The sequence below is a fragment of the Notamacropus eugenii genome, chromosome 1 (assembly GCF_028372415.1).
Source record: "Notamacropus eugenii isolate mMacEug1 chromosome 1, mMacEug1.pri_v2, whole genome shotgun sequence".
Lineage (NCBI taxonomy): Eukaryota > Metazoa > Chordata > Mammalia > Diprotodontia > Macropodidae > Notamacropus > Notamacropus eugenii.
The window spans coordinates 640,889,669-640,961,757 of record NC_092872.1 but is presented as its reverse complement, the minus strand read 5'-3'; the positions used below and the strand labels follow the sequence as shown (position 1 = coordinate 640,961,757).

General features: G+C 39.6%; 1 long non-coding RNA gene and 1 pseudogene across 1 annotated transcript; one reads left to right on the top strand and one right to left on the bottom strand.

Moving 5' to 3' along the window:
• Positions 1-6,128: 6,128 nt before the first annotated feature.
• LOC140519377 (SCY1-like protein 2) lies at positions 6,129-10,995 on the top strand (annotated as a pseudogene).
• Positions 10,996-16,771: 5,776 nt separating this feature from the next.
• Positions 16,772-69,451, bottom strand: LOC140520947 (uncharacterized). Its single transcript, XR_011972727.1, has 4 exons — positions 69,363-69,451; positions 66,552-66,605; positions 65,648-65,767; positions 16,772-17,256 (listed from the first exon to the last, which is right to left on the bottom strand). It is a non-coding gene; the product is annotated as an uncharacterized lncRNA (long non-coding RNA).
• Between the last annotated feature and the right edge of the window lie 2,638 nt (positions 69,452-72,089).

Here is a 72,089-nt window from a genome sequence, read left to right as displayed (position 1 = left end):
CCTGGTTCTGCTGACTTCACTCAACATCAGTTCATATAAATCTTTCCATGTCTTTCTGAAGTCTTCCTGTTTATCATTTCTTCTAGCACAATAGTATTCTGTTACATTCATATACCACAACTTGTTCAGCCATTCCTCAGTTGATGGGCATCCCCTTGATTTCTACCTTTTGGCCACCACAAAGAATGATCTCTTTGGGATATAGCCCTAGAAGCAATATTGCTGGGTCAAAGGGTATGCACATTTTTATAGCCCTTTGGGCATAGTTCCCAATTGCTCTCCAGAATTGTTGGATCAGCTCATAGCTCCACCAACAATGAATTAGTGTTGCAACTCTCCCACATCTTCTCCAACATTTGTCATTATCCTGTTCTGTCATGTTAGCCAATCTGATAGGTGTGATGTGGTACCTCAGAGTTGTTTTGATTTACATCTCTCTAATCAAGTGCTTTAGAGCATTTTTTTCATATGGCTATAGGTAGCTTTAATTTCTTCCTCTAAAAACTGGCTGCTCATATCCTTTGACCATTTATCAATTGTGGAATGGTTTATATTCTTGTAAATTTGACTCAGTTCTCTATATATTTTAGAAATGAGGTCTTTATCACAGATACTAGTTGTAGAAATTCTTTCCCAGTTTTCTGCTTCCCTCCTAATCTTGGTTGCATTGGCTTTGTTTGCGCAAAAACTTTTCAATTTAATGTAATCAAAAGTGTCCATTTTGCATTTCATTATGCTCTCTATCTCTTGTTTGGTTATAAATTCCTTCATTCTCCATAAATCTGACAAATAAACTATTCTTTGCTCCACTAATTTGTTTATAGTATCAGCCTTTACACCTAGATTGTATGCCCATTTGGACTTTATTTTGGTACACGGTGTCAGGCATTAATCTATGCCCAGTTTCCTCCACACTATTTTCCAGTTTTCCCAGCAGTTTTTGTCAAATAGTGAGTTCTTATCCCAGAAGCTAGGGTCCTTGGGTTTGTCAGACAGTAGACTGCTATAATCACTGACTACTGTGTCTTATGTATCTAACCTGTTCCACTGATCTACTCTTCAATTTCTTAGCCAATACCAAGTGGTTTTGATGATTGCTGCTTTATAATACAATTTAAGATCTGGTATGACTAGACCACCTTACTTAGCATTTCTTTTGGTTAGTTCCCTTGATATTCTGGACCTTTTGTTCTTCCAGATGAATTCTGATATTATTTTTTCTAGCTCTATAAAATATTAATTCCACTTCTTCAACACAGCTCATCAATGGAACCAAGCTATAGACTACTTAGGTCCACCATGTGTTTCTCTATCATTCTTATATTCATCTATAACAGGGGTTTTTGACCTTATGGATTTGTTTTATGTATATACTTATAACTATATATATAATACAATCAATTATTCAATAAACATTTATTAAGCACCTACAATAAGCTAGGCACTTTGTTAAAGACTGGAGATACAAAAAGAGACAAAGACAGACCCTATCTTTGAGAAGTTTACTTTCACAGCATTTGAGTTCTAAGAAACATCATTTGGGAAATGCTAGTTCAATGAAAGATCATGTCTGTACAACATTTTTGGGCAAGAAGGGAATAAGCATTTACACAGAGCCTATTTTATGCCAGGCATTGTGCTGAAAGCTTTACAAATATCATCTCACTTGATATTCATAACTACTATTCCAGATAGATGCTCTTATTATCCCTATTTTACATTTGAGGAGGCTAAGTGAAACACATTCAGTGACTTCCCCAGGGCCATACAGCTAGTAAGTGTCTGAGGTGGGATTTGAACCCAGGTTTTCCTGACTCTAGGCCCAGTGCTCTGTCCATTGTACCACCTAGCTGCCTAGGTCACATTTTAGGAAGGACACTGATAAACTTGAAAATATTCAAAGAAAGGCAATCTTTCCTGTTTTGGATGTGCTGAGTTGGAAATATTTATGGGATATCCAATTCAAAATTTTGAAAAGGCAGTTGGCTGCATGAGCTTGGAACTCAGCAGAGAGATTTGATCAGGATGTATAGCTCTGGGAATCATTTTAATTTTTCAAAATGATTGTTCCTCCATGCCTCACTCATGGAAGAGACTTGCTATGGACTGCGATGCTTTTTATGATGAGAGCCTCATGTTTGTCCTATAGATCTAGAAATCAGTTACTGTAGAGTCAGCCAAGGGACCAAGAGCAGGGAGAGGTCCCTGATCAGAAGCAACAGGTCAGCACCGAGGCCAACAAAGTTCAAGGGTCAAGCAAAGATTTAAGGTCTAGGTTGTGGGGCAGACAGAAAATTCTCATGTTGGGAGAACAGGGAGTATTTGAGTTCGACACAGAGTGCAAACCAATTGGCAGTATTCAGTTTCTTCTGGATGCTGTTGTATCTTTATGCCCAGGTAAGGGCAGCTAGATGGCACAGTGGATACAGCATCAGGCCTGGAGTTAGGACAACTCATCTTCCTGAGTTCAAATTTAGCCTCAGACACTTCCTAGCTGTGTGACCCTGTGTAAATCACTTAACCCTGTTTGGCACACTTTCCTCATCTGAACTGAAGAAGGAAATGACAAAGTACTCCAGTATCATCACCAAGAAAACCCAAATGGGGTCACAAAGAGTTGGACATGACTGAAAAACTACAGCAACAGAAGGGAAGTAAGCTCTACCTTCCAGCTCCTCTTGAATCAGCTGGAGCGGGACAGGTTCCTGCTTTTGCTGGGAAAGTCTTCTCAAGGTGGCAGCAAATCCTTTTTATCCGTTATCTCTAGATCCTTATAATAACTGTTATATAAGTAGGGTATGTATTTTTATCCCCATCTGACAGATAAAAGAAAAAAAACTGAAATAAGAGTTAGTTGGTAACATAGCAAAACCAACAAACTTTTATTCTTAGAGTCTCAAGCTTTTTCTACTAGGCCATACAGCCTTTGCAATTATTAGTCCAGTGGCCTATATGGGTACCCTACCCAATCCCACATAGGATGTGGCCTAATCTCCCCACCCCACCCATTCCACCCCCAAAAAATCCCTAATAAAAGCCATCTTAGGGTAATGATGTTTATATGAAAGTTATTCATTCTGGGGTGTAGGGGTTGACTCTGTCTTCTTAGGTTTCCCATTCTTAATATAATGACCCTAATAGCCTATAAGTTAAGTACAATGGATTCAACAAATGATTACTAAATGCCTACCTTATGTAAGGAACTGGGATACAAAGACAGGCATGAAAAAAAGCCCCTACCCTCAAGGAACTTATGTTGTTCTGTGCATAACCAACTATTTTTAGGGGCCTTAAAAAAATAGGACCTTGGTCCTATTCTTTATACCCATAGTTCTCCTCAATGCTACATCTCCTTTTCACTGTTCTACCAGACTGACTCTCTGACCTCCATTCCCCCCCATAAAAACAAACAAACAAATTCCATTCCTTTTAGAGACAAGTCTACAGTTGTAACTGATCAGTAAAGCTCTCCTGGAAATGCTGGTCACATGAAGAGCAGCTGTATCTATCCTGAGAAAGCTTTGGAGTGGGCCTCCCTTGGAATGTTGCCCGGTGTTAGCCCAAGACTTTCCTGGGGAGCTATCTCCTTCTCAGACCATGCCAGAAATTCTGCCTCAGAGAAAGGAAAACTGAAGCTCGTTAGGAGGAAAAAGTTGAATGCTCTGAAGGAAGTTCTGCAGCACACCAAATAGAAGAGTTTCGAGCTGATTCAGAGAACATTTCAGCTGGAAGGGGCCCTGGAAACTGTGCCCCAGAGAAGTGAAGGGAAGAAGGTAGTTTCCTTAATCAGGCCATTAGTCCTGGTTAGATCAATGTCTTGCATTTATCCTGGACAGTGGAACTGAGGCCCAAATAAACATTTCTTCCGTAATTTTCAACTTAGAGAATTTTATACCAATTGTGAGCAAGAACTTTGGACAGATTTTTATTGTTGTGAAGGCACATGGGTTTATGGGGAGCAAACATTGCAAAGAATGTTGCTGAACCAATTTACTCACACAGCTTGAGATATTACAGAAATAACTAGGGTGGAAAAAAAATCTCCAGTAGACTGTGAGGTGAATGTAGAAGGCATCTTAAAAGAACAAAACAAGTTCAAAATCAAAGGAGGAAGAAAAGTTAAACAGAAATGGAAAATTATTTCCATTAGAACCAATGGTTCTAATTCTTGAGAAATCAAAAGTATCAACATATTTCATCTCAGTAGAAATGTCAGAGTTTATTTGCTCATTCATTCATTCAATACATGTTGGGTCTTACATTGCATCCTGGGCCATCTCCAGCCTTCCAGACCACTGGACCCAGATGGCTCAGGAGAAGAAAGTGAGGTTGGTGACCTTGCACAGCCCTCCCTCGTTCAAATCAAACTCAACTGCAAGTCATGTCATCATCTTGATGTCCTGGTCCTCTTCGAGAACAAAGGACCGACACAACAACATGTTTGGATGCATGTGATTTTGAGGTTTTAAAGATAATAATACAATTATTATTAACAAAAATAATTGATATCTATGTAGCACTTTTAAGGTCTGTCTGAAAAGTGATTTACATTTCATTTATCCTATGAGGTATTAATTATTTTTAATTGCATTTTATAAATGAGGAAACGGGGATTCACAGTAGTTAAATTTCTTGCATAGCAGAATAAGGCCAAGTCCACATTGACAGAATCACAAGTTGTAAATGTTGGAAAGGACTTCAATGGTCATCTAGTTAACACAACCTTTATAACAAAGGAAAACCCACTGCAACATATAATACCACTGTAACATGCTTGATAAATGATTGTATTGCTTCTGCTTAAAGATCTCCAAAGAGGAAGAACCCAAGGAAATTACAGTGTTTTTAAAAGTAGATGATGCATGAGCACAAATAACTATGTATAATCAGAGATGGTATGTGATGAATGATATTAAGTGTAGATATAAAGATTGTATAATGTAATAAGATTACAATAGAGAGAAATTGTTTCAGTTTGAAATGCTCAGGGAGATTCATGGAGGTAGTCATGACAAGATCATGACAGTAATCAGAAGTGGCAGTCAGAGAGCTGGACAGAGACATCTCTAGAGGAAAGACCAACAAAGACAAAGACTTAAGGATGTACTAGAAGAAACAAAGAAACAAATAGTATGCTTTGATCCTGAGCAGCCTATTTTAAGAACTGCACTGTTCATCTCCTAGCATGAGGAAGGGGCTAGAAAAGGTACCCTTAAAATTATCTGCTTTACCCAACCCTGGCCAATTTACTGTATCAGGTGGGGATCCCACCCTATGGTCAAAACACACACAAAGAAAAAGTGCAAAAACTTTTGCGAAGGTGATTCCATCCACCACTGGTATATGGAATGTGCTCACACTTATAGACAACACAAAAATCCAGTAGACCTGAAGATGAACAGCTCTTGTTGTGAGAGAACTTAGTAGATATCACATCCAAATAGCATCCCTGAGTAAAACAAGTTTGGCAAATGAAGACCAGCATAGCAAAGTGAAAGGTGGATAAGCACCTTTTCTGGAATGGCTGCAGTGAAGGGGAGCTCCATGAAGCTGGTGTAGATTTTGCAATCCAAACTAATCTAGTCAGCAAGCTTGTATGCCTCCCCAAAGGAGTGAAGGACAGGCTCATGACAATGAGATTGCTACTTGCAGGAAAACATCATGCTACTGTCATTAATGTCTATGCACCCACCATGACAAACCCTGATAGGTCAAAGAAAAATTTCATGAAGACTAGGGACTCTCATCATCAGTGTTCCAAAAGGGGACAAGCTTATAATTCTGGGTGAATTTAACACCAAAGTAGGAACTGACTACTAGACATGGCAGGGAGTTCTTGGGGGGAATGGAGTTGGAAACAGGGATTGCTACCATCACTTACTACCGAAGACTTGTGTGTCTCATGACATTCCCGGCATTGACATTGTCTTCCATTTGCCTAAACACAATAAAACTTCGTGGATACACCCTTGAACTAAACATTGGCATTTTAATAGACTATGTCAGGATAAGTAGGAAATAATTAATAGAGAGAAGGCACTAGAATTAAGAAGGTTTCCTGTAGACGGTGGGACTTAAAGGAAGCCAGGGAAGATGGAAGAGGAGATGAGGAGGAAAGCATTCCAGGTATGGAAGACAACTTGGAGCTGAAAGATGACATATCTTGTCTGTGGAAAAGCAAGGAACAATGCCATCGGATTGAAGAGAAGGTGGTGGAGAATAAAGTGTGAAAAGCCTGAAAAAGTAGGAAGGGGTTTATGAAGGATTTTGAACACCAACCAGAAGATTTTATATTTGATCCTGGAGGTGATAGGATGACCTCTGGCGTTTCTTGAATGTGGGAGTAAATGATCACTGAGTTGTAAAATGTAAAATGAAAAAGTTAAACCCAACTACAAATTCTTTAAATTACAAGTTTGAACATTAGGCGGTAGACTTATAGAATTTGACTCCCTAAAAGGTAATGTGGGTTGAAAGAACAATTGACTTTTGAGAGGTTAGATAACAACAGGCATTACAGATCCAGAGTATTGTTGAGGGGAGCTGATTTTTCCAGGTTTATCACTGCCTGACCTTTTGAGACTGACATCAGAGAGAGCAGTCACATGCTTTTACCACATGTCCTTTGGTGCCATGACTGGAGTCAGGTGTTGGCTTGGATGGATTCAGGGCACATGCCTGACTGTCCTTGCAATTCCTATGTTTTTACGTTCTGTGTCTTTAACCTGAAGATGCTGGACGTCAGCTTCTCTGTTTGTCTGCCACCGTAATAAGCTCAACCTCTTGAAGGTTTAAAAAAAGTTGACATGATGCACTCATTTCTATTTTGGTAGAAGGGACTCAGGATCTCATAACTGGCTAAATGCACTCTCAATAGACATTCGAGCTGTGTGACTTTCCCGAGAACCTGCACTTCAAGTTGGCTGCAAGGAAGAACTTTGTGTGCCAGCTAAAAGGATTTCTCCTTACAACCTTTAATATGGTATTGGAGCCAGGGCCTAAGCCCAGATTATAGAGGCAAGGTACCCAGGAAGCTCCAGTTACACTCATATTGTCAAGAAATATTTCCATGTATTGTTAACTCAGATCAGATAACTTTCCCAGGATTCCTTGACAGCAAGATCTGGGTTCAAATTTTATCTCTAGAACTCACTAGCTGTGAGACTATACGCAAGTCATCAAATGTTTCTGTGTCTTAGTTTCCTCATTGGTAAATGGGATTATTAATACCTCATAATGTTGTTGTTGGGCTCAAGTGATACAAGTGCTCTATAAATGGCAGGTATTATTATTTTAAACCTAACCTTCCTGATAATATCAACTCAGGGAAACGAAGGAAAATAATACCAGCTGTGCCTTACCATTCATTTACTCTAACTATGGCATTTCTAGTGGATAGTTTGAGTCTATCTAAGGGTCCAGCTAACCTGCGATCCTAAACTTATGTCCTGGGAGAAATGCATCATTGTAATAAAAGTTCCATTATGAACTAATGCTTTCTGGAAATGTTTTAAATTAAAAGTCTCAAAATCTTTCCTTCTAATCTGACCATTTACAGCATAAGTAGGATGAAAAGGTTCATTTCAGGGAAATCTTCCCCTATAAGCCAAAATGAATCATTATTACCTCATTAGGATTTTCCCAGCATTCATCAAGTAGATCTCTCTCTCTCTCTCTCTCTCTCTCTCTCTCTCTCTCTCTCTCTCTCTCTCTCTCTCTCTCTCTCTCTCTCTCTCTCTCTCTGTGTGTGTGTGTGTGTGTGTGTGTGTGTGTGTGTGTGTGTGTGTGTGTGTATCTGTCTGTCGGTCTGTGTCTCTCTTATTCACCAAAAAGAGAGTGAGAATACCAGAGACTCCTTCCTGGGTTGCTTTTACAACCATTTGGACTTAGCCTACGGATACATATTCTTTAGATTTTTTTGTGTGTTTGTCTTCCCAGAGCCTAATACGTGTCTTACACATAGTAGATGCTTAATAAACTGAATTGGAAGGAATCGAGTCCCCAGGTGCCCCGTGCCTCCGACCTTCTTTACCCTCTCTGTTCAGATTTGCTGCATCATTACTGACAACAGATGACTTGGGCGGCAAAACACCAGGGATCATGGAAGAACTAGAATAGCTTGTAGTGAATTGGTTGCCAAGCAATGACTCCTTATACGTCATCTGTATGCTGCGCAAAGTGTTCCCTACTCTTGGGACTTTGTTACTGAAATCTAAACCACTCTGATGATAGTATTTCTGTTAGCCTGCATCAATTTAGACAAATTTCCTTGGAGAAACTAAGGGCTATAACTGCCCTGGAGATAAAAATGAATGAGGCATTTTTATCCGAGATCCTTTCACAGTTTGGCTCAGGTGCCATCTCCACTGCTAGGACCTTCCCCACCCCTCAGATGGGAGTCATTGGGACTCTCACTTGCTCTCCTGGGATATTTTGTATTTACCTTGTGTAAGGGGCTTGCCATAGACACGCCCAGATCACCGAATATGAGAGGCACCTGCCATATTGGTGAGAGTAGTCTCCTTTGGTGGACTGTTTAGCTGGCAGCAACATCTTTAAAACTGTCCAGACTGAAGTGGTCTTTCCTGTGCCTTCCAGTGATTACTGTTCGCCCTCCATGAGGATGCCATGAACAGAAATCAGCCTTAGCTTAAGTAAGCCTTAGCCTTAGTTTATTATGTCTCTGTTCTGTGTTATTTATTTTCAGTTTCAGGTGCCAGATCCTGCATGAACCCAGAAGTTGAAGCCAGGGTTAGAGACAGGATGATTCAGCTAGCCAGCCCAACCCAACAGAGAAGCTTAGAGAAGCCAGGGTACCTGGGATTCAAGTCCTGGGGGGACTTTGGACTTGGAAATAGGACTGTGTGTTCTATAACTGAGCTCTCCAGGGACTGAGGGGCAAAGGGGGAGGAGGATTAAGCCCCATATGTTGGGAGTAAGTTTGCATATTTGTGGTTACGGCTTTTGAAGTATATATTCCTTTGTAAAAGCAAATCTAACTATTAAGTGGTTAAATGGAACTGGGATGCTGGGGACTCACCCCTACATTTACTGGAAGACCATCAGTGGGGGATGGAGCCATGGGCAGATAGCCTAAACACCCCAAGGCCCCTTTAAGGGCACCAGAGAACCCTGGGCGAAGGGTGAAATGTAACCTACCTGGCCTTCAGGCAGTGAGGACCAGGGCAGTCAGTGTTATGAGAATATCTTGTATTTCCTTCTCTATGTACTTGTTACCAGAAATCACTCCTGGAGGGCAAGAGCTATTTGTTATGGTCTTTGTATTCACAGTGCCTGGCATATAGTGGGCATTTAATAAATGCTTGCTTAATTGAATTAATTTATATCTGAAAGACATATAAAATATATGTACGTAGTCACTGTCAAATATATAATTACAGCTCAACTCACATGTGGCAGGGACAGAGAAATGCCCTAGGATTTGATCCAGTCTTTTTTCAAATATACTGCAGAAGAACCATAGTTAGGCATGTGATCCTTCTTCATTTATCTCCAAGGAGATTGAGCTAGAATTTGAGGTGAGAGCCTTGGAAGCCCCTTCCATTCAAATCTGGGTATTGCCTGAATATCATTCCAACCTTTGTAAACCTCCTAGAGCAGGGATGAGGAACCTGCAGCCTTGAGGTCATGTGTGGCCCTCTAGGTTCTCAAGTGTGGACCTTTGACTGAACCCAAATTTCACAGAATATCTCCTTAATAAAAAGATTTGTTCTGTAAAACTTGGACTCAGTCAAAAGACTGCACTTGAGGACCTAGAGGGCCACGTGACCTTGAGGCCACAGGTTCTCTACCCCTGTCCTAGACTATCCATTTGTGAACAATTTTTTAATTGCATGTTTACAAATATCTTCCCTTGTTGTTCATGTAAATTCATTAGTAAGCTTAGGAAAGATTTTGGAATGCATAGATAAATGGTTTGTACTTGATGACTTTCTACAACAAATTCCATCCAAGGAACCTGCTGTCCTCATGGGAATCTTGGGTATTTTACAAGTGTACTTTTACTCATGAGAAGTTGGGAATCACCAAGGAGCAGTTTGCTTTGCTTCACCTGATTTTTCTGAGTATTGAAAATAATCTTAATTTCAACCAGCTCAATTCTTTTATTTCAGTCATCAAAAAATTGCTTCATAGATTGGAAGTGGAATATAAAACTAAACTGGAGCGACTGCGCATAGAACAAGAACTGTAGAAATCTTTGGATATCACCAATCAAATGAATGCATTTGAAAAGGCAAAAAAAATCCTCCTGCTGATAGTCAGATTGACAAAGTCTTTAACACTATTGGAGCAGACCTTCTAACTGATGGTGGATCAGACAGTAAAGAGAATGGGGCACAGATTACACAGAAAAGGGCATCACTGACATTTGAAGAGAAGCAGAAGTTAGCAAAAGAAAGGAACAAGCCCAGAAGTTGAGAAGTCAGCAGCTGTTGAAGCCCCAGGCCCACACCCCTGTGGTGCCCATCAAACAGACTAAGGACTTGACAGAAACTTTGATAGATAACATGTCTTCTTTGACCAGCCTTTCTGTTAACACTCCCAAAATTTCAGCTTTCACTAGCTTCTCATCAGTACTATCTATGAGGAAGGGCACAGTATTTTCCACACCAGAAAGTTTGACAAATGGTCTACATGCCAATATGGGTTTTCATATGCCAGCATTCAGTCAGCCAGCCAGTGCAAACCAGCATCTCTTCAGCAGCCCAAGCATACTGGCAGCAGCCCAAATGACTCTAGTTTACTGAACCTGCACACTCAGCTGGAATGTCACAGCAGACCCCACACAGACCCATTGATATGTCTACTCTAGGCAGTCTGTTTGGGCCTCAGAAACCCAAAATTAGCATGAACCAGCTATCTCAACAGAAATCAAACCAGTGGCTTCATCAAATTCTAAGGCTCTGCACTTCAAACATTGTCAGTCTGGTGCTATGTTATTTTGGGGCTCAAGATGAATACCTCTTTCCTTGATCGCTATGAAGAACACAGTAATTCTTAGCTTGCCATTCATTATTCAGCTATGTAGGTCATGTCCGACCCCATTTGGGGTTTTCTTGGTAAAGATACTGGAGTAGTTTGCAAGGGTTAAGTGACTTGTTTGGGGACACACAGCTGGTAAATGTCTGAATGCAAGTTTTACTGACTCAAGGCCCAGCGCTCTGTCCACTGTGTTCTCAGCTACCCTACTTAGCTTACTACCACCAGCCTAGTTCTCTCCCACCAAACACTGATTTCACAAAAGACCACCATGAATAGCTAGTACACACACCTCTTTATCAAGATAACTAGTGTAAAAATCAGTAAACAAAAATTGAGGAAGTTGCACATATTAGGACAGAGCAAAGAATACGCAGGAATGAAGGAGCTCTTCAACTGGAAATGAAATAAAACCTCAGCTCACTGATGACATAATCAAGGAGCGGCCTCTCTCAAGGGAGTTAGAAATGCCAGAAATCAAAAGACATGGTTGGGGGCTGGCTTCCTCTACATGACTATAACTCTGAAGGTTCTAGTAGCCATTCAGTTTAAGTCCCTCTCTGTCTCTCTGTCTGTCTGTCTCTGTCTCTCTCTTCCTCTCTCTCTCTCCCTCTCTCTCTCTCCCTCCTCTCCCTCCCTCCCTCCCTCCCTCCCTCCCTCCCTCCCTCCCTCCCTCCCTCCCTCCCTCCCTCCCTCTCTCTCTCTCTCTCTCTCTCTCTCTCTCTCTCTCTCTCTCTCTCTCTCTCTCTCTCTCTCTCTCTCTCTCTCTCTCTCCCCCTTCCCCCTTGTCTCTTTCCTTCTCTGTGTCTCTATCTGACTCATCTGTCTCTCTCAGTCTGTCTCTCTCTACATGCCTCCGTGTATTTCTCTGTCCCTCTCTGTCTCTATATGTCTTTCTACCCATCTGCTTTTTGACTCCCTCTCAAAGTTCATCAACCATCTGAAGAATTCCCTCTCCATTCAAGCAGATAGGCAGAATCACAGCTCAGTACTCTCTGTCTCTGACAATCAGAATTCATATCCCATATAGCCAAGAAGAACAATCACAGTGAAATCCTTCAGGGCACTGCTCAATCTAAGTGGGTGGAGGTTTTATATAGAAAATAATGATAGTTCACAATTCCATAATTCTTTAAGATTTGCTAATAACATATCCATGATCTCCTTTGATCTTTGCAATAATCCTGTGAAACAGGTGCTATTAATAGCTTCATTTTAGATTAAGAAACCTTCCCAGGATTGTGACCTCAGCTGGTGACCTTCACTTAACCTCCCCAGTGCTCAGCTTCCTCTTCTGTAAAATGAGGAGATTGAATCTCTGAAGTCGCTTCCAACTCTAGACCTATGGTCCCATAAGCATCTGAGGCAAGATTTGACTCCATGCGTTCCTGATTCTTGGCCCAGAACTCTATTTACATGATGATTTTCTATATGCTGGGAACAAGCCCATTATGTATCATTATGAATAGAAAAGAACTGACATACTCCCAAGAATTAAATTTATGGTGGGGGCGAATATAGGGTGGTGTTGGTCAGGGTGTTTGTTCTAGACCTGTGATTTCATTGGTATAGGGTCTTATCAGTCAATGCAGGGATGCAAATAGTTAACTCTTTCCTGTAGGGGGTTGCATAACGCATCTAAGCCAAATCTGAATCCAAGTTTTCTTGACTCCAAGGCTAGCCATCTACTTACTGGGCCTACTGGCTTTTTGCATTCAGCAACAGGCAGAAGCCGTTCGTTATTCTTTTAGTGTGAACCTCAAAAACTTCAGAACCTCACATTTTAATGGCAGATTTGGATGAATGACTCCTGAGTTCAGCACTAATTTAGGGCCTTGATCAATTTTCAATATAAGCAGCAGTTCATCTGGGAACACACAGAAATTTTAATGTAGCTAATTTTTTTTAGAGAAATCAGAACATCAGGCACACCTTCGAAAAAGCTCAATCTTTTGTACAGTAGAAAAATTGGGGAATTCTCAGTAGCAGTTTTGCCTGTGTGGGAGTTATACTTTGTGCAAAACAAACAAATGTTTTCCCAAGTGATAATTAGGTGGTAATTAATTTCCTAAAAATAGTGAAGTCACAGCTTTATTCAGGCTAGAAAAGAATAACATGAGCCTCCCTTCTACTAATTGAAGAATGCTTTTCTGGCTTTCTGTAGAATTAAGCATGACCTCTTTCTTTAAAGCAATACTCTTAATTAAATTTGAGATTAATAATAGTGTGGTGATGAAGCCCTAGGGCTCTAGATATTGAAGCACCTCAAAGAAAGAGCACAGCAAGATCCGGGCCAGTTTCAGTTTCTTCCCATCTATAGAAAGGTCCTTGCCTTATTTTTTCCCCTCTTCTTAGAATTTTTATGGTTCTGTTGGCCTCCATGAAATCTATAGTCATTTCGAAGAGATCACCTTTATCCCTCCCACTACAATAAATAATGTTGACATAAACAATAATAGTAATAATTAAAATCTATGTGGCATTTTAAAAATATTATCTCATTCTATCCTGGTAAGTAGGGTGCTATTATCACCTCATCTTTACATGCGAGTGAACTGAGGTAGACAAAGGCTAAGTGACTTAAGCAGGGTCACAGAGATAACAGTGTCTGAGGAAGGATGAGCAATCTATCCACTATACCACCTAGTTGCCCGCACCCCCAAAAATGATATTATCCAGATTGTGTCATGCAGTTGAAGGGGCAAGTAATCCCTCAGTACATAGGTCATTGACAAGCATTGTGGATGAACAGTGATGTACACTTGGAATAGAACAGAACAGGAGAAGGAGAGCAGGTTGGGTTACATCTAAAGAATCATACGGTGGTTTCGATTTACTCCCAACATAAAAGCCCCTCTTTTAAACAACAATATTCTCCCAGTTAAGCCCTATGGCTGAAAATCATCGAATGCGATGATGCCAGAAGACTTCAAATTACAGGTGAAAGAATTAATGATGGAAAGACACATGGTGGCTGAGCATAGACCATACCTAGCCTGTGACAAAGGATTTGTTGTGGAGAAGTGGCATGAAAGATATCAGAGGCATTCAGTCTATAAGCACTGATTAAGTACCTTTTGTGCCAGGCACCGTGCTAAACCTTGTGGAAGAAAAGAAAGGCAAAACCACAGCCCCTGCTCTCAAGAAGCTCACATCCTAATGGAGGTGACGACGTATGAATAACTGTGTAACGTACAAAATAGATGTAACATAAATGGAGGGATAATCTTGGAGGAGAGGGACAAGCATCTGTCAGGACTGTAAAACTCCTGCTGTGGAAGTAAGTTTGGAGCTGAGTCTTACAGGGAATCTGGGATGTCTAAGGAGAACCTTCCAGGCATGGGAGGATGGCCAGTACAAGTGTGCACAGTTGGGAGAGGGAATGCCATGTGTGAGAAACAGCAGGGAAGCCTGTGGAACTGGATGGCACAATTCATGGAAGGGAATAAAGTGTAAGGATACTAGAAATGGAGGAAGGACTGAACAAGTGTGAAAGGACATAAGAGTATGTATTTTTTGTTTATATTTTTTTCTGTTCCAGACTTTTGATTTCTTCAGTAGAAGGAATCCCCTAGTCAGGAAACTCTTAACTAATGGGCTGCTTAGCATCTTAGAGATTTGTCTAAGCTCCTGAGAGGTTACCCAGAGTCACTACGTGTCAAAGGTAGTTACATTGAACCAGGTCCTTCTGCCTCCAAGGTTAGCTCTTTATCTGTTATGTTTCTTATATTAAAAGCAAGGGTGAGACCCAAAAAAGGCACTGACAAAAAGGAAGCTTCCAAATTATAGCAGGGTTTTTGTTGTCACAAAGAACAAGGAACAAAGTAGATGTTTAATTGCTCCCCATCAATTGAGGAGTAGTTGTGGTACATGAATACAATGGAGTATTGCTGAGCTGTCAGAATATGATGAGCATGATGAATACACAGGAACATGGGGAAACTGATGACTCAATGCAAAGTGAAGTAAAGAGAATCAGAAAAATACACACAAACATAGATATGCATGGATGTATACATGCATATACACATGTATACAGACACACACACAACGAGTACAACAATAGAAATGAAAAGAAGGATAACAGCTTCAAAACAATCGAAATCGAATGTTGTGAAATTAACGAAAGAACAAGACTGGCCCCAAACATGTTAAGTGAGAAGAAACCTGCCCTTGTTTCTTTGCAGAAATGGGAAATATTTCAGATTTTTTTCAATATCTTTATTGGTTACACTGAGTATTTTTCTTTCCAGAATTTTTTCTCAAAAAAAAAGCTTTGTTTTAAGGATATGCCTTTCTGGGAAGGGGAAATCTAGGTGATACAAAAGTACAAGATTTTTTTTTAGATCTGTATATTAAAAAAAACAAACAAGAGATAGAAAACAGATGGATGGCCCAGTTACTACACTGATTCCCATAAAAGAATAAAAGACACAGAGGAAGGTTTCCAGCATAGTCAGTAAATCTTCTGTGGAAGATGTAAAGATCAAGCAACAAGCATTTATTAATTACCAGCTGTATACCAGGGACCATGCTAGCCAGTAAGGATAAAAAGACAAAAGTGAGACAATTCCTGCCTTCAGGGAGCTTATGCTTTGATGGAAAGGAATGAGTGTGAATTGTATAAGATGTGGTGTGGAAGAATTGCGATCTCTACTGGTGGTAGGACTTACCCACATTTATGAGATCATAAATCCATAGAAGCATTGATATATCCATCAGTGTCTTGGTGGGAGGCGCTCATACAAAACACCATCCCTGCAGGTACTGATGTTTCTCAGGGAACCCACACCACCTGAGAGGTTGAGTTTCTCCATTTCTCCCTGACAATCAGCATGAGGAGCTCTGTGATGGCTACATTTAATCAGTCACGCATTCTCCTTTTAAACGGCAAATATATCAGTTTTCTGTTTCCAGGGCAGCTAAGCTCAGAATGCCCATTCAACTATATCTTCTCCTGCAATCAGTCTCCAAGCTCTAACCTGGAGGAAATACAACTAGCAATTTGCCAGGTATCAGTTTCTGACTGCGAGAGCTACCTCAGCTACCTATAACATGTCCAATGAGTAAAGAAAAGCTTGCCAGTGCACTAAAGAAATAAATGATACACTCTCTCCATATTTGTTGGCAGCTACTTCAGATATGTGAGCCATTCATCTCTCTGACAGTTACAGGCCTCTGGATTAAATTCTTTCATGCTCCACAAAATTATATTTTCAATAGAAAATTGATTTTCCATTTTTTATTAAAAGGAATCTTGCAATTGGTGATCTTTGGGAGAAAAAAATGACCATTCCTTTTTAGAAATTTCATAGCCCCTACATTCTTAGGGTAGAGCTAAAGATGGAATAAGCTTCTTGTCCAGGAGGAAGAGGAACATTTATCACAAAATCACAGAGGCAGCTAAAATGATGAAAGCTTTGGGCAGCTGGCCCAATGAAGAAAGATTCAAGAAACCTAGAAAGGCTATGCTAAAGGAACTCAGCAGCAATTTCCAAGCGCATGTGGAGATATCATATGAACTATGCTTGGCATTTATGATTTTTTCACTATAGAAATGACAAGAGGAAATACGTTTTAAACGACAATAGAGAGATTTGTGTCATGCGTTAAGAAGTTTGTGATTGCAAAGACTGTGGGAAACAGTTAGTTCTTAAGGCATTTGAGATGAGATCAGACAGTGATTGCTCTGAGTAATTTACCTTTGTTCCTGCCTAGTATGTAGGCTAGTTGTACAGGTGAAAGGTAAAGAATACTAGAGTCAGAGTCATTCAATCAATCAAGAATCATTTATTAAACATCTACTATGTGCTAGGCACTGGGCTCAAGCACTGGAGGGTACAAAGAAAGGTAAAAGATGGTCCCTGCTCTCAAGGAGGAACTCACAGGCTAATGGTGGAAACAAAATGAAATAGCTAAGAGCAAATTATATACAGGATAAATTGGAAGTAATCCTCAGAGGGAAGGCACCAGAATTAAGAGGGTTTGGGAAAGGCTTTTTGTAGAAGGGGGAATCTGAGTAGGGACTTGAAAGAAGCCAGGAAGTGGGAAAAGGAAGGAGAGCATTTTAGGCATGAAGGGATGGCCAGTGCAAATGCCTGATGTGGGGAAGTAGAGTGTCTTGGAGAAACAGTCAGCAGGTCTGTGACACTGGATCACAGAGTACATACATGAGGGATATAATAGAACCTGGATTTGAATCCTGGCTGTGTGACTTCAGAAACAGCTTCTTCTCTGGGGTATCACTTTTTTCACCTGTAAAATAAAGAGGTTGGCCCCAGTCAGATCTCAATCTTATGATTTAGATAATTTCTTGTGGTACCTGTAACATAGAATTCCATGAAAATTATGGTAAATTCACATGTTGAGCAACTAGATGGTGCAGTGGATGAAGTGCTGGGGCTAGAGTCAGGAAGATCTGCATTCAAATCCAGCCTCAGATATTTACTAGCCGTGTGATCCTGGGGAAGTCACCTAACTCTGCCTCAGTTTCCCCATCTGTAACATGATCTGGGGGAGAAAATGGCAAACCACTCTAGTATCTTTGCCAAGAAATAACATAATAGGGTCATGAAAAGTCAGACACAACTTAAATGACTGAACAACAGCAATGTGGTTATATCTCTTTGCAATTTACAGATAACTTTTTATTTTATACCCTTATAAGATAATTAATGCAATTATTATCATTCCAGTATTATAGATGAAGTTGTAGAGGCAGCATGGCCAGCCTAGGGGTTCAGATTCAGTTTTTAAGATGTACTGTAAGACTGGGGCAAGTCCATCTCTCAGAAGCCATAGACCATACTCTAAGGTCCTCAATTACAGGACCTTGCTAATTTGCATCAATGGAGAAAATTTTCACCTGTGATGAAATCTTAAGTATGAATACATACACACATATGTATGTGTGCATATATGTATACACATACACACATACACATGCATGTGTGTATAATTAGAGACAGAGAAAGAGACTTAGAGAGACAAAGTGGGGATGGGGTGGGAAGAGAGAAATGGAAGCTTCCATGGGTTAAATGACCTACCCCAGTAACTCAGTTAATAGAAAGAGGAGTCAGGGCTCAAATCCAGATGTTCTGACTATAAGTTTAGTCTTCTTTTCACTATGTCACCCATATTGGAAATAAGAATTTGTCTTTTAAAAATACATCTAAAGAAGGTAACATGAATAATACTTACCACTGGGAAGTTCATGCTTATTTCAAACTTAAATACTTTATGCTTGAGTTTAAAATAACTTTCTCTTATTTGTAACTTCAGTGCAGATAGATTGCAAATAATAATTATCTTCCATATCATAACTCTATGAACAGTTGAAGATGATTGTAATAAGGATCTTCTACCTCTACTTTGGACCCACTTTTCTATGTCTTAGAGTGGAGCTGGAATTCCCTCGCCCCATATTCACTCAGCTGAGTTTTGCCCCAGAAGCTAACCCTGGGCTTTCCTTCCCCCACTTCTGCCTTCTTTCCCCACTCTAACACAGCAGAGGTAATCCAATTAGTCCATTCTCTCACCCACCCCCCAGACCGTTAACCAGTAGGGCTTCTTGTCTGCCATGTCCCCAGGGCATTCTGTCCTCAACAAGCCACCTGGTGTAGGGACTTGCAGTGAACATCCTAGATCAACCCAGGATGAGCAGAGTGGGTCATTGGCAACTTTATCTCGTATTACTTGCCTCTACGCACCAGAAGTTCCAGCCAAACAACTGTTCCTTGAACACTCCGTGTGCTTTTTTGTGGATGTTATTCATGCTCCCTCTCCCTCTTTTCCTATGAAATTCCCATTCCCACTTTAAATGTCACCTCCTTCCTAAAGTCTTTCCCTGATACCCCACCCCTTGGTACATGGAGTAAATGCTTCAGTTCAACTCAATTAGACATTTACTAAGCACTTGTACTTCTTCATGAATTATTTGGGACAGAGAAAAATAATTACACTTCTGTGCTTTTATAATAAACCCTGCAACTTCTATATCTTTAAACAACTTTAACACACAATATGCCCTCCTTTTACTCGAATGATTTGTTTATGTGCCTTGGCACTGAGTTCTCAGAATTTTTGACACATTTTTCATTCTTTAACATGAAACTACACTTTTATCATATTGGATATTAAGGGTATCTTTGAAAAATAGTTCGTCTTCCAAGTTTTGCTTTATTTATAGCCTCCAGGTTTGCAATGGGGTTTAAATCAAGAGTTTCCAGGTCACTTAAGCATAGTTATCTCTAGCTCTTGGATAAGTTTTTCAATCTTGCATAATGTGGGATGTCATGTTGTGGTATTTGAGATTTCTGTAATTTGGGGGCAGTTCTCAGAATATCAATATAGTTATCAGAATCCATCATTTCCTCAGTGAAATCGAGACTTCCAGGACCATTGGAAGTAAAAATCTCCTAAAAGATTTTTGGGAGAGTGGACATTTTATTTTCTGTGGAGATGCTCAGACTTGGACTACACTGACTTGGGGATACCTCTAAGTGAAAAAATGAGTTTCATCAGCAAAAATGACCATTTTCAAATCTTTAATACCCCATTCTTTCCATTGTCTTGCCTATGACAAGCATTTTTTTTTCAGAGAAGTGGTTAGTAGTTTGTTTTTCTAAATCTAGTGTTGCTATTCTAACTTCAAGAAGTATTTCAGCTCTCTAGAAGAATCAGTAACTTCCCTTCCAGTTATTTGGTCTCTCCAAAGGTCTTGGCTTGTTTTCTAGGGATTAATTTTCCATCAATAATTTGTTAATTCTTGGTGGTGATCTTTGTTTTCCACTGTACTTGCATTTGCACTTTGGCATGACTGGTTCTGTTTCTTTGTAGGATTGAACAATCCTTAAAATCTCTAACTTCAACACCACCAAGAGTGATTGCAATATCTCTTACAGTCATTGAATTGTGCTCTGCAAGAGTCACAACTTTTACATGTTTCTTTGAAGTAATATTCATTCTTTAAAATCCTCAAATAAAAAGCACAACAAAAGAGAAAAACAACTGAACTAACAGAGAACTAACCAAAGATATGGAAAAGAGCTCGATTCAATTTCATCTGGTCAGGGTTAGATGTTCTAAATCAGCCTAGTGTCAGGAGAAGTACAGAGGCATGACCAAATGGAACCATATCAAAATGGTGGTACACCACTATACCATGTTTAAGACACTGGGAACAGATATCAAGAAAAAAACCCAAAAATCTTTAATTCTACTGTGAGAATTTAACATGACTCAGAGAAGTAGGGAGTAAAGGGGACAAGAAAAGATCAAAAAGTATTCTGAAATATTTGAGACATTAGAGAGCACTAATTAATTCCTTTATATCAAAGAAGGCTTCAGGAAGGAGGTGATTCCAAATGAGCCTGAATGGAAAGTAAAGATTCTAGCAGCTAGAAGCGAAGAAGGAGTGAATTCCAGGCACAGAGACCTTGAGGAAATAGCAAATAGGTCAATTTGGCTGGAAGGAAAAGTGTTTGAAAGGAAGGAATGTGAAATAAGTTTAGAAGCAGACTCTGGAGGTACTTAAACACCAAGCTAATTAGCTTGCATTTTGTCTTAGAGGCTGTGGGGAGGCACTGAGGGTTACTAAACAAGGTAATGACAGACTTGTGTCTTTAAAATATGATTTTGACAGGTGAGTAGAAAAAAATGCATTAGAAAAAGGAAGAACTTGAAGTAAGGAGACCAGTTAAAAGACTATTTAGTCCAGTGAAAGGTGACGAAAATCTGACATAAGATAGCAGCCGTATGAATGGAGAAAAGAGGAAGAATGTAAGCTATGTTGTGGAGGCAAAATCAATAGAACTGAGCAATAGATTAGACATCTGGGATGAGGTAGGGAGAAGAGTCAAAGATGACTCTAAGATGACAAAAGAAAGTGATTGAGAGGGTGGTGATATCCTCAACAGAAATAAGGAAGCTTGGGGAAGGGATAAATTCAGAGAGAAAGATGAGTTTGGGATATCTTGAGTTTTAGATGCCAGTGGGATGATCTCATGGAGGTGTCTAGCACACAGCCGGCAATGTGATTAGAGTTGAATACATAGATCTGAGAGATGCCTTTCTTCTTCAGATCCCAGAGAGCACTTTCTGGTATTTCTCTAGTGTAATTATCATGTATCGTTATATATATGATAATTATCTCTACTTGAGCTAGGCCCTGAATTGACTGGAAAGAAGAGAATAGGTTGGCTTCCACCTGGGAAATTGCACAGTGCTTTTTTTCTCTCATACAAAAATCTTTTTTTAAGAGTAAAATCACTATTTAATTTAAAAAAATACTGTAAGGAAAGGGATAGCATTACTACCAAAAAAGGCTTAAAACCTACCCCTTAGATAATAAACCACACAAGACTGAAGCCACAAATTTAAGACAATCATTTACAAAAGTGAAAGAAAAATGAATAATACATTTTTTCAATGATAGAGAGGAAAAATATTTGGTCAATATAGAAGATTTTGGCAGCTTTAATTATACAAAGATTAATATTTTTATGTAACAAAAAACAAATTCAGTTTCCCCAAACTGAAAAATAAGAAACAAATTGGAAAACTATTTACAGTAAGTATATCAGATAAAGATCTGATAGGCAAAATCTATATGTAATACCCAATGGAACAGTTGTTAATGATTGGGAAAGTCTTTTAATTACATTGCTAATAGGAGTCTATAGTTGCAAACAATTTTAAAGAGCAACATGTAACAACAGACATAAAACTAATCTTACCTTTCAACCCAAAGATTCTATTATTGTGATTTTATTCTAATATAAAAATATTCATAGTTGATCTATTTATAAAAAGCAGAACAATAAATAAAAATAACAAAATTGAATTTCCTACATGTTTAACATTTGAGAATGACTGAATAAATTGGGCATATCCTGTTATATTAATTTGCCCAACTTTTTCAGTCATTCTCAAATTTTAAAAACCTATCTTTTTAACATTAATTTTCTCTCACTGATGTCATGTTATTTATGAAACTTGGAATACCATTATCTCCAAAGAATCGATGTTGTCTCGGTCACAAAGTACAATGGAAGAATTCATGGCAAATATAACATTTCTCCAACAGTGGCCTACGTTTAAGGAGTGCTGTGGGGAAAATAATAATAGCTAGGTGAGACTACTATATAGGTGCTATATGAATGGACAAAGCACTTTATGCTATCTTATTTGATTCTCTGGGAGGTAGGTGCTATTATTTTCTGCATTTGACAGATGAGGAAACTAAGTCAAATAGAAGTGAGGTGACTCACCCAGAATCACACAGCTAGTAAGAGTCTAAAACCAAATTTGAACTTAGCGCTGGCTCCAGTTCCAGCACTCAATCGACTGAACCACTCAACAATAAGAAAATGTATGATCAGAAAAGAAGGTGAACTGATCATGTGTCAAGTAATGAAGTAACTCATGGACAAGTGAACTGATGTTACATTGGAACATATATGCATATATGTGTATGTGCGTATGTGTACGTATATGTATGTATGCATATATCTAGAGGAAGGATATCAAACAGATTCTTTGTAGAGAACATGAAGAGAACGTGGATAACACCCACACAGGGTAAGAAGACATGGATGATTTGCAGTCTGAAACAACAGAGGAAATGCCTATAATAATGAGATAGGGGATCCATTGAAGTAGGATTATAGAGTCAGAATAAACTTCGTGGACCATCGAGTTCAGTCCATTTTATAGATGAAGCAATTGGAGCCCATGAAGGTTAAGTGACTTGCCCAAAGTCACACATGTAGTAAATGTAAGTGGGTGGATCGGAAGTCAGGTCCTGCAGAGTCAATGCTCTTTTCACTATCCCACAGTTGTACATACATACATACATACATACACATGAGCACACACAAAAAACACATATACACACATATGTGCATATATACAATATATATAAAATCCACATCCACATACCACATTTCACCATATAATCATTGCTACCACCTGATAGTCACACCCTAAGGTTTTTTCGGTCAAAAAATTGGTTTACAACTTTTCATCACAAAATCGTCACATGGTATAATTCTGCTCGTCATGCCACTTAAAAGGTAAACAGAGCAGCAATGTATTTATCAGTGGCATATGGATAAATAATTATCTCTTGCTCAATCCGAACCACAAGCCTAGAATTCTCAGTGCACACACATTGCCATAATTCAATTTTAACATATATTCACAATATGCATCCTAATCTTGCACCAAAGACAATTTAATAATAAATGATTTTTAAGTAATACAAGCACGTTTTTTAAAGTACCACATAATGGTTGCACCCTATTTTTTGCAAAAAAATTGGCATGAAATCTGCGATGATTATGTGATGAAATATTGTTTTTGATGTGCATGTGTGTGTATGTGTGTGTGTGTATATACATATATATATACACACACATACATACACATATAAATCATATTCCTATACTAAACTCCAAGTCTCATGGGTAGAAGTTGTAATTAAATGTAATTATGTTGCAGTTAAATCAGTTGTCTTCTCTAGTACCTAGCATGGTGTTCTATTTGTAGGAATTTAATACAGATTTTTTGGATTGAAACCAGTTGTGTGCTGGTAAATCTTTGACTCTCTAGGGCAAAAAAGTAATGTTCCCATGGTGTACTTTTCACTTCAATCTGCATTACTAGCATTTCCTCCATCACTTTCTTAAGTCTAGCTTTTAAAATAAAAACAATAAATCAAACCTTTGATTTGCAGTGTTTGCTGATTTTTGAGGAGGAAACCATAGTCACACTAAACATTTAACAATCAGCTCTCTCAAGCCAGTCCAAGCTGACTCCAGTACACCCTTGGTCAATATTCTTCAGATCTAAGAGTCACTGTGAACTCAGTGGGTAGAGGAGAAGCAGATAAAAATTGGGCAATCCCTTAAGCTTCTATATCTCTCTCATCTTAGGAAACTAAAAAAAAAATTAGTTCTGAGACCAAGAACCCTTACAACCTGTTATTATAAGCACGAGTCCAACCCTTCCATATGTGCGTGTTCTCTCTGTGTTCCTTGGTCTAAAAGGGTTAATTTTACAAAGCATAGCAATCATGAAAGATGTACCAGTCTTTGAATTCATGAGCCCTTTATAGCCACTCTAGTATTCAATACACTGAATCTTACTGTCTAGCTGTTAAAGCTCAGGTAATACAAAAATAAACGTCTTGTAATGATATTCATGCAAAGGGGCTGAAAAATATAACCTTGTCTCATTTGTGTAGTTATATGAGTTTTCTGATGAGTCTTTTCACATACCTTCTTAGATTATGAGATTTCTTCCTTTTATAAAACAACTATAAAAAAGAAACATTTCTAAATTTAAATCTTTGTATCTAACTTTTCCAAGACTTTTATTTCTTGCCTTTCTCCCTCTTTGAGGTTCAGAAGCAAAGGTAACTGGTAGTTGAGATCCTTGGATGAACCTGTGGAAAGAAGGTCAGTCTGATCATCTGAAATCACATGATGAAGTCAGGCTTTAAGATGCCTCTGTGAGATCAAAGATCAAACTCAGTTTACAGAGCTGGACTTGGTCCCATATTTGTCACTTTTCACCTTGACAGAGTAATGAAGCTGCATCCCACTTCAGAGCTGCTAACAAGTACTCAGCTAGATCTTGTTTTCATGCAGAGAATGGAAACCTCTCAAGTATGGGGTCAAAAAATTCGAGTAAAATATAGATTATAAAAGAAAAAAATGAATCTAAAGTTTGATGGTCACTGACCAAAAGAGGCAAACAGATGGCAGAAAAATCAGTGAGGTAAGCAAGAAAAACAGGTGGAAGAATTTCACAATGAAGGAAATATCATTGGATGATAGATATTCAATTCCCTATAGAGTAACAAGAAGCCCAAACAGTAAACAGAATATAATCTCTTTAAGTGAAAAAGAACTTGAGAATTAGAGGGAGTAAGGCTATCTGTGCAAGCTCTGACAAAGCATACCCTGTAAGTTTTGGCCCAGCCCTAGGTCTCTAGGTGTATACATTTCCATAAAGGCAGGGAACTGATGGGGGGGGCGGGTGTAGTGGAAGGATAACCCCAAATTATCCAAGAGGTCCCAAAAGGAATCCTTATGCTGTCTTACATTTCTTCTCTAATGCTTTAGGTGGCATGGTGGATAGAGTTCAAACCCAGCCTCAAGCACTTAATTAGTTGTGTTTATTTAAGCAAGTCATGTAACTTCTGCCTGCCTCAGTTTCCTCACCTGTAAAATGAGAATAGTAATGGCACCTACCTCCTGAGGTTGTTATGAGGACCAAATGAGATAATATTTGTAAAGGACTTAGCACAGTGCCTGACACATAAGTGTTATTTTAACGTTTGTCCCCTTCCCCTTTCTCTCCTGCCTAGCACGGTGCTGTGAGTAGGCACTCAGTTAACATGTGTGAATGAATGAATGGGGCTGATCTAGGTTGAGGAAGAGGCATAGTAGGGTGGGAGACAAGTGAAAGATACTAGCTTAGTCAGAGATCTTTCTCATTCTATCTTAAAGTGGGTCTAAATAGCATCCTATGAACTGGCTAATTCTATAACTGACCCCTGGGATCATAACGGATTTGAATTAATTCAATTCAATGAGCATTTATTAAGTGACTACTGAGTATATACAACTAGGGATATGAAGGTGAGAAAGTAGCAGCTTCTACCCTCAAAGAACTGAATAATTTATTAAGCAAGTTGGATATCAAAGCACAGGCTCTGGAGATACAATGGCAGGAACCAAACTGTCTTTGCCTTCAATGAGCTTACTCTTCTACTCAGGGGAAAGCGGTGTGCACACAGGAAAATAAAAACAAAGGGTATAAAAAGTAATCTTTTGGGAGGGAAGAACTAACAAATGAGGCATCAGGAAGGTTTTCATGTAAAGAGATGCGAGTGAGCTGAGCTTCTTAGCTGAGAATTTCAAGAGGCCAAGGGAGAGAGAGACAGAGACAGACTGATAGACATAGAGTGAGACAGACAGAGAGAAGGAGGGAGGGAAGGAAGAAGGGAGGGAGGGAGGGAGGGAGGGAGGAAAAGAGAGAGAGAGAGAGAGAGAGAGAGAGAGAGAGAGAGAGAGAGAGAGAGAGAGAGAGAGAGAGAATATTCCAGGTATGGGGGACAACCTGTACAAAGCCCCAAGGAATACCATGTTCAGGAAGTAGCAAACAGGTCAGTTTGACTAGAACAGATTCCATGAAGGGAGTTGATGTAAAATGAGTCTGGAAAGTTAGGTAGGAGTCCTATTGTGAAAGGCTTTAAATGCAGTAAAAAAGAGTATTGTTATTACTGTTATTTTTTAAAATCCTAGGGGTAATGGGGAGCCACTGAAGTTTCATGGATGGAGAAGTGGCATGGTCAGACCTAAGCTTTGAGACTATCAAGCTGGGATAGAAGATGGATTAGACGAAGGAGAAACCAGAAGCAGGGAAAATGTCTCAAACTGAGTATTTCCAGAGATAAATTTATCATCTTCCCACAAATATCTCTCTCCCTCCTATCTCCATCAGTTTCCATATTTCTGTTGACGACACCATCATCTTCCCAGTCACCCAAACTTCTAACCTTGGAGTCATCTTCTGTAAGCTGCAAAAGAGCAGCACATACTTTATACCCCTTGTGTCTGTTTGGCGTGGTCACTAGTGCATGGTAGGCATTTATCATATAACTGTTAAAGTGAATTAAAGTGAGTTTTTAACTTTTTCCTCTATCTGCACTCTCAAGTAACAATATCCAGAGAGTAAGATAAGACCATCCCCACAGCGTGAAATAAGCTCGTGGTGGTCTGTAACATCACTTCAGCCTTGGAATTCCCTTCTGAGAACATCTCCCAGAAGATGCTCCGTTTAAAGGACATACACAGGCCAGCTATCTCTTCATTTCCCACCCTGCTGGACTTCTCTGGACTTTCCTATCATGCCCCAATGCCAGGTACTTTTCCCTCCCTGCCTTTTCTCTAATTCCTTGCTTCCTTTTCTGTGTTGTCTCCTCCCCACCCCACCCCCTTTTTATTGTAAGTTCCTTGGGACTGCTTTTGCCTTTCTTTGTATCCTAGCACAGTGCCTGGCACATAGTAGGTGCTCAATAACTACTGATTAATTGATTGCCTGGCAGTGGAAATAGAACAGGATGGATGGGGCAACTGTTAAAGAGGATGAAGGTAAGAAGCAGGCAATTGATTGGTTGCCACTGGCAAAGGACAAGGAAAGTAAAAAATGGCTCTGGGGTTTTGAGTTAGATGCTGGAAAGAATTATGGGGCTAATTATTAAATAGGAAGTCAGAAGAAAATGCAGGGTGCTAACTTACATTCATATCTAGTCTTTGCAGCTGGTGAGATTTGAGGCAGAAGGAAATCGCAGTTTTCTCTTATATAACATAACAAATTTCCCCTAAGTCTTACCAATCTCTTAAATTTGCTTTTCTTTCCTACATAGTCATATTATTATTACTTTGAGGAAGTGTGACAGTGTTCCCCCTCCCCCGAATTCTCTTGAGAAGTTGACACAGAGGAGTTGTTGATTTTTAGAACAGAAACGACACTGGGAGTTCCCTACCTCTGATAAAACCAGAGATCCAGATTTAAATTTTAAAAATATTTATAATTCCAATGTGACATTTTTCAGAGTTAACCTAAATTATGATGTTTCAGAGGGGGGAGGATAGAGAATGAAAACTCTTCTTTTGAAATATAAAGAGCTCTGATATCTCTGTAGTCCCATGTAATACTGCTCACCAAAGATTCTGGGGACAGTAGGTAATCCTTTGTGGGGAACCTGGAGGGAAAAAATATTAAAAATGAGCTAAAATGATTAGGCTAAGAAATGCACCAAATTGATCTCCATGATAAAATAGAAACTAAATATTAGCACAACCCACAGAAATTCCTTTTGGGCCTGGCACATCTAAATTACTTCATGAATTTTTAAACTAAATCCCCCCTGGTCAGCACCAACTAATGATACTCTACACACAGTGACACCCCTGACAGATATAGCAATTAGCCTGCACCCCAAAATGTAAATAGCAAGGTAATATTTCATCTGATGTTTAAAGTAAGAAGAAGGAGATTGGGGTAGAAAGCCCTAAGGCAAATGCACTGCTTCTTATTATATTTTTCTGTACAAGACAACCAAGGCAGCCTGGTGCAATGGAAAGAACACTGAATAAGGGAGTCGGAGGATCTGTGTTTGAATCTGGGCCCCTGCCCATGTGACCTTGCCCAAATCATTACTATGATGCGTATTCAGATTCCAAAAATGCAACATGAAGAGGTTGGTCTTAAGGTCCCATTCAGTTCTCTGATCTTGTGTCTGGTTCCACGTTTTGTGTCATTCAAGCATTGTGTGTAGTTCCAGCACACAATTTGATTCAATTTAATTGAACAAAAATGCACTCATTCTATTCAAGTCATTAAGTATTTATCAAATGTCCACTATATATATATTTTAGGTTCTAGGTGCTAGAGAAACAAAGATAAAGGTGAAAAATACACCCTGACGAAAAGAAGTTTAGCTTTTATGGACATATAATGTTTGAGGAGGGAAAAAATACTAACAGCTGGGGGAAGGAAGGTAGGATAGAAGGAAGGAGGGAAGGAAGGAAGGAAGGAAAGAAGGAAGGAAGGAAGGAAGGAAGGAAGGAAGGAAGGAAGGAAGGAAGGAAGGAAGGAAGGAAGGAAGGAAGGGGAGAAAAGAAAGGAGGGAAGAAAAACTTACTAAGTGCCTCTTATGTGCCAGACACATAGACAAAGGGAACTTCCCTTGCAAATAGGATAGACAACTTTACTGATCCTTGAAGGTAAGTAAAAGGCAAAGGTGAAGAGGGCATGCATTCCATACTTGAAGAACAGCCAATACAAAGGCTTGGAGGCAGGAAACTGAATGTTGAATTCAGAAAACAAGAGGATGGTGCAGACATGTTGTAAGGCTCAAATTTGATAAGGGATGTAAAATACTTTGTAAACCTTTAAACAACATATAAATGTCAGTTATTATTGTTGTTAGCCTACAGTCAGTCACCAGATGTCCAGTCTAGTAATGACTACATTTCATGGGTTTTCACTGAACTCAAACAACATTCATAAAGTAATATAGGGGTGTGCTGCTAAATATTTTATAAGCTGACTCTCTAGAAAAAAATATATGTATATATACACACTCCTAAAACTAATCTGCATTATTAAAACTTTCTTAAGTCTAGATAGTCAACAAAACAATGTCACTCCCTGCTTTGTAGGTATTGTCAGTTTCTGAGGTGTAAATAAATGCTCACACTAAAAATTTAACAATGGCTCTCTCAAGCCGGTTCAAGCTGGCTCCAGCACACTTCTACTAGTGTGGCTGGAATGGATTGTGCTCAAAGGGAAGAAATGTGAAACAAATCAAAGAAGACATTCTCTGGAGAGATTGGGGAGGATTCCCAGCAATATTGCTTGTAGGACTGTATCCCAAAGAAATCACAAAAAATGGGAAAGGGTCCCACAAAATATTTATAGCAGTTCTCTTTGTGGTGGCCAAGAACTGGAAATCGAGGGGATACCCATCAATTGGGGAATGGCTGAATAAGTTGTGGTATATGAGTGTAATGGAATACTATTGTGCTATAAGAAATAATGAATAGGGAGACTTCAGAGAGGCCTGGAAGGACTTATATAAACTGATGCTGAGTGAAAGAAACAGAACCAGGAGATCATTGTACACAGTAACAACCACAGTGTGCAAGGTATTTTTCTGGTAGAACTAGCCCTTCACAGCAATATAAGAACCTAAAACATTCCCAAAGGACTCGAGGCAAAATGCCATCTACATCCAGAGAAAGAACTATGGAATTGGATCGCAGAATGAAGCAAAATATTTCTCTTGTGTTATGTTTTGTTTTGCTTGGGGTTTTCTCATGGTTTCTTCCATTCATTTTAATTCTTCTATGCCACATGACTAATGTAACTAATGTAAAAATGTGTTTAATAAGAATGTATGTGTAGAACCCATATAAGAGTGCATGTTGTTTTGGGGAGGGAGGGAAGAGGGAGAGGGAGAAAAACCTAAGACTTATGGAAGTGATTGTGGAAAATTGAAAACAACTGATCTGTGTCTGAGACTGCAGAAACCACTTATTGCTAGAAACAAACATTCTACCTCTTGAATTAGGTCCAGTGTTTCCCACCTTTCTCAAGAGAATGAACTCAAATTATTACCATTAGTCAGGTTGGTTTGTAGGAAAGGCACGCAGGGTCTAAGTTGCCAGAGAGATCTTTGAAGCAAGTATGTCCTTGGGGAGAAGGGAATGACCTCAGTGAGAAACTTCTGGAAAGCAGTAAATTCTACTGAATTCAGCATCTATTAAGTACCTATTTCTTACCAGATCTCTTAAATAGGTCAACTCATCATTGACCCTTTTCCGTTGGAGTGTAATTTGCCTGAATCCCCCTGCCACTTGCCTCTGTGTGCCCCCACTATGTGTTCCCCTTTTAACCTCTTGTGACACCTAGGTGACACAATGGATGGGGTGTTGGGCCTGGAGTCAGGAAGACCTGAATTCAAGTCCAGCCCTCACCGATTTACTTGAGCACATTACTTAACCTTTCTCCATTTCCTTAGCCATAAAATGGGTATAATAATAGCACCTACTTCACAGTATTATTATGAGGATCAAATTAGAATATCTGCATTGAGCCTCGCACTCTACTTGGCACAAATAGGTGCTTAATCAATGTCAATTTTTCTCCCTCCTCTCTTGCATAATCTTATAGATCTTTACTTTGTTGCAAAAGGATGTTGTATTGCCTTCAACAATCCCGTGAGGTAGGTGCTGGTGTTCATCCTTTGTTTTTGAAAAAGACCAATAACATCACAAGGTGATGTCTTAACTCATGCAGGAATTAGATTTAAGTGAGTCAAAGTTGTACAAAGTCATCAGCCTCCATTCTCCTATAGATTCATCAAAATCCAGCGGGAAGACACAAATCAGGCTGACAGGGGATGGCCTGGAATGCAGTGGGTGACCTTGATGTCTTCAATATCTGACCTAGCTCTAAGTTCTCCATAGCATCTGCTTCAGTTGCCTTCATGGCCTTTGGAACAAATTGTTCTCATCCACACATTTCACCAGGGAAAGTCTTCACATGCTTGGGGGTAGATACCTCCTTCACTCCCCAACGAGTTCCCATCAGTTAACCTCAATCTGGTTTTGCCAGTCTGCAGAGATGGTTTGCTAGGGTGTGACCACTGCACATGTTATAACTTCTTGGAATCACAGGTGAGAACTGAATGCCAAGTAGACACCAAAGATAGAAACTTGGCAAGCCTTCACACTAAAGTTGATAACCTTCATTGAGCATCCCATAAGCCCCATACGCTAGGTACGATAGGTGTTATTATCCACCCGTCTTGGGTGATAATGAATGTGCTAGGTAAAGGTGGAGGTGGAATTAAACATTATTCTAAGATTTTTAGTCTGCATAACTGGGAGAATGGTGGCACCATTAAAAGAAATACGGAGGTCATGGAGGGGACCTGGATTTAAAGGAAGAGATGACAAGTTCTATTTAAACACAGGGAGTCAGTGGTCTTGGAAGGATGTCAAGGTAAAAGTGATTGATAGGCAGTTGTAAAAAAATGATTGGAGCTCAAGTTAGAGTTGAAGACCATTAGTCACTCAGTTTTGCAAACTTGGAGTCATCTTTAACTCTTTACTCTCCCTCATGCTCCATAAGGAAGGGAAACCAATTAGTAAGCAGTGAGAGCTGAAACTAGGGTGGTGGTTGTGTGAGTGGAGAGGAGGCCACACATGAGAGATGTTGTAAGGATGTTAGCGTGGCAGAATAGAAAGTGTATGGGCTTTGGAGCTGGGTTCAAATCCTGGCTTATCATCAAGGTGACATGGGACAGATCACTTAACCACTCTCACACTTAGTTTCCTCATCTGTACAATGAGGGAGCTATACTTCATAGCCTTTAAGGTCCCTTTCAGCTCTAAATTTATGATCCTATGTGCTAGGTGCAGGCAGTGCACCTATTGGTATACTGGTAAATGTTTAATAACTGACTCTCCAGGAAAAAATGTATGCACAACATATTTTAAAATTTAATTTGCATTAGCACTTTTACATCACTTCCTTGAGTCTAGACAATCAGCAAAGCAATGCTCTTACCGAAAATTTAGCAACCAGCTCTCACTAGCTGTTATGAGTTGGTTCCAGTGTAGCCTTAGGCACAGGACTGGTTCAGTACCCTATTGGTTCAGATACACCACTGGAATAAAATGAAGCTCTCATAGGTCACTCAGCAGTTGACAAAAGGAAGTTTACCTAGCCATCATACAGAAAAGATATTCAACAAGGATGCTCTAGCACTCAGCTTGGATAGATAGGTAGTCCCTTCTCCTCCATAGGGAAATGTGTCTGTAGATAGGGCAGAATGTTGTGGCTGCTTGGATTTGGAGCATCTGCCAGGTCTAGAAGACCCCTATCTGTACACGTGGATGGTCCCTTTTAAATGCCCTTAGGTCACATTAATTTGCCAAAGGCTACCAGGAAGATGTGTTAAGAGGTATCTTAATCCATGAGGTGGAGAAGGGAGGAATTCTAGTAGATAGTAGTCCTGTCACACATAGAAATAGGAAAGATGAATGAATAGAATTTCTATATTTTAGGGAAATTCTTTCCATTTTACCCAGAACCATTCTTTGTGGGTAGGATAACCAAGGCACTGTTCTGTCCTTATAAGGACTCCGCTATTCCTGTGGGTCCAACCCTGAAATTGCTTGATGATTCTTTACATAACAACAACAAGGAAAAACAGAAGGATTTTTAATCAATTTATCCATAATAAACTTGCTATGAGACTTTCACAAAAGCACAGACTCCTGAACAGTGATCAAACGATATTTGGATTTTAATTTTAATTAAGTACTGAGGAATAAAGAATTTTCTGTCATATTGCCTATCTTTAGAGACACTATTTCAGTGCCTGTTTTCCTGCCTTTGTGAGACGTTTTGATATTCCCCAAGAGTTGCCAACTATATTATGTTTTGAAAGACCCTCAATAATTTCTATATTGTTACTGCTGTTGTTTTCAGTTGTGTTTGACTCTGTGACCCCATTTGGATTTTTCTTGGCAGAGATACTGGAATGATTTGCCATTTCCTTCTCCAGCTCATTTTACAGATGAAAAACTGAGACAAGAAAGGTTAAGTGACTTGCCCAGGGTCACACAGTTAGTGTCTTGAGGCCACATTTAAACTCAGGAAGAAGAATCTTCCTGCCTCCAGGCCCTACATTCTACCTGCTATGTACCTAGCTCCCCAATTTCTACATAGAGGGACAAATTTGGATGTGCTGATGCTAGAAGTAGAGGAAGAAAACAAAGTATTTTCTTAAATGTAGCAGCTCATTGCATTGTACCCTACTTGAATATGAATATATTCACCTTTCACAATAAGAGCTAATGTACTAAGAATATCATGTTTTATCAGTTTCAATTTTCCATTAAGGCAATACGTTTTAAAAAAAGAAAAATCCTAGATGCAGAAAAAGACTTTCTTTTCTACTTCTTGGCTGGCAACTAGGAAAGAGTATACTCTTTCAATGAGCCTCATCAATGGATGTATTATGGTAGGATACATTCCTCTTATTTCCTGAAGGGCCTTTCTCTCTGCCAGTGTTCCTGCCTATACTAAATAGTCAATGAGCCCCACTGTGCTTCATGTTGTTTGACCACAACGCCTTCCAAAAATGTTTAGCTTCAAAATACCTTTAGGCAAACTGACAAAGATGCTTCTGAATGCATGGTAGGAAAATACAGCCATTTAGGTCATCAAAACTGGGTGTATCTCACAATTTAGAGAATAAGTTTGAATACTTCTTTATAGGCTAGAATTTAATAGCATGCTTGGAGAAAAAAATAAGGTAAGTTTGAGAAAATCAAAATATACAACAGTGCAAAAAAGCTTCATGTGTGAAAACGAACTCAGGACACTGGGAAGCTTGGACAGCAAACCATTAAGTTATAACTAGGAACATTAGCTTCTTTGTGTTAAAGGGCTCAATGAGAGGCTTGTCACCAGACCACTGCTTCTGTGGGGCTACTGTGAAAGAACACCTCTGGCTCAACATATGGGTATGTGTAACCATCTCTTGAAAATCAATTCAGACAGAGGAGCGATACATTTTCCTTACTACTGGCTGGAAAGCTGAGAAAACTGGAATCCAGGATGAAATTTTTTCATAACATGAAATTCTCTATCTATCCTGTCCCATGTGGTCTGTGTCAGGAGTGGGGCCTGGATCTGATTGGATCCACAAGGAGGGGATCTGGGCATCCTCCTGCTTAGATGGGAATCTTAAGATTTGGGGGTGAAGTACTGTCCAAGATAAACAAGCAGACAAAAACAACCAGAAACTTGTCCATAATGCAAATTAAAATCCTTAAATTTGTATGGCCATAAATCCAGTGGTAACAATGTCCAAAGGGCAGTAGCAGAGCTGGGGTCCGCAAGGGAAGCAGAAAATCAGGAAACTAAGGAGATAAATGAAGAGGAAATCGAATCAGGGATTTAGAGCATAAATTGCCAAGGGATAATTTGCTTCACTTAGCAGTTGGAGTGCACAGTGGCCTTCTAAGCTAGGGAACAAGGGCATGAAAGAACCTCTCCTTCTTTTCTAATGTGAGGCAGCTGTTTTGGAACCCAAGCATCGTTTTGTTCACCAATTAGAAATTTTCACCTTGAAAGCACACAATTTAACCAAACAGATGTTGAAAGAATTTGCTACTTGGGAATGCAGATTTTAGAAAAATTAGTAAGCTGAACACTTAATTTGTTTTTTTAAATCAGCTACACAAGTATATGATGAAGAAGAAATGGTTAGAAATTTTCATATAAAAAAACTAGAGATTTTAATTAACAGCAAGCTCAAGATAGGTTAACAGTATCATATGGTTAAAAAAACCCTAATACCCAATCTTCCTTTTTTCTTTTTCTCCTTTCTTTTCTTCCTTTCTGTTCCTTTCTTTCTCATTTTCTTTCTCTTTTTCTTTCTTTCATTATTCTTTCCATCCTTCTTTCCTTTTTTCTCCTTTTCTCTCTCATCCTCTTTCTTTCCTTTTTCCTTCTCCCTTTTTTCCTTCCTTCCTCCCCTCTCTTCCTCCCTTTCTTTCTTCTTCCATTTTTTCTTTCTTTTTCTTCTTCTTTTCTTTCATTTTTCTTTCCTTCCTTTCTTCCTTCCTTCCTTCCTTCCTTCCTTCCTTCCTTCCTTCCTTCCTTCCTTCCTTCCTTCCTTCCTTCCTTCCTTCCTTTCCTTTTCAGTGTAGAAAGCTCTCAATGCAACTTTCCTCAGTTCTCAAGGATAATCTCAACATCTTTTAAGGAAAATTCACCTAACTTACACGGGGACTAGGGAGACAGGATATGGTTCACACCATATCTGATCCTTCTGATTTGTAAGCTGGCTCCTTATCCACTTTACCATGCTGCGCACAGCCTCTTCTAGATTCTGTTAATATAAGTATTTTTTGCATTTGGTTAAGTCCTACTTTGCTGTCTCATTGTAGCATGGAGACAATCCTGCATTCTCAAAGACTATGCTGGGAATTTTGAGCGTAGGTCTGGTGACTGATTTGCATTTCTGTCTTCTAAGAACCAGAGACACTTATCACTAATTGGTCACAAAGAGATAATTTTTTCAGCCACAACAACTCTTAAAGGTCACACCTAAAAATCAGAGAAAGTTTGCAGTCCACCCTAACAGGAGGAATAACTGAACTGCTGAAGTCACAGATCTTTGTAGTATTGAGCATGTAAGTGGTGAGAACAAAGGCTGTAATGACCAATCACTCGCTACTCTGGCCAAACCAAACCAACCAACCAAGCGACAAGCATGTACTAAGCACCTACGATATTCTAGGCTCTGTACTAAAAATCGGGGATAAAAATCAAAACCAAATCATCTCTGCCCTCAAGGATCTCATATTCTTTTGGGAGAAATGAAATATATGCACAGAGTTATGTAGAAAATATACACAAAATAAATACATAATTATGTAGAAAATATTTACAAAGTAAGTGTGGAGGATCACAGTGGTGGGACAGAACATGCTTACCAACAAGATTTCTGGGGAAAATGTACAGTTTTGAAGTTTAATCTTCATTCTCCATCATGGAAAATTTCATTGGAAGGTGTTTTAGATATAATTTAGTCCCATTTCTTCATTGTTTCTAGTTCTAGTTCTTTGAGGTCAAAGAGAATATGTCTAATCTCTCATAGATATGACAACCTTCAAATACTTGAAGATGGCTGCCATATCCTCCAGAATCTTCTCGTCCCCAGTAGAAACATAACTCATTCTCACCTGGGTAGGGTATGTGAGGGCATGTGTTCATGACATTAGGGAGGGGTGTGTGTGTGTGTATGTATGTGTATGTGTGTATGTGTGTGTGTGTGTGTGGAATAGGGAAAGAAGAGAGCAAGCCATTTCTGTGGAAGTGGGTTAGAATACTCCTGTCATGATTATAACCAGAGAAGAAGAGAATGTGAGGGAGCAAGTCATTTCCTTTTCTCCATCTCCTCAGTTACCAACTCTTCCCACATAGAAACCAAGAAGGGACTGCTCCTCATCTCAAAGAGTACACCTTTCATTGAAGAATTACATATGACCAAAAGCAGGTTCCAAAAGCTTCCAAGTGGCTGCTCAGAACCAGGAAAAGTTGACTCTGAGCATGCTGAATGGAATGGCCTATGCAGTGGTTGCATCGCCACCTCCTCTCAGGTTTGGGGTAGATAACATGCAAAAAACTGTATGTACAAGATATTTATAGAGTAAATAGAAGATAATTTCTGAAGGAAAGAACTTAGAACAGGGCTCAGTATAGAATGGAAGACTGGGGAAAGACCTCGCATAGCAGATAGGATTTGAGCTGAGTCTTGAGGAAAGCCAAAGAAGCCAGGAGTCAGAGTGAGGAGGAGAAGCATTACAGGTACGGGAGACAACTGGTGAAAAGGCTAAAAGTTGGGATGCAGTGCCGTATGTGAGGACAGTGAGTCTGATAAACATTTAAGTGCCTGCTATGTTCCAGGTATTGTACTAAGTGCTGGGTATACAAAAAGAGGCAAAACACAGTTTCTGCCCTCAAAGAGCTCACAATGTAATGGGAGAAACAACAAGCAGGCCAATCTTTACAGGACTAAATAGAAAGTCTTTAAAAGAAGGAAAGAGCTAGAAATAAGAGGAGTTGGGAATGGCTTCCTATAGAAAATGGGATTTTATTTTATTTTATTTATTTTTAAATTTATTTATTTAACTTTTAACATTCATTTTCACAAAATTTTGGGCTCCAAATTTTCTCCCCATTTGTCCCCTCCCCCCACCCCAAAACACCAAGCATTCTAATTGCCCCTATCACCAATCTGCCCTCTCTTCTATCACCCCTCCCTTCCCTTGTCCCCATCTTTCCTTTTGTCCTCTAGGGCCAGATAACTTTCTATACCCCTTTACCTGTATTTCTTATTTCCTAGTAGCAAGAACAGTACTCGACAGTTGTTCCTAAAACTTTGAGTTCCAACTTCTCTTCCTCTCTCCCTCCCCACCCCTTCCCTTTGGAAGGCAAGCAATTCAATATAGGCCATATCTGTGTAGTTTTGCAAATGACTTCCATAATAGTCGTGTTGTATAAGACTAACCATATTTCCCTCCATCCTATCCTGCCCCCCATTGCTTCTATTCTCTCTTTTGATCCTGTCCCTCCCCATGAGTGTTGACCTCAAATTGTTCCCTCCTCCCAATGCCCTCCCTTCCATCATCTCCTCGACCCTGCTTATCCCCTTCTCCCCCACTTTCTTGTATTGTAAGATAGGTTTTCATACCAAAATGAGTGTGCATTTTATTCCTTCCTTTAGTGGAATGTGATGAGAATAAACTTCATGTTTTTCTCTCACCTCCCCTCTTTTTCCCTCCACTGAAAAGTCTTTTGCTTGCCTCTTTTATGAGAGATAATTTACCCCATTCCATTTCTCCCTTTCTCCTCCCAATATATTTCTATCTCACTGCTTTATTTCATTTTTTTAAGATATGATCCCATCCTCTTCAATTCACTCTGTGCATTCTGTCTCTATGTGTGTGTGTGTGTGTGTGTGTGTGTGCATGTGTGTGTGTGTAAACCAACCAAGTACCCAGATATTGAATAGTTTCAAGAGTTACAAATATTGTCTTTCCATGTAGGAATGTAAACAGTTCAACTTTAGTAAGTCCCTTATGACTTCTCTTTGCTGTTTACCTTTTCATACTTCTCTTCATTCTTGTGTTTGAAAGTCGAATTTTCTTTTCAGCTCTGGTCTTTTCATCAAGAATGCTTGACAGTCCTTTATTTCATTGAAAGACCATTTTTTCCCCCTGAAGTATTATACTCAGTTTTGCTGGGTGGGTGATTCTTGGTTTTAGTCCTAGTTCCTTTGATTTCTGGAATATCATATTCCACACCCTTCGATTCCTTAATGTAGAAGCTGCTAGATCTTGTGTTATCCTGATTGTATTTCCACAATACTTGAATTGTTTCTTTCTAGCTGCTTGCAATATTTTTCTCCTTGACCAGGGAACTCTGGAATTTGGCCACAATGTTCCTAGGAGTTTCTCTTTTTGGATCTCTTTCAGGAGGGGATCTGTGGATTCTTTCAGTATTTATTTTGCCCTCTGGTTCTAGAATATCAGGGCAGTTTTCCTTGATAATTTCATGAAAGATGATGTCTAGGCTCTTTTTTTGATCATGGCTTTCAGGTAGACCCATAATTTTTAAATTATCTCACCTGGATCTATTCTCCAGGTCAGTTGTTTTTCCAATGAGATATTTCACATTATCCTCCATTTTCTCATTCTTTTGGTTTTGTTTTGCAATTTCTTGGTTTCTCATAAAGTCATTAGCCTCCATCTGTTCCATTCTAATTTTGAAAGAACTATTTTCTTCAGTGAGCTTTTGAACCTCCTTTTCCATTTGGCTAATTCTGCTTTTGAAAGCATTCTTCTCCTCATTGGCTTTTTGAACCTCTTTTGCCAATTGAGTTAGCCTATTTTTCTTTTTTTTTTTTTTTGTTTTTTATGCTAAAAAAAATTTAAAAAAAAAGAAATTTGTTATGCTGTCAGTAGTTATAGAACTAACTCTGCATTACTCAATTTCTTTTTTTTTTTTTAATGTTTAACAATCACTGCCATACAATTGCGATTTTATCCCTCCCCACCCACCCCCCACTACCTCCCTCCCTCCCCACGACTGCATACAATTCTGTATAGATTCTACATATACTTTCCTATTGAGTATATTTTCACTATAGTCATGCTATGTAGTCAGACTAAGATAAATGAAAGAATCCGTATAACAAATCAGAACATGATACACAAACAGATACACATACACAAACATGATCTGCTACATTATGTGAGTGACTTCCATATTTCTCTCTCTGAGTGTGGAAGGCATTTTGCCTTGAGGTCCACCATTGGGATTTTTTTTTTCAGAAGTTCTTGTGTTATTACAAAAATCTAAGTCTACCAGAAAAAACTCTCACACACTGTGGTTGTTGCTGTGCATAAAGTTCTCCTGGTTCTGCTCCTTTCACTCAGCATCAGGTCATATAAGTCCTTCCAGGCCTCTCTGAAGTCTTCTTGTTCATCATTTCTTATGGCACAATAGTATAGCCTATTTTTCAAGGTGTTATTTTCTTCAGCATATTTTTGGGTCTTCTTTAGTAAGGTGTTGACCTGTTTTTCATACTTTACTTGCATCTCTCTCATTTCTCTTCCCAGTTTTTCCTCCACCTCTCTAACTTGATTTTCAAAATCCTTTCTGAGCTCTTCCATGGCCTGAGCCCATGGTATATTTATTTTGGATGTGTGGGATACAGAAGCCTTGACTTCTGTGTCTTTCCCTGATGGTAAGTATTGTTCTTCCTCATCAGAAAGGAAGGGAGAAAATACCTGTTCACCAAGAAAGTAACCTTCTATAGTCTTATTTTTTTCCCTTTTCTGGGCATTTTCCCAGCCAGTGACTTGCCTTCTGAGTTTTCTTTCCATCCCCACCTGGCCTCCAGATCTGCCCAGCCAGCACTTGGGGTCTGAGATTCAAATGCTGCTTCCCAGCCTCAGGGCTTCTGTGGGGGTGGGGCTGCTATTCAGTGTGAGATTAAGTTCAGGTGCTCAGGTAGGTGCAGGGCCACCTCAGAGGGCTCCCTTCCCTCAGGGAGTTTATGTGGAGACCTTCAACAATGGATCTGGGCTCCTGCCTGCTTGGGGAGCCCCTGTCTGCTACCGCCCCTGCTGCTGCCTCCCGTGGGGGCCTGAGCCATGGGGACACCCCACTCTCCTGTCAGCCACCCAGTCTCACCGACCCTTGTCACCTGTGGGTGGAGGGACCTTCCCGGCCGCTGGAGATTCCATCCCTGAAGCCTGCTCAGATCTACTCCTCTTGGTGCCGCGTGGCCAAGGCAGGGCTAGGCTCAGCTCTGGTTCCGGGGCATGACAGACCTTTTGTCGGTTTTTCAGGGCTCTCTGGAACAGAAATCTCGTCCTCTCTGTTGTTCTCTGGCTTCTGCTGCTCCAGAATTTGTTGGGAGTTCTTTTTTACAGATATTTTATGGGCTGTGGTTTCGGAGCTAACGTATGTGAGTCTTTCTACTCCGCCATCTTGGCTCCTCCCCCAGAAAATGGGATTTTAGCTCAGAGTCAAAGAAAGCCAGGGAAACCCGTAGAAAGAGATGAGAAGGCAGAGTATTCCAGCCTTAGGGGACAGCCAGAGAAAATGTTGTGCACCAGAAAAAAACAGAAAGTAGACAATTTAGCTCCATAGTAGATGATGTGTCTAGAAGTAAAGCATATGAACGCTAGAAAGGTAGGAAAGGCTGAGATTGGAAAGAGCTTTTAAATGCAAAAATTAAATGTAAAGTTTAATCCTGAGAGTTGAAGAAGCCACTAGAATTTACTGAGTTTATTGAGTGGTAAGATGATGTGATCAGACCTGTGCTTTAGAAAAATCATTTTGATAGCTGAGTGGAGGACAGATTAGAGTTGGGAGAGACTCAAGGCAGGGATCACCAGCCAAAACACTATTCAAATTGTTGTTGTTGTTTTGTGTGTGTATGTGTGTGTGTGTGTGTGTGTGTGTGTGTGTGTGTATGGTTTGTCCTTTGTTCTCAAAGATGACCATGATACTAGGGAGATGATGACATGACTTGAAAGTAAATTGGATGTAAGTGAGGAGGGCTGTACAAAGTCACCAGCTTTACTTTCTCTTCTAGAACCGTCTGAGTCCAGTGGCCAGATATAGATCAGGACAGCTGGAGATGGCCCAGGATACACTGGGAGACCTTGGCCTTTTTAAGCTAAGGTCTCTTTGAGTTCTCACTTTGAGTGAAGGAACACCCATTCAGTAAAGAGGCCTCTTTGTTGTGGTTTTTGTCCTTCATTCTGGAAGAGGATCATGACATCGGGGAGATGATGACATGACTTAATCCAAGTTTGACATTACAAGAGACTGCCCCAGAATAATAGTTGTGTGAGTGGAGATAACGGGACATTTAGGGAAAATATTTTGAAAGTAGAAATGGCAAGATTTAGCAACAAATTGGATATGTGGGGTGAGTCCAAGCAATGTGTTAATAGCTAGAACACATAGGGCTTACTCTGTGACAAGCACTGTGCTAATTGCTTTACAATTCCTATTTCAACCTATTTTCCCATTTTATAGACAAGGAAAATGAGGTAAAGAGAGTACCCGGAGTCATCCAGCTAGTAAGTGTCAGAGGCTGGATTTGAACTCAAGTTTTCCTGACAGCAGGCCCAGGGCTCAATCCACTGAGTCACTAGCTGCCCCTAATGATGCTAAGATTGTGAGCCTGAGTGACTGGGAGGATGATGGTGCCATCAATAGTAATAAAGAAGCTGAGAAGAGGGAAGTGTTTAGGGGAAAGATAGTGAATTTCATTATGGAGTTTGATATGTACATGGCTTCTAATTCAAAATGTCCAAGAGGCAGCTGGTAAAGTTTTCTTATCCCAATCACTCAGGTTCACAGTCTCTGCCATTAGCAGCTCAGTGGATTGAAACTGGGGCTTAGAATCAGGAAAATCTGAGTTCAAACCCAGCTTCAAATACTTAACTGGCTATGTGACCCTGGGTAAGTCACTTGACCTCTATTTTCTCATCTGTAACGGGGATAGCACCTACCCCTCGAGGTTATTGTGAAGGTCAAATGAGACAATAATGTCTCATTTGAGACATTTTCTCATTTGAGAAATTTTAGGGAAATGTGTTTGTGTATATACGTATACATGTATATATATATGTACATATATATATGTGTGTGTGTCTGTGTGTCTGTGTGCATATGTATTATATATTATATATATACACATATATGTGTGTATGTATATATATGTATGTATATATGAATCATTTGCATAGAGATGGTAAGGTATGACTAGGGAAATGATCAATTGGCACTACCATTAGTTTTCCCAGGTCTCCAAATCAAAAAAGTAGTTCATTAACGGCTATTGCTGGTGGCATATGCCTGTAATACTGGGAGGCTGAGGCAGGTGGATTCAGTTCAAGAGTTCTGAGCTGTAGTATGGCTAAAGCTGATCAGATATGGCATTGAAATGGGGTGAGTCCCAAAAGGATGACCCAGGTTGAAAAAACAAAGCAAGTCAAAGCTCCCATGCCAATTAGCAGTAGGATTGAGCCCATGAACAGCTACTAAACTTCCAGCCTGGGTGAATGGGGAGCCCTGATCTAACCTGTCTCCTCATTCTCTTTCTAACAAAAAAAATAAAAATCTGAAGAATTAAGAAAAAGCCAGACTCAATCCCTCTTGTGAATCAAATTATTTGGAAAATATTGATTGATTAAGACCAATTTCTGAGATTAATTTCTACAGAATTGAAAACAGGAGCAGTTAGGTGGCACAGTGAGTTGAGTACTGGCCCTGAAGTCAGGAGGACCTGAGTTCAAATCCGACCTCAGATACACACTTAGTAGCTGTGACCCCAACCCCCTCCAAAAGAAAAAGAACTGAAAATAAAGGATACTTGAAATCAGGGTTTTATTATGTCTACAAAAAAAATCTGTATATTCCGTCTGGGCTCACTTTCCCATACACCCCATCCCTTACCCTCCCAGCGATAGGATAGGAGGGAAGATGACTACAGCTATCTCTTCTACATTGTAACTTTCGCCATTGTGGTTTTGATATACCACAAGTTGGCATAAGAAATTAAATGGGAATTTGTGGGGAGTTTTGAGGAAGCTACAGACAACATGCAAAAGTCAGTAGATAACACAAAGCCTATGATCAAACACAACCCAAATTTTACAATTAGGTACTGTAAATATTCCATAAAAGAAAAGGAAAAAATTCAGACTTCTCTGGTATGGAGAGAGGGCCAGAAATTTTTAGGTGGATTTTCCTCAATATGGGGGCCCCATACCACTAACCCTGTGATGTGAAAGGGACAAGTATACTTCTTTCAAAGGGGTTAACAGAGGCCTTTATGAACTCACTGAAATCGCACAAATATTGGAAAAGCACAACCTAAAGTTATGCAACACAAATAAGTGGGGGAAATGAAGAAGACAGGAGATGTACAATCTGTTCTGCTCTGAGAAAGGAAAAACTGGATATAATTTTGGTAAAAGAAACATGGTTAACTTGAAGAGTGAAATGTACTGCTTGCAAAGAGACTGGGTTTGGGACTCTTCACACTATTCAATGGGAGAAGAAAGCCATATGGGGTGGGATTTAAAATACATAATGTAGCTGTCCAAAAGATATATGAGATCTGCCATAGAAGATGTATGATTGTGAATGAGAATTGGGAACAACTAAGTCGCAAGTGTATATGTCACTTAAGAGAAATGTGAAAAGGAAAGGATGGATTTTTTAAAAGGATATGTTATTTTCCTGCATGCAACAAAAAGGTGGCTATTGTGAAAGGATTTCAACTATATCTCAGGACAGGGTGATACTGTAACCAAAATAAAAAACTAAATGAGAGAATATTTTACAAGGATATAGGTTTGAAGAACGAATGAGCGACAACAACGACGAAGATGACGATGACGATAACGATGATGATGATGATGATGATGATGATAGTAGCTAGAATTTATATTTCACTTTAATATTTTCAAAGTGCATATAACTATTATCTTATTTAGAAGGAGCTGAAGGCAAAGTAAATAGAGAGATGACTGTAAATTCAGAAACACCTAAGTTTGAATCCTTCCCCACTTGCTTCCTAGCTGTGTGATACTGAGGAAGTCATTCGGTTTCTCTTGGCCTCATCTGTAAAATGATCCTTGCAACAAACTTGTGAGGCAGGTGTAGCAGCAAGCACCTGACACATCCAGGATGACCTGCTAGCACAGGTTCTTAGATCTGCTTTTCTAAAAGGAAAGCAACTTTTGAGGGGTCAACAATCTTCTTTAATTACATATACCAACAGAGAAAATACATGCAGAGAAATAAAGACCAACAGACAAGGTTTCTATGTGTCTGATCATAAGTAATACATACATCACAGATCAACAGGCAGATCTAACTGTCTGACCATTACACACATACATAGTTACCAGAGAGAGTAGCACCCAACATCTGAGTTTTGAAAGCTGCGGGGAGCTTCTTAATGGCTACTCAGAATCTCATCTGGCATACAAACCTTGTTCCAAAGAGTAAGCCCCTAAGCAAAACCTCACCTCAGGGTATATATACACTTTTCAGACCTGGAGGGCATCACAACTCTCATGACCCAGTGCCTCATTAGAAATTAACAAAAGGTGTGGGCCTACCTACAAAACAAGCCTCCCCTAATCAAACTTCCCTTAATGGACTCCAGTTGAGGTCTATTAATGGACGGGGAAAGATTTTTAACTCTCATTACAGCAGGTACTACAGATATTTTACATGGAGGAAACTGAGACTCAAATAAGTGAAATGGATTGCCTATCCATCACAGAGCTCCTAAATGTCAGACATGGGATTTGGACCTAGGTCTTTCTGGAGTGGAAGGGGCCTCTAATATTTAACCTACTAGACCAGTGAGCCCAGACTACAATTTTCAAGATGAATTGATGGGATGCCTGTAACCTGGTTTACATCTGCAAGAGAGATGAGTGGAAGATGGCTTTTCAGAAACAATAGGGGAAATGTTGCCTGCTTCATTCCATAGATTCATAAATGCCATCTTCCAAAGCAAAATAAATTACTGTGTTGTAGTCTATTTGAACAGCATTCTTGTCTTCTCACATGATTCTGAAAAGCATATCCACTTAGAACAGTTTTAAACCATTTCCAAGGTTATCATCTACATGTAAAACCGGAAATGTGTGAGTTCAGCCAGAATGGGTAAGAGTTTTAGCACTCTGCTACAGGGAGATAGGAAGTTGGGATGGAATACTAGAAAACAGAAGTGGTCTTCACATGGAAATCACCAACTAGCTTCAAAGAGATAAGGTGATTTCAAGGTAATGCTATAGATTTTTCACAGGTTTCTCTTATCTTTCCCCTCCCCAGACTTTTTAATATCCCCCAAATATTTCTGGTGGCTACTCACTTCAGAGGAAAGCTTCCAAGAGCTAAAGAAACCTTTTGCCACCATCCTTTTCATGGCCAACTCATATCCACATTAGTTTTTCATGATAGAGATGTTCCCAGCCTTGCATTAACAATGACATGTAGAAAACAGCACAGTTGAACCACGGGAGCAGGTGTTGCCAATTCACCAGAAAATACACAGGTCTTTCCATCCACACTAAAGCACTTGGAAATTAGCATATTTAAGTGGAAGAAGCAATAGAATTATTACTGATGTATTTGAGACTTGCTTCACAACTTCGGCAAACAAAAGTGACCAAAAAAAGGAATCAGTAATGGTTAGCATTTGTAATTGCTAGTGTGTATAAATATACACATATACATGTATACATGTATTTGTGTGTGCACATAATATACTTCACCACTCCCTCAGCGTTCTCTCCCTTAAGGGAGGTTTGGGGATATTTAGGTTCCTTGCAAATGTCTCCAACCTCCACCACTGGTATTTCCCCAGGATTAAAGTGGTCCCCTGTGTCCCAAGTTCCATGTAATCACTGTCAGACCAACTTTTACAAAGAAATATCTATTTCAAAGGCATAATCACAAAAATATACAAACATACCCCCCTCAATACATAAGGCTTAATCCTCCTTCCTCCTTGCACCAACTACCTCAGTCTCTGGGGAAGGTCATAGCTTAGTTCAGTTTCTATGAAGCCCAATTCCAGTTCTAAGACCAAAACCCAACTTAGGGTTGTGTCCCAGACTCCCTTGCTTTTCTGTGTTTCTCTGATGAGCTGGCTGGCTGCACTGTTCTGCCTGGAATCTTGGTTCCAAGCTCACCATGGCTCTAACTCTTAGTCCAGTGAGTATAGTGGGGATCATCATGAGATACCTGAAGCTAGGAAGGACAAACAGCACAGAACAAACATAAATACCTCAAGGCCCATGTCCCAATGCCAGGCTGAAAAAGAGAGTGGAGGAAAGAAGGCCTTCCCCTCTCACCATTTCTGATAATGGCATCTGAGCTAGGAGTGAACTATGATCTTCACCTTCTGCATACATCTGATAGGTAATCTGGACATGGCCAGGAAAAGCCCATTACCTATGTGATTGCCTAACATGAAGGCACTCTGTATCTCCCCTGTCATGTGGGTAGAGGTAGCCTCTTTTAATTGGTTTCATAGAGGAAAGGCTATGTATATGTGTATATATGTGTATGTATATACACACATGTATATATACATAGATAAATATATGATATATATGTATGTAACATATATGTATATGTATATAGATAGTTATTTACATGATTTCTCTCCATTTGAATACAAATTTTTTGAAGGTAAGGCCCTTGTGTTTTATTTTTATTGCATCCCCAGCACTTAGCACATTTCCTGGCACATAGTAAGCACCTAATAAACGCTCATTGACTGACTCATGGTCTCATGACTAAAGTCTACAGACATCTGAAGGTTGCCTCAGCAAAGCAAATCTTTGGCTGCTGTGTTCTGAGGTATGGGGGTGGGGAGAGGGAAGGTGTAATGGCACATTGAAACAAGGAACATTCACTGTGCTATTTTTAAAGAGGAGGAATTATTGGTAATGGAAGGTCATTAATAATATTAAATGCTGGTTACAGAATTTCTGTAGGAATGTTATTGCAAAGGTGAGCAAGAATAGCCAAGGGAGCAACATACAAGACACAGAAATGTGTTGTAAAGGGGCAGAAAGTAGCTGACTGGTAAATTTAAAAGAAATTATGGGGTGTTCCAAAGGGTCATGGTAGAAAGGATTTTCATTATGTTTGAATCAAGGAAAAGGTTTTAATTAATTAATTTATTTAAATAATACAATAATTATAAACATATTTCTATAATATTTCTATAATATATGTAAAATTATTAAAAATAATTAAAATATTAATTAATATTTTCTAGTGATGACCTAGGAATTATCCAGAGAAAGACAAGCAGGGCCATGCCATTGTGCCATATGACCACCATCAGTTCAAAGTACTGGAAATGTTAAGCCTAGAGAAGAAAATACTTTATGAGGAGGGACATACCTGCCTTAAAGGTCTGAAGGACTGCCCTGTGGCAGAGGGATAAGATTAGTCCTCCTTGGCCCCAGAGGACATAATTAGGCAGCTGATTTCAGTTCAAAGAAGAAAAAACTTTCTAACAATTAGAGCTCTCCAAAGATGGAATAAGAAGTCTTGAGAGGTAGTAACTTCCCCTTTCTTTGAGGTCTTCAAAGTCTGGATGATTGCTTTGGGAGTAAAATGCAGAGCAGATTCTTGGTGAGATATAGGTTGGACTAGCTGATTTCTGAGGTTCTTTCCATTTCTGAAAAACTATAGTTTTCCTTTTAAGCCCCTGCAAAAATATAGCCTATTATAAAACTGTTGAAGGGTGTGATGGTCTCAGTAACAATGGAATTCAGATTCCAACACTCTGGTAAAGGAAGAAAGACATTTACATGACTGGAGAATCGAGGCAGAGGAGCCATTCTAGCCACTTCCTCTACTGTGGTATATATAGAGTCTCTCATAAGAAAATACAAATTAAATTTGAGAGTAGTACAGTGTAAAACTGAAGAGGGGACAGTATCGTACTATCTGAGAACATTCATGGCTTATGTAAATGACATCACTCTGGCCATTAGAGAAGAGAGATTGTGAGTATTTAAAATGTAGAGTTTTCCCATGAGCTAGGGCAAGTATCAGCAGAAACAAGACCAGAGCCATGAAGATGGGAGACAAGAGGAATTACCATAGTCAGAGAGAATTATTTTCTTTTTTTAAATAATATTTTATTTTTCCCAATGACATATAAAAACAATTTTCTAACATTCCTTTTTTAAAATTTTGAGTTTCAAATTCTTATTCTCCCTCCTTCCTCTTCTCCCTCCCTGAGACAGTAAGCAATTTGATACAGGCTATACATGTGCAATCCTGCAAAACATTTCCATATTAGTCATGTTATGAAAGAAAACACAGACCAAAAAAAAAAAAAAACCACAAGAAAAATAGAGAAAATGAAAACTAGTATGCTTCGATTTGCATTCAGATGCCATCAGTTCTGTCTCTGGAGGCGGGTAACATTTTTCATCATGAGTCCTTTGGAATTGTTTTGGATCATTGTATTGCTGAGAAGAGCTAAGTCATTCACTGTTGATCATTATATAATATTGCTTTACTGTGTACAATGTAGAGAATTCTTTTCAAAGAAAATTATTTATTATGGGCTCTACCCAAAGAACCCACACAATTACCTAAGTGGTATAAAGGACAGGGGGCTGGGCCTAAAGTCAGGAAGACCTGAGCTCAAATCCAGTCTCAGAAACTTCCTAGCTGTGTGACCTTGAGCAAGTCTGTTTATTTGTCTGCTTCCTCAATTGAAAAAGGAGGATCATGATAGCACCTACCTCACAGGAGTGTTGTGAGGATCAAATGAGATCAAGTGTTTACTTAGTACCATGCCTGGCACATAGTAGGTACTCAATAAATGCTTGTTCCCTTTTGCATTACTTCTATTGAGTGGACAGCAACTTTGTTATTGTCAGGAAAATGGGACAAAGACTGCCAGCTTCACCCAACTCAGTCTCATTCTTGAATAGAGATTTGCCTCGATCACAATAGGCATCAAGATTGTGGAAAGGAATTGAAAGGAGTTTTCCAAGTCTAAATAAAAAAGTAGACCAAACTTCCAAAATCACAAAATATCAGCGTTGGAAAGGATGTCAGAGGCAACCTAGTCCATCTTATACCCGAAAAACAGACCCAACGATAAACATGCCCATTAAGTGGTCATCCATTCTTTGCATGGAGTCCTCCAGTGAGGGGGAACCTACAGCCTCTCAAACCATTCCATCCCATTTTTGGAATACGCTAGTTGTTAGAAAGTTGTTCCGTCCATCAAGTCTAAATTTGCATCTTTCATCCATGGCTCCTTCTTCTGCCCTTTGGGGACAAATCAATCAATAAGAATTAATTATTTATTATGGTGCTAGGCATAGTCCTAAGTATTAAGGATATAAAGAAAGAGCAAAATCAGGGCCTATCCTCAAGGATCTTGCATTTTAATAGTGCAAATAGCACATGCATAAATTGGCACGTACAAGATAAATATGAAATAGACTGGTAGTAATCTTAGAGAGGAAGAACTTGATGGGGGGAGGGGAGATGGGAATGGGAAAAGCCTGAGGGAACTCAATCTTAAAAGAAAGCCAAGCATCCCAGAAGACAAAAGAAAGGAGGGAGGGAATGCCAGGCATGAGGAATAACCAGTGAAAAGACAAGGAAATGGGAGATGGAACATTGCATGTGAAGAAGAACAAGCAGGAAAGTAAAGTTAGGCTATAGAGTACTTGGAGGAAAGTAATGTGTTAAAAGACTGGGACAATGGCCTTGAATTCTAGAGGAGACTCTATTTCATCCTAGAGGAAATAGACCTACACTTTAGGAAGACCACTGTGGCAGTTGTGTGAAGGATGAATTGAAGTTCAGAGAGACAACCTGAGTTCAAATGAGGTTTCAGATACTAGCTGTGTGACCCTGAATAAGTCACTTAACCCTGATTGCCTCAAAAAAAAATTAGGAGAGACTTGAGAAAAGGCAAATAAAGAAAGAGACTATTGCTGTCATTCAGACGAGAGAGAATGAAAGCCTGAACTAGGGTGATGGCCCATTGGGTGGAGAGAAGGGGAAGTATAAAAGAGAGGCTGCAGGAAAAAATTACAACTAATTAACAACTCATCTAGATAGATGGGATAAATGAATAGAGGAGTCAAGAATGAGACAGAAGTTGTAAACTTGAGTGACTTGAAGCATGATGGTGCCCTTGATGGAAAATAAGGATGTTCAGAACACAGATGGAGTTCAAAGGGATAGTGAGTTCTCTTTTGAACCTGCTGAGTTTGAGATACCAACAGTATACTCAGTGAAAATATTTAAGAGGTAGTTGGCAAAATGGAACTAGAGCTCAGGGGAGGGGACTAAGGCCAGATAAATCAATCTAGGAATAATCTGATCAATGAACCCATGAGAGCTTATAACTAAGTGAGAGCATATAGAGGGAGAAGAGAAAAAGGGCAGGGCAGAGTGTTGGAGGGATCTGCCAGATTATCAGGCACGGGCTGGATTAAAAACTTGCAAAAGAGATTAAAAAATAATGGGGAGACAAATTGGAGAAGAACCATGAGAGAACAGAGTTATGAAAACCCAGAGAAATAGTATCCAAGAGGAGAAAGTAGTTAGTAGGATCGAGTGCTTCAGAGAGGTTGCGTGATTGAACACTATGAAAAAGTCATTTGATTGGCAGTTAAGAAATTGTTGGAAACTTGGTGAGAGCAGTTTTGATTGAACAATGATGCATGAAGTCACATTACAGAGGTTTTGAATTGAGGGAGGAGAGAATAAGTGGAGGCACCAACTGTGGACATCTTTCTCAAGGAGTTTAATCATAAAGGTAAGAAGAAACATAGAACAATACTGTGAATGGTTGGATTAAGTGAGTTGGGGTTTTTTTAAAGGATAAGGTAATACCAGCCTGTCTATAGGCAGTAGAAAAGAGACAGTAGATAAGGAGAGGGGTGTGTGTGTGTGTGTGTGTGTGTGTGTGTGTGTGTGTGTGTGTGTGTGTGTATGTGTGTGTGTGTGTTCATCCTTTGTCGCTGAAGAAGACCATGCCATCAGAGAAATAATGACGGCTTGCACTTGACTTTGTTTTGAGTGAGGGAGGGCTATGCAGGTCACCAGCCTCACTTCTCCTCCAGAGCCATCTGAATCCAATGACCAGACATTCATCAGAATGACTGGAGTTGACCCAGGGTGAGGCATTGGGGTTAAGTGACTTGCCCAAGGTCACACAGCTAGTAAGTGTCAAGTGTTTGAGGTGAGATTTGAACCAGGTCCTCCTGACTTCTGCACTGGTGCTTTATCCACTGTACTACCTAACCAACCCTAAGGAGAGGTTGAAGATTAGGGAGAAAGAAAGATAATGGGAAAGACAGTGTGGATAATTTGCTGATGAAGATGGAATGGGATTGGATCAAGGGTATGTATAGAGAGATCAGCCTTGGCAATAAGAAGGGTCACCTTATCAGTGACTGTAGTGAAGAAAAGGATTGTGGAGAAATAATAGAGAGATGATATGACATGACATGAAATGAGGAGAGGAGAAAAGGGAGATCTCAGTGAAGGACTTCAATTTTTTTTTCCAATGAAGTACAAAACAAAAATCTTCAGGTGAGAAAGTGGAATAGGAGGTGACATGGGAGACTTTAGCAGAGAAGAAAAGAATGTGTCTAATCCCCTTTTACCTGGAAGCCCTGCAGATACTTGAAGACACCTGTTCTCCTAAGCCTTCTTTCATTTGGTCTAAGTATCTTCAGTTCTTACAACCAATCCTCTTATTTCATGAACTTGTTTAGTCACCATTCTGGTCACTTTCCTCTGGATATTGTCCAGCTGACCAATCGCCTTCCAAGGTACCAAGAACCAATACAATACTCTATATGGAGAGTCTGGCAGGGTCAGTATAGTATCATCACATTTCCATGGGGTACTATGCCTCTTTTATTTCAGTCTAAAACCTTATCAACTTACCTGGATAAAATATCATGCCGTTGATTCACATTGAGCTTGCAACCAAATGAATTCAATTCATCGTGTATTTATTGAGTGCTTGCTTTGTGCCAGGCCCTGGACTCAATGCTGAGAGTACAAAGGTAAAAGTGAAGCTATTTCTTTTCTCAAGAAGTTTACATTCTAGGGAGTGGGTGGGGGATCAGGACAGTAGGACAGAGATAAGCACAAAACCAAATTTATTCCAAGCAAATGAAAATTAATTTCTGGTAGATCAGAGAGGACTTACAATTGAGGAAATTGGGAAGGGTTCTCCATAGGAGCCAGCATGTGAACTGTGCTTTTACAGAAGACCAGGAATTCTAGGAGATAGAGGTGAGGTGGGAAAGGATTTCAGCCTATACAGAGACACAAAAACCTCCAGATCTTTTTCAGACAAACTGCTCTCTAGGCATACCTCCTCTATTTTATGTTTGGGAAGCTGATTTCGTGAATCCTAATATAATATTAAATGTTGATGCCTGTTAAATTTCATCTTATTCTATTCAGACCAATATTCTGACCTATTAAGATATTTTCAGTCTCATCATCCACTCATTCCCCCCTAGCTTTTTGTCATTTGAAAGTCTCCTAAGAATAGTGTCTATACTTCTATCTGAGTCACTAATTTTTTTTAACCAAAAAATATTCAACTAAACAGGGATAAGAATGGATCCTGAGAGCACTTACTGGAGACCCTCTTCCAACCTACTCCTTAATTCAGCCAATCAGACAGTTCAAAGTTCTTAATGGCAAGCTGAGAAAACAATAAGGGAGTTAAAAAATAAACTTACAAACCTAGTAATTACTTTCAGGGTCAGTTAGGGCTATAGTGGGTGGAATGCTGGACTTGGAGTCAGTAATCCTACTGAGTTCAAATTTGGCCTCAGACACTTACTAGCTGTGTGACCCTGGCCAAGTCTCTTAACCCTATTTGCTTCAGTTTCCTCATCTATAAAATGAGCTGGAGAAGAAAATGACAAGCCACTCCAGTATCTTTACCAAGATGGGGTCACAAAGAGTCAGACACAACTGAAAGGACTGAACAACAAAAACTATTGTAGGTAGTTAGTTAAGTGCTGGGATCTAGAACACAACAGAGCTGAAGTAGCTTCCGGGCCATGAGCCAAAAGAGCACCCTTCCCCTACCAAGGAAGAAGATACCCAGCCTATGGTAGCAAAAGGCAGCTCAGAGCAGAAGCCCAACAAAGAACAGAAAAGAGTTCAGTGAAGAAGTCAGCAAAGACTGGCATGGCAGACGAACATCTGCAGATGACCCCACAGCAGCAAAAACAGCAGGGCAAAACTCAATGACGTCATCAAAGAACAGAGCTGTAGAGGAGCAAACAGCAGCATGAAAAGCAGAGGAGCTCTCCAATGGGGACGCCATCCTACACGCATGAGCTGACTTGGCTACTCTTGTTGCCTAACAACATGTGTTCCCTAGCCCTATGCGTACCTGATATATTTCTCTCTATCATTTTCACGGGTAATATGGTAGCCCTGTATGCAGGGGGAGGGGAATCTTCTTTGCTATTTATTTTGCTTCATTGTTTACTTAAGTGCCTTTTTCTTTGAACTAGAATACTGGTCAGTTTATTAAAAGAAAGGCTTCAGTACTGGTTCAGGAGCATTAATTAACATGAAGCAGGCTTTAAAAGGGTTAATGTACACTAAGTTCCAAATAAGTCTTCCCAAATATCTTTACATTCTTATCATCTATACCATCTATACTATCTACCAGCTAAATTCTGTGTAGGAATCCTCCATGATGGTGGAGAACACCTTTGTCTAGAACAGCTCTCTGTTTTTTGCCTAATTTTCTATTGATAATTAGAGGACTATTGTCTTTGTGGTGGAACTTATCAAAGAATCTTCTATAATGTTGACATCTTCAACTTCCTGAGTCTATGTTTTACTCTAAGTCAAGTTTTTTGTTGTCATTATCACCAGAGATCACAATGGGATCCTGTATTCTCTTCACCTCTCATAACTGGGAATATTTAATCTGCTGAAGAAAATCATTTGCAAAAACCTGTCTATTCCTTTCTCATTTTGAAAAAGATGTTAAGGATACCCTTAATAAACATATAGGTCATTTTCAAGTCTAGAGATAAGAAAATAGGTATATGGCTTGATGGTGGCCATTGTTGTTCAATTTCCTCCTTTGAAAAGGGAGAGGGTTGGACTAGATGACCTCTCAGATTCCTTGTATCTCTTAATCTCCAACCCTATGCCCTCCCTCTTGTCTTTGTTTTGCTGATAATACCATCACCAGTTGTCTTGGCTTTTGCCTTCCACTAGACTTTAGAGACTCTGGAATGGAGTGAGGCTGGTGACTTTTGTGCAACTCTTCCTCACTTAAATCTAATTCGTACCTATGTCAAGACATCACCTCATGAGGTCATTGGTCCTCTTCAAAAATGAAGGGTGAATAACAATGCTGTCCCTTATTTTTTTAATCATTGGCATCTTCCCTTCTTTCAGATATTGTTGAAAATTGGTCCTTTGATGCTTTCAAATTCATGTTGCCTACAGCACAGACTTCCTCCATATGTATTTAGGATTTAATTTAATTCAACAAACAATTATTAGATGTCTGGCACTGTGCTAGGTAGCCACTGGGATACAAAACACAAAAGGTAAACAGTCCCTACCCTGAAGGAGTCTATACTTTAGTATTTGATACCATCTTTGTCTTCTTTAGTGACCTTTCCATTGCTTCACATTAAAGAGTAAGGTGGTAGGCTCTAAAAGGAGTGTTTCTGTTACAGTCAAGAATTTAAATGACTTGCCCAAGATCACACAACTAACCAGAAATATGTAAAAGACAAATATTATTTTGAAGTAGAAAATATTTTGAAAAATTTAAGATGCTGTACAATATACAACATAATATATCATGCATATTAGTACAATTACTTATCATCTCAAAGCTATTGATTTACAAAAGATATAGAGGAAGTTCCTTTGTCTCCATTACAAATATATTAAAATAGATTAGAGAACCAGTGCAGGAGTCAGGAGGACCTGAGCTCAAATCTCACCTCAGACACTTGACATTCACTAACTGTGTGACCTTGGGCAAGTCACTTAACCCCAGTTGCCTCATCCTGGGTCATCTCCAGTCATCCTGATGAATATCTGGTCACTGGATTCAGATGGTTCTGGAGGAGAAGTGAGGCTGGTGACCTGCACAGCCCTCCCTCACTCAAAACAAAGTCAAGTGCAAGTCATGTCATTATTTCTCTGATGGCATGGTCTTCTTCAGCAATGAAGGATGAACACACCTTTCAATGATTAAAAGTTTAGTAACAGATCACAGAAGGTATAAAGTTGAATAATATAGAATTTTTTTGGTTGAACAGCATTATTCTGTTGGTAATTATGTAAGGGGACTGTACCTTACTATACATTTTCCATCTTGTTGCTGCTTTGTGCCCAAAGTACTCTTTTTATACAGTAAGGGGCCATGGCTGGCCCTCAGCACCCAAAAGAAGTAATGCTAAAAAGGAATTCTTCCCATCCTGGGTCAAAACTTTTCTGTTTTATATGCAGATCTCATATTTATCTTTCTCAAGAAGTTACATCATCTTTGACAAACATTTGAACACCACCAAGCCCAAGCAGATGTAATCGGAAACTTCTCTTTAAGGCTAATCTCAACACATGGCCCAGTGGAACTGGTAGACTTGCCAAACCAGGAATGTAAGACATTTTTCTTGCCTCTATTTCCTCCCTTGTTTTTTCCTCAGAGTCTCACAAAAACCTAGAATAGAACAGGCTGTTCACACACATGGACTCACCTTATTGTCACCATGGAGTTACTGATAAACTCAGATTTCAATAGCAACTCTTGGTGGTCATCAATATTTAGTTAATAGAAAGCTGACATATCGGTCAGCCAGCACCTGCTATGTGCCAAGCACTGTGCCAAGCAGTGGGAGTACAAAAAAGGCAATGTGTAGGCTCTTCCCTGAAAGAGCTTGTAATCTAGTGGGGGAGACAACAAGGATGCAAATTTATAAAAACAAGCTATATATGGATAAAGAGTAAATAACTAATTTAGGAAGGGTACATAAATTAAGAGGGCTTGGGAAAGGCTTACTATAAGGATAGTATTTTAGTTAAATTACTTAACTTAAAGTTACTCAGTTACTTAAAGGAAGCCAGGGAAGGCAATAGGTAGAGATGAGGAAGGAGAGCATTTCAGGAATGGGGGAGAGATAATCAATAAATTAATCAAACAACATTTATTAAGCACTTTATGTGCCAGGCACTGTGCTAAACATTACAGCCAGGGAAAATGCTTAGAGTCAAGAGATAGAGTGTCTTGTTTGTGGAAGTTAGGAGACCAGTGTCACTAAATTGAAGAGTACATTTGGGGGCGTAAGGAGGAAGAAGACTGGAAAGTTAGGAGGTTGTAAAGAGCTTTAAATGCCAAACAGAGCATTTTGTATATGATCCTGGAGGTGATTGGGAACCACTTGAGTTTATTAAGTTTTGGGGGAGATTTGGGGGGTGGAACACAATCAAAATCATACTTTAGGAAAATCACTTTGATAGTGGAATGGAAGATGGATTGGAGTGGGAAGAGACTTGAGGGAAGCAGACCCATCTGCAGGCTATTTCAATAGCCCAGGAATGAAGTGATGAGGGATTGCCCCAGAGAGGCAGCAATATCAGAGGAGAGAACTTGTTGTTAGAGCAATATCAATTAAATTAATTGAATTGTTACCTAAGGAAGTCATTCAACATACCTACTTGATCCTATTTATGAAACAAGGACTAGGATAGGCCTCTACATCTGCGATTGCATTGATATAGGGAATATCCTCTGCCAACTGCAGATCAGCCCCTTCTCTGCATCACACTTTATAGTGTTAGAAAGTTGCCTAAATTTCTGTGGAGTTAAGTGAATTCACTAGAGTCACAGAGCCAAGGATGTATCAGAGATGGGACTTAAACCTGTGTGCTTGGCTTTGAGGCCACACCATGCTGCCTTTCCATTTAGGAAATACTGCCCTTAAAAGGCTATTAAATAATATCATAATTTAATTCTCACAGAACTTTACTAAGTACTAAAGAAAGAATTCTGGACACGTTTGGACAAGAAAAATTCATCATATTCTTAATCAATAGTAGGCCTCTATCATCCAAACATCAGCCTATGACGAGGGTGCTTCATGGATGGATCTCTCAACTTGGATATTGTGTTTAGTGCCATCCCTTCACTTTGAGCATAAAGACACTGAGAAGGAAAGAGGTTAAGAAATGTGTCCCTGGCCACACAGGTAGGGAGTAAAAGAGCCAGGATTAGACTCCAGCTCTCCTAAACTCAAAATTCAATGGTTTTTGTTTTGTTATGTTTTCCCACTGTACCAGCCATCCTAGGAATCCTTAGCTGCAGTTCATTAGAACAGAGGTGTCAAAACAAAATGACTTCTATAGTTTGCTTAAGCATTAAAAAAGTTTCACAAAAAAACCAAACAGACAAACCCAGACCCCACAAAGTATCTGGAAATCTGTAAGATCTTGTTGTAAGGATGAAGGGCTGGCATACTACCTGCCTTGCTTATCAGGCATCATAAAAACACTCAAATGAAACTCTTCAGCAACCACATGGGTGGTTCAAGGCAATATTTTGTCAGTCAGGGAAGGGACATTTTTTAAATCTTATGGAGACTTGTGGCCTCTAAATCCCAAAATTATTGTTGGTGGAAAACAAGAATGATGCCTTAAAATTAAATGCCATATTTTGAGACTGGAGAAAAGAACAGAATTTATAGCCTAGAGTGCTTACAAAACGAAGGGAAGGAGAACTAGCCCCACAGCTCTGGCACCAGAGGAATGATTCTTTCCCCAAGTTCTTCCTTTGAAATAAGCTACTTGTGAGTGCCAAAGAACAGCTCATCTGCAGAAAAGTTGTTTTCATTTCATAAGACATTTTAAGAGAGGATGAGAAAGGCATGGAAATTTTTTTTAAAATATCAAAGAAATTATATCTTAATCTTATCTTGCTTCACAAAGGCTATAATAATCCTATGGTTTTCATTAGAAGAAGGAAAACTGATGGATAAATCAACACCTATTTGATTTGTTATTCATTACAGACCCACCTTATTTTGACCTCAGCCAGAGTAATGTGTAGTTTTCTATAAACATTACTAAGGCAAAAATTAGTCATGGATTCTTTTAAGTCCTGTAAGGTCTAAGAGCTACGTGTTTTTCTGCAAGAATTGCTTTTAATAGCTGGCCTATGTTAGTAAAGTGAGATAATTCACAAAATTAAGTGCGTTTTCTTTTTTCTCCTGGATTCTTGGGATTTTGTTGGTGAAAGCCTTAATTCTACAGATAAGTCTAAAACTCCCTCTGAGGTATTCCCCAATTCAGCATTCATAAATTTGTAGATTAGGTTCTCCGGGTGATGACTATCCCCAGGTTTCAAGGATGTAACCTACGGGGCCACCTTTCTAAAAGTATAGCTCACAAGCCCCCACTAGTATGCTTCCCATTAACAGTTAGCCAATAGACACAATGAGCTTATAGCAAAGATGTTTACTATGACGTCCTATTAACATTTACTATAATGTCATATTAATAACATTCACTACTAAGCATTACCCTCATAAGCCTGTGAGAGACATTCTCTTACAAATACAACTTATGTGGGAAGAGTGGGTCCAAACTTAGAGTACCTTGTTAAGGAGGCACAAATGTGCAGGATATAAATGATCAAATCTACTTATTCTTTCAGTACTGCCTTCCCTCCTGGTAGAGTTCTTATAAAGGTCCCCACTGGGCACAGTGTCTGCTCAACATTCTGTTGGATGTCTTGCTCATCTGAGTTCCCATAGTATTCTTTCTCCTACAGTTTGACTCTTGAGGGCCAATGATAGCTTTCTCTTGAGTCTACTGATGGCTCCCTTTCTTTACTGTCAAAGGTCCCCATTCCTTGAAGTTGCTTCTGGACTCAAGTGATTGCCTCTCTAAATCTGTGTCTGTTTGTAATATATCTTTCTGTTCTCTCAACTGTGCCTCACCTGACTTTCCAACTGATGGCTGGGGTGCCTTCTCCCTTCTTGAAAGTAGCTCCAAAGCTAGATTCCAAGGCCAATGTAGACATGGAAGATAGAAAATTCCCTTCTACCATTCTCATCAGTTGAAGAGCTAGGCTCTTCCCCAAATAATGATGCTCTCTCTTCTTCTTTCCCAAACTGCATTGACTGATTCAAGTTGACTAGATTGAATTTTTTTAAATGATCACCCATGGATATGACTCATGTCATTAATCCAATCATGTTGCTCTTTTCCGACTGAATTGGGGCGGTCTTTATACTTTATAAAGGGATCACCCAGTATTATCACCTTGATACCACATTAATACCTCATCATCTCTAATTACTTCCTATTACTATATCACCCGATAGAGGACAGAACCAAATCCCCTCTACCTAAGTGTCTTGATTTTCCAGTTAATTTCACCAAAGCAGACGACTGTTTTAAGAAGACATCCTTAATGCCTAGTCTGCAAAAAGCACTATGCTGGAATGCAACCTCAATGCTTGGCAGATAGCTCCTGTGTTATTCAATTCCTTGTTTGTTTTGACCATTAATACTCACTTTGATAATTCTTTAAATTATTAAAGGATCATCCAGAGAGAGAGAGAGAGAGAGAGAAACTTGGTTATTATCATTTCATTGCAGTGGAGAAAACCAGAATACTTTGAGATGTGTGCATTCAATACTACTGTGATCACCTTGGTGTGGGTAGTCATTTCATAGGGAAAAATTCGTTCCTTCAAGCCTTCTACCCTTCTGGTACATCTCCTCCTGTAACTCCTCGACAGAAGATCTACTTGATACAATGGAGATATTTCTCTGTTTCTTGTAGTATTTCCTGAGAACAATCCAATGCTCAGACTTTCCATTATCTCATACTCTCACTTAATGATGATAATGATGAAGGGAAGGGAGAAGGGAATAAGCATTTATATACACCTACTATGTGCTAGGCAGTAGGCTAGACATTTTTATTTTTAACAAATATAATCTCATTTGATCCTCACAACAACCCTGTGAAGTGGGTACTATTAGTAAACCCATTTTACAGTTCAGGAAACTGAGGCATACAGAGGTTAAGTGACTTGCCAAGGTCACACAGCTAACAAATACTTAAGGTCAAATATGAATTCAGGTCTTTCTGACTCCAGACCCAGTGTCAGCTGCCTCGTATAATATAATATGAGATAATATGAGTTATGAAATTATATGACAGTATAATATAACAATAATATAACATTTGTATAGCACTCTAAGATTTGCAAAGCATTTTGCAAATATTTCACTTGATCCTCACACCAATCCTGTGAGGTAGGCACTACGATTAAACCCATTTTACAGTTAAGGAAGCTGAGGTTAAATGACTTGCCCAGGGTTTCACAGCTAGCAAGTGTCTGAGGTCACATTTGAACTCAGGTCTTCCTGACTTTATATTCAGTGCTCCAGTCACTGTACTACCTAACTACCACGAAAGTTCTGAGCATGAAAATCGAGTCAGACCAATATTCAGCTCTCTGAAACTCCCCAAATCTTACTTCTGATATAGTACAGTCCTTCCTAGCTTAAATCTCCACTTCTGTACCTAGTTTCCCATTCATCTACTCTTAGCATTTAAAAGCCCCGGCGAAATCTGAGTTCTTGCTCTAGCCTGGTGCTCTTGGTCACTCGGTCCCTCTTCTCCACCCCCACCCCACTCCAACCCTACCCCATCTACCTCCAGTCATCAGCCCCTGTGTGGGCTATGTGATATGAAAGTAGCTTGTGGAGCACTGGGTCCCATTCATACTCACCACCCAGGCACAAATACACACTTGAAAGAAGCTCTTCCCAGATCAACCTTCTGAGTAAGAAAACAACAAGAGACAATATGTCTATTTCCCCTGTCTCTAAGCCAGTTCCTTCTAATATCTTCTACTATGGTTCATTTATTTCTACCCTCATGATAAAAATCTCAGGCCACTGAACATTGTGGGTCTCACTTCCGATGGAGGCAGGGACTCTTATGAACTTGACTGCCTCAGTTCCGGGGATCAGGTACCCAGAGATCAGATGCCACTCCACAGGTGATCAAAGCAATGAATCTATGACCAGTTTAATTTGGGCCTGTGAACCAGGAGACCAAGCCCCTGTGGATATGAGAAGGGAAACATCACAAAGAATTTAGTCTAAATATAATACACTCCCTTCTCATTCCAGCAGTGCTAGGGATTGATTGGCTGATGCTGTGCAAGTCAGTCATTATTTGGAAAGAAAGAAACCTTCTGTTCCCAGAACTGCTAGAAACATTGCCTAGAACAGATGTATGCTGCTTCTGGCCATAGCTATCGCATGAATCCCAAGCCAGAGTTCCCTTCCCACTACCAGGGTTTCTATGATGTGTCTTTGTGAGATCAGAGTTCCATCCACACCTACTATTTCATTATGCTATCAGTTTGCTTCCAGGAATCCCAAACATCATCAAATTCACAGGTCAATCTAGTGACAGCTGCATGTTAGAATTCTTAGAAAAGAACCAAAGAAGAGGCCTCATCTAACCTTCTATCCCGCTGGCTGCAGCCTTGATATAATTTATTAAAAAGGAAAATGAGAGGTTACAATTTTTCATGGTTAAAGTTAGTCCTGAATGATATCACTATATGGGACCAACTCCCCACCCCACCCATGATCCCCAATCTAATGTGGACTGGTTGATATGTTCAGTTCATCCAATTAGAATACTTGGTGGCAAGAACCTTGTCTGGACAAGGAAGAGTGAGGAAAAAAAACTGTTTCTCCAAACACGGTAAGATGTATATGAATGCTTCAGCATTGGTTACTTCTGTTTTTTGCTGTGCCTCTCAAACATTAATAAATCCATCGTTGCAAGGCCTGCTTCATCAGGGGGTGGTCATCTTAATACTATCAGTCACTCAATAAGTATTTATCAGGCATCAACTATGCGAGGTGCTGTGCTGTTTACTCAGGACATAAATATAGTCATATCTTCTACTTCCAGAATTTAGGCCAGTGTGTTAACTTGGTCCAAGCATCCTGCAGTGCCTATATGGGGGCCAGCCATTTATCAAATTGGAGAAATACAAATTTCAGAAGGAGGACATGTAGTTTTTGGAGCACATAAAATGTTGGCAGGGAGTCCCTATGGATATGTGTAAGGTAGAAGATATCCTTTGGGCATGGGATTCGGGAGGGAGGGTCCCCCATCTCTGCAAAAAACTGCAAACGGTTCCTCAGCTTCCTAGGGTCCTGCTGCCAATTCTTCTCTAGTTTCTCTGCCTCGATGATGCCTGTCACTGCTCTGCTGATGTCCCTGGGTTTTCCAGTGGATATCAGCATCACTTTTAATGACCTGAAGAAATGATTCATCTCAGTTCCTGATTTAATATTCCCAGATCCACAGAAACAGTTTTGTGGAGATTAACGCACCCACCGTTATCATGGAAGCTGTCTTGTCAGAGACTCTATACTATCCTCCTCCAAACTTCAGCTCCACCTAAATGGAGCAGTGCAGACGATATAGTCTGGGAGATGAGGTGAGTTAGAGTCAAAGCTGTATCTGACATGAAGTACTAACTGAAAGGAATATGGCACCTCAGAATGGTCTATATTGACTGTAAGTGAATGGTCTATATTGACCGTGTCTCAGGTATCTTTGGACCACTCTGCATTTCCACTAATTCCAGGTTCTCTGGCTATAATTTTTCAGTTGATTCAATTTTATTATCAAATACAATCCTGTCATTTCTGTTGTTACTTTATCTTCCAGAACGGATCAACAAATGCCACATCCAGGAGGAACCAAAGTAGTGAGCTCAACTCTTCCTGAGACCCTGAATCGTCATCTTCACTCTGACCTGTTTCCTGTCCTGGAGCTGCCATGTGCCTGCCTACCACTCCCCTCCTTTATCTCCTTTTTCTTTGGGAAATGTAATCAAATCACCAATAGCACTAACTCTGTAAAGGGTGTGTTAATGGGTGGCTTTATTTTTTCACTCACCACATTTGTGACTTCCCAGATTATAATTCTTTTTCAGATCCACTAGTCCTTTATATAAGGGCAGTTAGGTGATGCAGTGGATAGAAAACTGGACTTAGAATCAGGATGATTCGTTTTTATGAGTTCAAACCCAGGCTGAGACACTAGCTGTGCGACTCTGGACAAGTCGCTTAATCCTGTTTGCCTCAGTTTTCTCATCTGTAAAATGAGCTGAAGAAGGAAATAGCAAAACACTCCAATATCTGTGCTAAAAAAATGAGGTCATGAAGAGTCAGACATAACAACATTCCCTTATATATACTGTCACTACCTCTACCTCATTAGAATGTAAAGACAGAATTAGCTTTGCTGTGATATTTGTCTCCCCAAGTCCTTAATATAGGGCTTGGTATATAGTCATTAATAAATACATTCATCCATTTGTTCCTTAAGCTTTACCATCTGTAGACAGATTTGCTGTCACAAAAGATCAAATGTAAGCATGTGACATATGAGTCATAGCAAGAAACCCTTCTATATGAAGACCATTAAGACCTTTCTGTAGCCATTAAGGTCTAACCAGATCTGCTAGTGTTAAGCTATAAGTAGCAGGCACAAAATGCTTTTACTCAGGTCAAGCTGCTCACACTTAAAAGCTGGCATAATGTCCATGAAAGTGAGTGGCCATCATGGATGGGTTGCATGCTTGTATATCTCTTCCAGTAAGCTTCAATGGGCAATGCTTCATCTTTGTCACAGCGGCATAGCTGCAAGTCACAAGGGGCCATCTAAAGTATTACACACTGTAACATGAGATGTTGAGGTGCTCTAACTGTGGCAGGTCTGCCAGTTTATCAAGGTTGAAGCGTTGCTTGGTCCAAGAATCTAATTAAGCAGCAGCCAGCTTGTTGTGACCCTTGCCAACTCTACTTTGTCCCCAAGTGTTAATAATGCCAGATGCCATGGACATTCCCTCATCTAAAGGTTATAAGGATATTTGGGGAGGGGAGTAAACAACCTAAGCAAGATGGTTCCCTCTTCCACTGTGCTGGACCTCCTACCACAGTCAAAGCTTCGCACCTTGTTCCTAAGAAAAAAATTATCTGATTCCATATTCTCTGACTGTCACATCACTTCCACTTGGAGTCCCAAATTAATTTCACATTTTTTAGATTTTACTATTCATAATACTCTAGATAATGATTCCCAATTTGGGCCTTTTCCTCCCTTCATTGCCTCTTTTTTTAAATAAATTTTTTCAAATGATAAACATTTACTTTCTCTCCCCCTTGCCTTCCCTCAACAAGGAATTGAAAGAGAAAAAAGTAAAAGTAGACACTTGCAACAAATTTGCAGTCAAGCAAAGCAAATTTTTGCCTTGTCTATATCCAGAAATGGACATCACATTCAGTATAATGATTTCATCATTTCTCTGTCAAGAGTCAGGCAGGGTACTTCATCTTTGGTTCTCTGGCATTATGACTTGTCATTGTATTTATCTGTTTCCAAGCCTTTCAAAGTTGTTTTTCTTTATTTATGTAATGGGGGGTTGATCCAAACTCTCCCATGTAAAGGTTCCAGAAGCCCTTGGCTGTCTTATACTAAGTAAGTACTGTTTTTGTCTCTCTCTGGCTACTGCAGGGACTCCAGGTCTCCCCAAAGCTGGCATCACTCAAGGCTAGGACAAGTGTGTTACTAGGATTCTGGGACTGCCTCTTGCTGTAGGACTAGGTTGTTCTGACTTCATCTTCCGTCTACATGTCTCCATGTGGGGTTTCCTTGGGGCTTCTATGGGATTCTAGTAGTGTGTGTGTGTGTGTGTGTGTGTGTGTGTGTGTGTGTGTGGTGTGTGTGTGTATGTGTGTGTGTGTGTGTGTGTGTGTGTGTGATGCTGAATGGGGAGTTTATATTTGATTCTCCTTGGTTTTCTTTATCATTGTTCCTTGGGGTACATTTTTAGAACTTGACTCTAAAATTGTGTTTGTGGCAGATTTGGGCTCCTCTAGGAACTAGTTTTTTATCCCTCCTCAAGCCTCCCATTCCCCCCCTCTTTAGTCCCCATACCTTATCAACAGAGAAACCTGCTTCATTTCACCGAAAAATTTGAGGTCATTCACAGACAGCTTCCTCTTATTTTTCTTCATTATCATCTCCGATGATTCAAATGACTTTTGGTACTAGTTATCCCTTCTATATTACAACTTTTCCCAGCAGTTTTTCAATATACCATGGGTTGGCATAAGAAATTAAATGGGAATTTGGGGCAGATGACATGTAAAGACCAATAAATGACACAGAAAACGTTGAGAAACTCAGAAATGCGTAAAATATATCTATAGAATCACATAATCTCAACATATTTTGCCTTTTAAAATTGTAAACACACCATAAGAAAAAAGAAAAAATTCAGACCTTTTCTCTGGTATGAAGGCAGGGCCAAATATTTTACATGGATTTTCCAGATCCTGGATAACTTAGTTCCTTTTTCATCCATTTCTCACATGAAGGGACCCTTCTCCTTACAGAGGTCCTCTTTGAAAACAAAGGACAAACACAACCTGTGAGTAGACTGAGCTGCCCAAATGGGGACCCTGCTAGCTGGGTAACTGAACTCGTCCTCTCCCTCTCCCTCTCCTTCTTCTCTCCAAAGGAAGGTAAATTTTGATGACCAGAAGCTGTCCAGTTAACTTCATGTTTACTGGCTAGATTTCTTTTTCTTTCTTTTCCTTCCTCCCTTCCTTCCTTCCTTCCTTTGACAAAACCTTAAACCCAATCACTCTGGAGCCCATAGATTGGACCACAATAAGTCCCTGCCCAAGTTTCATTTAATGACTATATTTTGGGCCCTCCACACTTGGAGTGAATGTCAATGGCAACTGTTTCTCTTTGGAACAGCAATCCTGAGGGTCTTCCCCTATCAATTTGATTTTTTTTTTAATTAAAGGAACCATTCCTTGACTTAAACTTCTTAAAGAGGCCTGTTCACTGAATGGGCATTACTTCACTCAAAGTGATAACCTGAAAAGGTCTTAGCCTAAAATGACCAGGATCTCCCATTGCATCCTGGGCCATCTCCAGTCATACTGATGAATATCTGGCCACTGGACCTAGATGGTTCAGGAGAAGAAAGTAAGGTTGGTGACCTTGCACAGCCCTCCCTCACTCCAATCAAAGTCAGCTGCAAGTCATGTCATCATCTTGATGTCATGGTCCTCTTTGAAAATGAAGGAAAAATACAACAATATGACACAATGGGTAGAATGCTGGGCTTGGAATCAAATCCTTCCTGAGTTCAAATCAGGCCTCAGATACTTACTAGCTGTGTTCCCCTGGGCAAGTCACTCAACCCTGTTTGCCTCAGTTTCCACATCTGTAAAAGGAACCAGAGAAGGAAATGAAAAACCATTCTAGTATTTTAGCCAAGAAAACCCAAATGGGATCATGAAGAGTCAGACATGACTGTAAATGACTGAACAACAAAATATCCACCCTTTACCTGAAGTCTATTTTTTATAGTCTCCCTTAATTAAAAATATGGACTCCTTGAGAGCAAGAACTAGCTCACTTTTTACATTTGTATCTTTAGCTCTTAGCACAGTATTTGGCTCTTAAACACCTTTTCATCAATTCATTTATTTCTGTATCATCCCTGGGGCTAATGGGAAGTTAGAGTCCATAAACTGAATAGTATCATTAGTGCCAGATATCCCACTATTAGGAAGCTTGGCCATCCTAACCACATACTCTCTGCGGAATCTTGTTACAATAATGGAATCCTCTTGTCTCTCCAGAATATGCTTTTTTATATAAGGTGGGGCTTTGACCCTTGAGTTGCTTTTTCTTTCCTTTAACCCACATACCAGAGTGCCCATAGTTAATGATTACCTAGAGGAAGCGAGGGCCATGCTACCTGACTTTCAACATATCTTTTATGGAGCCAAAGTATAGATATAGTGTCAAACCTGCCATAAATAATTTTTAATAACTTATTTAAAATTCAAGCATTGTTTTGCATGAAAGAAAAATGTTCAAACTGGCAGCGTCTCCTCATGCCCACTGACAGCTCTAATATGAGACATTTTAAAGTAATATATAGGATTTTAGAAGTCAGTCAGTCAACTAGAATTTATTAAGTACCTACTCTGTTCTAGGCACTGTACTAAGAGCTGGGGATTAAAAAGAAGGCAGAAACAGTCCCCGCTCTCAAGGAATTCATAATTTAGTGGGAGATACAATATACAAGTCACTATGTACTAATAAGACATACAGAGCAAAAACTGAGGGTGATCTCAGAGAGAAGGCACTATGATTTAAGAGGATGAGAAATGGCTTCTTGCAGAAAGTGAAATTTGAGCTGAGACTTAAAGGAAGAAGAATGAGCAGATGTTGTTCTGTCATTTTTCAGTCATGTCTGACTCTTCATGACCTCATTATTTGGGGTTTTCTTTGCAAAGATGCTAGAGTGGTTTGCCATTTCCTTCACCAGTCCATTTTCCTGATGAGGACACTGAGGCAAACAAGGTTAAGTGACTTACTCAGGGTCACACAATTAGTAAGTATCTGAGACTGAATTTAAACTCAGCTCTTCCTGCCTCTGGGCTTGGTACTTTATCCACTGCACCACCTAGCTGCCCTATGAGTAGATGAGGCAGAGAGAATTCCAGGCACTGGGGACAGCCAATGAAAATGTTAGGAGTCTGTAAATGGAGGGTCTTGCTCAAGGAATAGCAAGTAGGCTGTGTCACTGGACTGCTTTTTCATTCATTTCTGAACAAGGAAAATTTTACAATATGATGAAACATAGTTTAAAAACTCAGTTAGGTAAAAGTTAATATTTTGCTTCATTGATTCCCAACAATAGTCACTTAAGCTTGATGAATTATTTTCCTAAAACCATTCAATCCCTCTATGACCATTCTCTTCAAAGGCTATCCCTTCTTAACAGGTAATATATTCCTTCTTTTAGGGGGATCATTATCCTAATCCTAATTCAGGGCATTAGGGAAGGCAAATTCTTAACTAAACAGGACCTATTTCTTGTTCTGAGTTTCCAAATTTGTTGAACACCATTCATCTGTTTTCCCTGGACTTAGCACTGTTTGACCTTTTTGTAGACTTTGATAAAGAAATTAGGTCCAAGAGAAAGGATGGAAAGGATTATAATAGTGGGCATTGTTTCCCGAAAAGTGTGATTAAATACTGATTAGGCTTCTTTCTTCCAGGTCATTCTGGAAAGGAATTTATACTGTGAAAAACATTTATTTTGAATATTTTCTATTGAACTAAAAAAAGGCTTCCACAATATCCACCTGCGTTTTACTAGCCTTTGTTACAATGAGCTCACCTTGATGACCAACTGTACCCTCTGAATTCTCACCCACCATCACCACTTGTGAAGGAGCAAGAGAAATATTTCTGTTTGGAATAACTCACAGAGAAAAAAAAAGGAAGGAGCCTCTAATGTCTTTTGGACTGGCAGAAGTACAGACTTGAGGAAAATACAAGGGACCTTCCATACAACATATACACTTTAGAATTGGGACATCCACCAACAGAGTCCCCCCAAAAAGCATCAAAGGTCTCAGAAAGGCAAAATCCCTTCAAGGTAGAGATGGTGCCCAAATCCATAGCTAGGTTGGATGAGTCAATAGTAGCATGGTGGACCTAGTCCTTGACCATGATATGAATAGATATGAATAGACACAAACCAGGATCAGGGAATGTCTATTGTCATCAGAATAGGCTGGGAAGACAGGCTGATTTTGACAAATAGTTCCCCATCATGCCCTGTAATTCCCCTCCTCATGTAATATTGCCTTCCCCGTCTGTATTTCTGTCCCTGTAACTGGGTTCTTGATTCCATTTCTAATCCTTGGGCTTAGGCACTGAGAAGAAACCCTAGTACTGAGCCAGCATCTGGCCTTTGGGTTTGTGCTGCCTTGGATCTGATTTGTATTCCTCCTCTCCTCTATACCCAGAAGAGTTGGCCCTCTTCAGAGGCAATGACTGCCCAAAACCCGAACACAGGTCAGTCCTCTCCCGGGTGTGATGCAAAGCTCAGGAGCCCACAGTTTTGCACAGTTATCCTTCAATCTCTCTTGGGAGCTTTCCTCTTCTCCACCATTACCTTTTGTAGAGCAGTGGTCCCAGAAGTCGGCTGTCAATTGCTTCTCTGCTCCTATCCATCACTGTGGAAAAATGATAGCCAAAGCTGTGATGTTTGAAAGTTACTAGTAAGGAACTGGAGGTTGTCAACAGAAATCCCAGAAAGGCGAAGTCTTCTGGAGAATACAGAAATCATAGGGAAAACTTTCTCTATTTGCTGGCCTCAGGCTGCCTCTCCAAGGCTGTAACGATAAATAGGTCATATAGGTACTTCATTTCTTTACCTCATTAAACTCATCCTTTTAAATGGTGAAATAACCATCAAGAAATGGCTGAATATGAGTGAGTCTATGTCCTCATTTAGAGTTGGCACTGTTCAGTCTTCCAGGAAGGGAGCTGGCGTCTCTTAGCCTGTTCTCTCTCTTCTCTTTTCTTGACTAATACTGCCTATTAGACTCCAATGGAGTAAGCTCTGTTCCCTCTACCTTACATAACCAGGAACTGTATATATACCAAAATGGCTTTTAAAAAAGCCCTTAGCAGGACTCAGTGACTTGCTCTTGGTTTTATTTTGCATTTTAATGACATTCATCTTTAATCTTCACTCTGGCACTTTTATACAGCTGAGCCTTAGCAGGACTCCAGGCTTTTTGGGGTTTTACCCTGGCTCAGCTATTAAGTGCCTATTTATTTTCTCTGCTTCCCCAGTCATATTTGGAATGGTGGACATGACTTTCCGGCTTTAATCGTCTCCATCTCAAATTCTGTGTATTTTTCCTGTACAGCTATAGTGTTCATGCTTCTTAACTTTCCATTAAAATATAGATTTGGCTGCTTAACAATGGAGCTTATCCACTTTTTCCATATTTACTATTTGACCAGAAAGGGAAAGTGTGGAAAGTCTTTGTTGTTCATGCCCCGGTCCTCTGCCTGCTGTGTTCCACTATGGTGTTTTTAATGATCTCTCTTTACCACTCAGCAAACATTTATTAAGTACTTTCTTTGTGCCAGGGACTGTACTAATCACAGGGGATATAAAGATAAAAGTTACACAAGGCTTGCCTTCCGTGCCCTTACATTCTACCAGAGGACTATGACATACACAGATAAGTAAACCACAAGGTAGGGAATCACCCATTCAAAGGAGAGATCCAGACAAACTGGTTTGGGAAAATTTAGGGAGGGCACAATTTCAACTGGGCCGGAGGGAGCGGGGTGTAGGGAAGGCTATATATAGCTAAGACTTGAAGGGAAATGAGGATTCTGAAAAGCAGAGAGAAGTGGTGAGAGTAAGGGTAGGTGGGGGAGGAGTATGGATGCTGAAAGGTTGAAAGCAGCATGCTGTTCAGGGAACAGCTAATGGTCTCGTTTGTCTCTGGAACATAGAGTACAGGAAAGAGAATAATTTAAATAAAGCTAGGCATGTAGGTTGAAGCCAGATTGATATCAGAATAAGAAGTTTGTATTTTGGAGAGTGATATGGTCAGACCTGAGCCTTAGGAACATTATTTCTGTGCATCATGCTGATTTGAGAAGACTTGGTCTCTAGACAATTTGATTGCCCTAAGCTGGGACTCATCCATTTTGGGGTGTTGTGGACCCCTTTGGTAGGCTGCTGAAATCTGTGGACCCCTTCTCTAAATACATAAAATTTAAAAATAGGATTACAAATGAATCTGATTATTTTGAAATAGTTATCAATTTTTTTAAACATGGCTATGGACCCCGGATTAAGAACCTTTGCTTTAAAGAGTTCAGAGATTCCATGGCAATTTCTTCAACAACAGAGGGATGAAAGCTGTCCCATGAGTCTTGTGGCTAAGGATGAAGTTGAAAACTGAATTAAGAAAGCCCAGAGGAGGGTGATTGTGTCCAGCCTCCCATAGGGCTGTAAGACTCGAACCTTACAGAGAATGTCAGCTCCTGTTTCTTTAGCAGACTCTTTGGTGTCATCTCTGAGCCATACTTAAGATTAAATGTATTTAGTTACTGCTTGTGGAGCATGACAGAACCTCCCTGGCACCTGATTCTGTTTGTGGGAAATGCAAGGGAGAGCAGCTGTTGGAAAGATTTAGTAATTTCTTCTGATGGTCTGACATTATCTACAGGGATCTATTGACGCTGTAGTTCTTTTGGATGTTAAGAAATTTCTAGAATCAGATAAATTGTATTTTATAGCAAGTTATCTTTTGGGACGCCTTCATATTTCTGATGATGAATAAGAACCTTAACTCTAAATTTGGGGATAATTGGATGACATTTTAGATGAAGTTCTAAGTGAAAGATTATGTGTATGACTGAGTAACTTGAAACTAAACTATCTTAGCAGGAATATTGCATTGTGATCTCCATAAGTCTAAAAGCAAGATTTTTAAAAGGCAGAAGAATGCTGGTACAATTGACTGTGTAGGTGATATTTTAAACATTTCTTGCAATTTTGATGCCATGGAAAATTATTTGAAAAATCAACTAAATCATTGATCACGTTAATATTCATAGTTTGTAAATTTGAAATTTCTCAGCTTATAAGGAAGCCAAATAGCTCAGTAAGAATAAAAACATTTAGATAATGAAGCACTTATCTACGAAAAAATCAATGTGTTCTCATCTTTAATTTCTTAGTGAATGCACTATATAGCTTATCTTAAGAGTCTTCTCTTATTTCCCACAGTGTCTGACAGAATGTTGGGTATGTAGGAGAAACTTAACCAATACTTACAATCACTGAAGCTTAGAGCTATGGAAGTGA